At 36.7% G+C, this 72,089-nt stretch overlaps 2 protein-coding genes across 2 annotated transcripts; one reads left to right on the top strand and one right to left on the bottom strand.

Moving 5' to 3' along the window:
* Nucleotides 1-29,812: 29,812 nt before the first annotated feature.
* On the bottom strand, nucleotides 29,813-34,834 carry tmem144b (transmembrane protein 144b). Its single transcript, XM_028009825.1, has 12 exons — nucleotides 34,756-34,834; nucleotides 34,443-34,598; nucleotides 34,237-34,359; nucleotides 33,628-33,727; nucleotides 33,449-33,529; nucleotides 33,273-33,351; nucleotides 33,120-33,199; nucleotides 32,486-32,604; nucleotides 32,166-32,285; nucleotides 31,517-31,614; nucleotides 30,471-30,524; nucleotides 29,813-30,391 (listed from the first exon to the last, which is right to left on the bottom strand). The coding sequence occupies exons 1-12, from the start codon at nucleotides 34,832-34,834 to the stop codon at nucleotides 30,308-30,310; spliced, it is 1,173 nt and encodes a 390-aa protein (XP_027865626.1). The 3' UTR covers nucleotides 29,813-30,307.
* Nucleotides 34,835-34,846: 12 nt separating this feature from the next.
* gask1b (golgi associated kinase 1B) lies at nucleotides 34,847-43,542 on the top strand. The gene is made up of 4 exons (XM_028009824.1): nucleotides 34,847-36,738; nucleotides 38,034-38,251; nucleotides 39,679-39,905; nucleotides 40,191-43,542. The coding sequence occupies exons 1-4, from the start codon at nucleotides 35,886-35,888 to the stop codon at nucleotides 40,396-40,398; spliced, it is 1,506 nt and encodes a 501-aa protein (XP_027865625.1). The 5' UTR covers nucleotides 34,847-35,885; the 3' UTR covers nucleotides 40,399-43,542.
* The last annotated feature ends 28,547 nt before the right edge of the window (nucleotides 43,543-72,089 follow it).

Genomic DNA, 72,089 nt, shown 5'->3' with positions numbered 1-72,089 from the left:
CAAAAAGGAAGTCTAAGCCATTCATCCATCACAGGACAATGCAGAAACACCGTCTGATTACTTGAGGAGATTTTAAAAGAAATATTCAGACAGGAAGAGACTAGCACAGATCGCCTCAGGTTGGCCTTAAAATTGAGAACAGCAAACAAACACATTTGACCTCTCATTTCTCAAACTAAGGTAAAAAAAAAGAAGAAGAAAATAATTTCTAACTAAGGCTATACAATTAAAAAACACAAAAATGTAAAACACTGGTTGTTTGAGATTAGCCTTACCTTGAAAATCAAAACTGTAGTTTTAAAACACTGTTATAGGCACATATTGCTTTCATATCTTTTGAAAACAATATATGCAGCTTTGTTATTTCTAAAAATGGTGGAGTTCTCAATCCAAACCAAAACCAAGACCCCCTGTTTGTCTTTTTTAAACTGATAAATGTAAGAGTCCTTTAATGAGAAGATGCTTTAAATTTCTTTTACTGAATAAATCTAAAAGTAAATCATTCTAATTTGATCTAGAGAGATTTATCTTAATAAACTAAAGAAAACAAATTAAAAAGGTTCATGATCCATTTCTATTTTATTATATTTCATGCAACTAGATAAATTAAAATAACTGTTCTAGACAGTAATATTGAACAATGAATTCTAGGAGTGCATCAGGGTTCTTTTTGAACAATTTTTAGTCCAAGCTTCAAGGACACATATTCTGTATATTTCATATTCCTAATAAAAGTTTTTATGTGGTACAAGGTTCATAATATTCTCAAAATAGAAAGTCTGTTTACTATGATGCATTATCGATCATGTTGCTTCAACATCTTAAAACCTGCAAACCAATGTGCATTTTTAGCTTATTTAGTGGATGTGTCTTCTCTTTGCGTGAATAGGAGAAAGAAAATGGGATACACAATTTTACGTTTCAGAGGCTTCAAAGAACGGTATTCACCAACAGATGCTGAGCACACCCATTTTAACAGTTGATCAGCACCACAATCACAGAAACATATCAGAGAGAGCCTCTTTTCAGAAACACAATGCACATTAATCATTTTGTTATTCACATCATTTATTTGCTTAAAAGATTTTCTGCTTCCATCAACTTAATTTTCCTCTGAGATAAAAACCCTCATCATCCTGGTGATATTTAGTAAGTGGAGACTACAGGGAATATTAAAAGCTGCTTTGTCTTGTTAGACATGAAGATCTTAAATATAAAGACAAATAGAAAATTTAATTAGGAGAAACTTAAAGAGACAGTTTTAAACAACTGTTTTAAAGACTTTCATTGAGTATGCAATTAAATTAAAGTTCACTGTGTGGCTGCTGTGGACAAGTCCCTCAAAATGATTTTAGTAAAATTATAAAGCATATAGCTGTAAGATTTTGAATTATACTGAATGTTTGTTATTTAAGCTTTTGACTGATAAATTTCAGTTTTACCACAATTTAGTTGAGTTAGTGCAAAAATAAACTTGTTTTTATCTCCCAAGATAATATTACACAAAAGGCTCTGAATGGATTCCTATTGCATTGCTTTAAAATTAGGGCAATCACTGACATATGTCATCAACATGCAAAATTTTGACAGTTTGAATGTCAAAACACATTTCCATATTTTCCCCATTACGATTCTTGATGCTAGAATGTTGAAATATATAAAATAATTAGCTAAACATACTAAAAAGCTTAAGTCCATAAATCAGGGGTTAAAGTGTACTTTGTGCTTAAATTAAACAAATTAAAACTACAATATGCTCAAAACTGTTTTTTTCAAATACATAAAATGTAGAAAAATAAATCAGAAAGGTAATATATTCAAAGAATACACTTAAAACAAGTACTTAGACATGTATCTTATGTCACCATCAAATGTAAACATACAAATATAAACCACGAATTCCATTCTATTATTATGAGCTAGGGTTTAAAGAGTTTTTCATATTTTTGTATCAAACATCTAGATTTTGTCTAAACTAAAAGTCACTGGAGCACATTACATGAAGTATGGCAGTGAGAATGCATTTGTGCAAACATTGAGTGATTAAAAATATAAAGAAGCCCCAACAGTTTCATGAGCCATCATGACAAACTGAGTCTAAAAATGAAAAAAAAAAAAGCCTTTTTCAATTAAATTATTGAAATGACTTTTTTGGGGATTTGCCAAAACTAAAATGAAAACTCTAATATTCAAATACTCACATTTCTTCTCGGTGCCTAAAGGAAAGAAATCTACTTACTGCACAATTTGGCAAATTAGGCCTCAGTGGGTTTATGTTTCAACTTTTAAAGTTTGATATGAAGTCAAAGTAAAGCTCCGCATCTTGTTATCAACGTCAAAATATAAATTTAGCCAGTCTCTTATAAAATACCAAATGAAGGAAGCTCTTGGGAAGTTATTTGTCATGGTAAAGAAATTCCCACTAGATAGAATTTAGTGGGAGTATGTTTTATTAATTGCATCTTTAAGTGAATGACTGTAGAACTGAAAAAAGGATATATACAGTATACTCAAACTTTTGGCTTTGAGGTTTCAAGTAAATTTACTTCTTTCCAAGCTCACATACATTTGTGGAGAAAACACCCTTAATAAGAAACTCCTCAGTGCAGCATGATGATGCACTGGTATTTGGAACTGAATTAATTCATATTATATAGAGTCTTATTCAAACTAACATTTTACCATAAATTCAATCCAAAATTTTTCTGAATGATGGATTCTCCATCTTGTTTTAATCAAACATTTAAAGAAACCGTATCATTGCCAGGTTTAGGATATATTTACAATTAATCAAACTAGTTACATCAAATCGAGAATGTAATTATGCTCATTATAAATTGCATTAAGGATTATTTCCCTTAAAAATCCACCAAAAAAAAATTTTTTTTTTCAATTTACACTGGAAGTTTATTTGTTAATTGTTCAAAAATATTTGCTAATAATAAGTTGTTTTATTAAAAATCAGACATTAACTGTCTGGTAAGCCTAAAATTGAAGGATAAAGTACTTCCTTTTCTGAACCACCTAGCAGGTTAGTTTTCCAGTACCTGAAAATGACCTTACTTTACTGGGGTCCAGATCTTCTTATGTCACCTTTTGATGAACCAGCCTAAAAGTTGCTCTGCGGCAGAAGGGAGCAGATGGTTTGTCTGGCTCTGGGTCATTACAAGTTTGTGTTATTTCCCACTTTAGATCAGTCTGGAACCTGAGCAAGACAAAGGACAAATAAAAAACTTCGTGTAAAACTTTCATGAATGGAGCAAAGCAAGCTGCAAAGAAAAATTCAACAAAAGTAAGTCTGGCAAATTGAACAGGCTTGGTTTTGACTAAACTAAAGAGTTTTGCTGGTTTTGTGGTTCTGTTTCTCTATGTGTGTCTCCAAACACCTGAAGGTTTCAGGTAGATGGCAAACGATGTGAGGTTACGTTGTGCCAGTCATTCAGAAAGAAAAACTGACAACCATTTCTTTCTATAAATTTTTTACTTTTTAGTTAGTAGAAGAAAAAGTACAAAAATTTTATTTTATAAAACACAGCCTGGCCAAATATTTTTTTAAAAAAGCTTCCCACCTGGATTTAGAAAGGGGGAATATTGTGTATTTTCCAGGCACATAGTGCCATTTTATAGCACAATCAAGTAACTATGCTACCAGAAAAAGCAGGAGCTTTTTAAAGAGACAGAGACCCAATTTCAAAGTATTAAATGGAGAAGTCTAATTTCATTTAAGTAATGCTTTATATATACAGCATTTTTATATCAACGTGATTGCTCTATAAAATGGCACTATGTGCCTGCAAAATACATAATACTTCTCCTTTAATGTTGTGGCCTATATGTAGCATCAAAAGTATTTTTGCTACACCACAGCAAAGGACAGCCAAATCGACAAAACAAACATTCAATCATTTTCTTCTCCTATCTAATGCATTCTGGTCGGCTGAGACCACAGTTGTTTGAGGCTAAATTGAAGATTCAGTGTATAATAATTAGCCACAAGAGAAATAAATTATTTGAATAGCCAAATAAATTAAAGTTCCATAAATAAATTTTGCCTTTTTTAAATCTAATGAAGAGAAAATATTTTTTGGGAAATTACTCAAAATAAGTGTTGATTTATAAACTACTACTATAATTAGATTACCCTGTTGTAATATTCTCATTTAAAAATACATTTTGAAATGTCTTAGCAACCATTTTCATCTTTGCATTACAAAATGCACTTTTTTTTCTAACTTCTCATAAAAAACTAATCTCACAATTGTCAAGCAGCAAAAGATTAAATGTGTCAAACTGTATCAGTATCAACAAGAGAATAAAAGGTAGGGACAGTCGTGCCATCAGTTGTCAGGCAAGTCAACAGACCATCATAGAGGTGTTTATATCCTGCACCTGGATGATGGCATGTCATTGGCTAATTCAGTCACTTCCAGACTTTGTGAAGTGATAAGAAATGTAAATATGCAGCTCATTTTCAGATTAATAAAATATTACAGACCAAGTTTTGATTGTCTCCCTTGGTAATTGCATATTTAAGATAAAGAAAATGAGACTAACTATACAAACTTCCTTATTTCCTTTAAGGATTTAGTTTCTTAAACTTTCTGAAGCAGTGACTTTATTCCCAAAGAGTTTTAAGTTTATTAAACTGAGTGGGACAGATGTCTCGCCAGCGCGTATCAAACCCGATCCTTTCAAGATTTTCCAGCCGTCTCACTGATTAATATTGGACACACAGTCCATCTCTTGCTTTCTGTCTCTTTCTGTCTCTCGTGTGGCCACCACATTTTTATCAATTCTGCTTCTGAATGGGTTCTGTTAAGATGAGAAAACCTTTATGAGCGTCTCCCTGCTGGGATTTAACTTGAGTTCAGATTAGAGTAGAAATTGATTTTCTTTTGTTGGGTAAAAAGTTCAAAAAAAGAAAATGAAAGCATGAAAAAAAATAGAATAAAATAGTTCAAGACCACTAGGAAGTCTGTTGCTTTTACGAAATGATAGTGATAGTAATGATCCCACAGACATGACGTTTGAAGCTTTGGTTGGTCATCAAGGCTAAATCTAGTTTCGTTTTTTAATGCAAACACTTTTCCCAAAGTGTAAAAAGGTTGTTTTTTTAAAAAAAAGATGAATTGTGTGCCATCAGCTTTCATATTTTGTACAGGATATTTTTAGTGTAGACATAACCCTAGTAAAAAAACAGTATTTTATGTAATAAAGTAAGAAACTATTTCAACTCTTGTCTAGTGTAAAAAATATCAGTCATAAGCCACTTCGCCTGGGCATTGCATTTCTATGCAATTCCACTCAATTCTCATCTCCCTTCACTGCTCCATCTGAGATTTCTCCCATTAAACTCAATTTCACCGGTTAAATTTCAACCGTCAACCAGCCAACAGCAGAAGTAGAAAATGATAACACTGATTTTCTGCACCCTTTTAGAGTTGTAATGGCGGCAGAGGAAATCTGAGTTGGCCACTCTTCCAAATATTAATATTCACGGCAATCCTGTTCAGCTCAGCACTTATCTCTTAGCAATGTTTTCTTGTTTTTTTCTATAGAAGTGTTTAATGGGTTCTGAATATTTCCACAGTAAGTTTGAAAGATTGTGGTCTTTGGTCTCAAACTATCCAAGCCTCCGTTAAAAAAAAAAAAAAAAACAGAACTCTTTAGCCTTGTGGAAGAAAGCCTAGAGCCTGATTAACCAAATCTGAACTGTTGTGGCATAGTGGATCAAGGTAGGTTTGGCATCAATAAACATCACCACTTTTCTTCAGGTGAAATAAGGGTTTTTCTGGAGCAGGATGAAATTCTCAACAACTCACACAAGTCGCAGAGCTGAATATGGGGGATTTTAACATCGCCACGAGTCTGAGCACACACTAAACAAAATCAAGGGTTTTATTCAGAGAAAATTAAAGATTAGTGATGGCCCAACAAGAGCCCAAAAATACACATTTCTTATAGGAAATGTGTATTTTTGGGCCCTACACATTTCTTACAGGAAATGTGTAAGGAGAGAGAATATTACCATGTGCCAGGATGTGGCTTCTTACTGAATAATAATACATAATACTTGTAGTACATGTTGTGATTTCTTTTTTCCTGTGGAAAATAAAAGGCACAAACTTAGGTCTGAACCTAACTCAGTGTGACATTGCCTGCTATTCTAATGGATTTGGGGCTTTCCTGGAGCAAGACCATTAGTCTCCTACAAGAGGAACCGTCATATGGAAATAAATTTGGACAAGCCAGGACCACATCACTTCCATTTCTAATATTTACCTTTATGGGATGGAAAGATAGGCTTACTGTGTGACGACAACAGATGATACAACTAGTGTAGTTGTCCAAAATAAAATTAACGATGGCTAAATAGGAAGTAGTAGTACTCTGATTTATTTTGAAATGCAATAATGCTTTAAATGACAAATGAGGCATAAGGTTCCAAAATCCCCCTGAATGCATTCAGGGGGATTTTCCATTTGGCAAATACATTTTACAATTTAAGACAAAAAATAATAATAATCCATCCACATTTTAAATAATGGATATAAACAACACCACATCTCTAAATCTGATGGGTTTCCGCACAGCCTTGTTTTCTGTTTCATTTGTACTTTTCTTTGAGGTATTGTACATTCCTCTACAAATACCTGTTGGGGAAAAAGCATAAATCAAGATCCCTCCGTTAGTATGTTAGACTATTTTGTTCTCTACAGAACAAATAACAGATAAAGTCATTTATCTAAAACTGTTTGATGAAACAATATTCCTATGCTACTAAGGTCAGCGACTTTCAGAAAAGAAATACATCAAGGGAAGCTCTTTTGTAAATACTGCATTAATGTAATTTATAAAAGATAATTATCAGATATTAACAGATATATACGAGTAGAAGAACACGATTACATAACATGAGCAGCTTGCAGTGACATGTTCACATTATGCATCAAACTCATGGATATTCCTTTAAATCTGGTTGTTTCAGCCTTTGATGGAAATTCTTTGATGGTCTCTACTGGACAGATTTCATGTTTATTTTACAGATGTGTCAGTCTCATTCCAGCAACATCTGCTTAAACTTATAACACAGGAAAAATTCAGTTTGATACCACCTTATATAAATTCCTCATGTGTTATACATACATTTTTTTAACCATTGAAGTTGCCATTTAAACATGTCTTATACACTCACTGGCCCTGTCAGTAGGTACATCTTGCTAGACTTATTGTATTTCGGCAATGTTGAGGAGCCAAATGTAAAGATGAGCATTGGAGGTGATGTTCCTAGTTTAAAGGTAAGTGAACTAAGCAAACCAACAAAACAGGCTTGTAAGAGCCATATGATTGAAATAAGCAATTACTGATGTGGCAGGAGCACATAGCTTTGACACTTGGGTGGTGGGTGTGTCAAGGTGGGCGTGACTGTCACTAAGGTATGAATGGGAGCCATACTGGCGCGCTGGTTTTGTATGTATGAGGAAGCGGGTGCGCCGGTGGTGGTCGTAATTTCTGTTGACCGTGTTGTAATGTCGCTTATTGTTGGCACCATTGTATGGTTTAGCCTGGTCAGTATGTGTCAGTCCTTGTAAAGTCTGAAGTATGGCTGTCAAGTGGAATAAATTGATGATTGCAACAACCTGAAGCGACTTGGAGTGTATTGAAGCACGCGTCGGACAGTTTGAAATTCACCGTGTTAAACCAGTTCGGCCCTCTGCAACACTGTTAGTTTGCCGCACATTTAAGGCTGATGGCAACAGTAGAGAATCTGACACTGAGAAAAATCAAGAAGTCTTTATGGTTGGAAGTTTGATTGCTGGAATGCTAAACAGGGGAGTTAATGAGCAAATGAGAGACAAGTAGGGAAGACCAGGGAGAGAAACTGAGGGACGCTATTGGACCTCGAACACACACACACCCTTACACAAATCACTAACAGAAAGTCAATACGACTGGTTGTAACACACCTTGGGCATAACTATTATTTTTCATGGCCTAGATTTTAGATATTAGATATTCCTCAGATTTTGGATATCAGCATCACTAACCCAATTTCCTAGATATTAACAGCAAACAAGGTTGTACTGACATCTGTCTGAATCCCAATACACAAAAAGTTCAGAATAAACATTTTCTGTTCACAGCCTCTCTTAATAATAATAAATACAATCATCAAACAAAATTTTGGTACCAATAACCAATTTCAATTCATGATTTTAATGTTTTGTTTCAGTTCCACCATAGCTTACCACGGAAATATGAAAGAGAAGACAGAGGGAAAAATGACCAAACCTCAGTTGGAAACTTCAAACACATTTTCTAACCTAAAGCAGTTACCTGGTGGTTATTACCAAGTTTCTTCACTACCATTTTTGTCTGTGTAGCTGAAGAAATTAACTGGCTTCAGCACCAACAAACAATTTGGTTTTCCTTTGAATTATCTTTGTGTGGTTGAGCTTTAGAACTACATTATTGCTCCTGATACTAAGCAATTACTATGCGATGGACCTAGTATTCCTTCCCTATATATGTTATGATATAACATATATAGTCTGATGTTATATCATATGTTATATGTTGTATCATATATGATTTACTCTTATATTTTGTAAGAGTATAGGTAAACATTTCTTGCTTAAGCCTTGATATACATTTGACAGGAGCTGCTACTTATTTCAGGAATAACTTGAACAGCTAAGGGTAACAGGCATCCATCAGCTATAAGCATCATTAGTCATGGTGCTTGTTGTTGTAACCTATTATCAGCCAATTTAGTCAAAAGTTAGATTTTCCCACTATCTGCAACTTCTAAAGCCAATCTGCTTTTTCTACACATATTAAGCCCATACTCTACTCTGACCTTCTGCATGCACATATTCTTGGCTGTTCTTAAAACAAGGTCGTGCCCACTGCTGTTGACTTTTAGAGGTGCTAAATGTAACTTTTTAAAGATTGATCCTCCATTCTGAAGGTGAGCCTATTCCTGAGATGCTTTGGGTGGGAGTGGGGATATGCATAAGACCGCAGCTGAGTCTTTTGGTGTTGCAGCTTCTTCTGGTTAGTGTGAGGTTCTTTTCTAACTGTATCATCGGACACCCAGCATTATTTCTTGAAAAATTAGGTGAAGAGGTGGGTCAGCAGACAGCAAAGAAGGGTGCCAGACAAACATAAAATGTTCAATCTATTGATGAAGAGGAACTGAGAATGTCTGGTTCTCAGTTCCTGGTTACAGACATCTTCAACTCACACCTCTCTGATGTTCAAGGAAGTTTGGGGGCATGGAATCAAACTGGACCACGTTTAGGACCTCCATTTAAATCATGGGTTCCAGGAGCAGCAGCTTGAGACACATTAGTGCCTATTACAATGATAATCACAACACCTTTTGATGGACAATAGCATTTAGTAAAGCTGTGTGACTGACTAATTATTTCTGTGGAAAATGGCTCCATGTAGGCACTGTTGCAGTGAGCAAACAGGTTAGAGTTGACCAAATGTACTATGGGTTCTGTGGTCTCAGAAGAAGTTGAAGAGGCAATGGATATGGACATTTGATTAGACTTGAGACAGATCAGGCAAACATTCAATGACACAGGAAAGGAAAACTAGGTTCATCGCAGGACATGTTTGATTTCAAACTACATAACTGGACCAAAGATATTGTTAGTTTATTGAAGGAGAACTTTGAGGGGTTTTTGAGAAAGGTCACCAGGAAGACAAAATGCAGAGTCCAAGTACTCAGGAGAGGGTCAGTTTGTCACTTTGGCGAAGTTCACTGAGGGAGTTAAAAGGCTGTCTGGCAGCAGGGCGCCAGCAGTAGACATAACTCATACTGTGATGCTGAAGACTCAGAACATCATGACACTGCTGGGTTGACACTGCTGGGTTGACATGCCCTCTGAAATGTCACACAGAGGACAAGGACAACATCTGTGATAGAAAGGCCTTTTCACACCAATATCTGTTATTGCATGCTGTCATCTGTCATGGTGTTGATAAAAACAAGAAATATGAACTAATCTAGATTCATGGGTGTTTTTCAATAGTAATCTCAATGTAGGGCGTCTTAGGAAGTTGAAATACTTTGGAGCAATGCTTCTTGCTGTTGTCTAGTGTCTGCAAAGCTGCCAATAAAGGAGCCCTATTAATTTTCCTTGGCACTAATTGGCTGTACCAAACTGAGAACTGAGAAAGAATGACTGTAAATGTTAGCTCATGCTCAAAGTGAAGACGTTTTCTTGTGTGTGTTAATGCATGTTAAGGTGTGTTTGGTGTATGAATGATTTAATTAAGCAATTAAAAGTGCTTTTAGAGGGGGTTTCAATTATTCACATATTTTAGCTATTTGCAGACAGCTGTGGTCCCTAAGCCTGGCAAATATTGGAGGTTCACTGTTGTGGGGTCCCCCTGTTAGCTGTTTCACAGATAAAAAGCTAATAATCATGGAAGATGTTTCACTGCCTACTAATCTTTAAGAAATCTGAAATACAGAAAACGTCATTATCACAAACTTTAAAAATACACTTAGCTACAGAGGGAAGTAATAACATTTGACTAAAAACCAAAAACAAGTTTTAAACACAAAACAAATGTCAATCAGTGTCCTTGATTGTTTTGAATGGCACTTCAAATAAAAGTATTTAACATGTAGGGGAGACCGGGTATGGTTATAACATAGGGAGAGTTGTAACACCACCAGTTCCACCAATCAGGGATAAGATAGGAGTCACATGATCATTTCAGTGTTTACCCGCTTCCTCCCCAATCCCATATTGTGATTGTCAAGGCTGGAAACAGGCACATGCAGATACTAAGGAGAAAAAACTGATTTTGAGGTAAGAAAGTAAATTTTTTGACCATGACTATATTTTGTTTAGTACTTATACTGTTGCAGATAAAACCATATGACTTACATTAGATGAAAGTGTAATTTCTCAGGCAAAATGTGATGCACATTCCTGTGCTAATTTCAAACCGCTATGCTACTACAGCTAGCTAAACATGGCTGACAGGGTTGGGGTGGTTTGTAACACATCTTTAAAAAGTGTTACAACCATCCCCTTACATACAACTAAGAACATTTTGATTTTAATAATTTTACAGAAGGTCTAGGCAGTGGATACGAAAGACTGATAGAGGTGTGCCTGCAGATGTTTTAAAAAAGGCATCTGATGAGGTCACAAAGAAGAGCAAGTCAGTCAGATCAGTTGCGAAGGCGCATGGGATCTGCCATGTAACACTGAGCAGATACTGCAATTCACTGCAGAAGCTGAGAGAACAGGGGTCCAGTGATCTTCCCAGTGTAGGTTATTGGAGCAGCAACAAAGTCTTCTCTGAGGTGCAGGAGGAAGTGTTGGCTGACTATTTCCTGCCAAGACGATGACGATATATGATATTCCAAGTATTGTGAAGACTGCTCTGCCTGCAGCTGCAACACCGAAAAACATTCAAGCCGGTTTCCAATCTACAGGTATTTGGCCCTTCAATCCTGACATTTTTGAGGAGTGTGACTATGCACCCTCAGAAGTCACTGACCGTCCTGACCCAGGTACATCACTGACATCTGGAGCTTTCCAGCCGCAGTCTCCACCAACTCACCTGGGGACGGCCTCCTCTCCTCCAACTCACCTGGAGACTACTACTTCTGGCTCCTCTGCAGTTAATGATGTGACCATGTCCTGTGCTCCAGATGAGCCAAGCACCTCGGGGGTGTCTCCTGGTCAGGCATTCAATCCTTTGGCTATGCGGCCATTTCCAAAAGCAGGGCGAAGGAAAACAACTGGCAGGATCATGAAGAAAAGGAAATCTGAAATACTCACTGACACACCAGTGAAACAAGCACTGATGGAAGAAGAACAGAGAAGAGGAAGCAAAAATGTAAGGAAGAGTTTCTTTGCAAAGAATAAAGGCAAGCAAAAGAGGAAGGAGAGAAAGCCTGCCAAGAAAATGTTAAAAGCCAATGCTGAGGATTCTGAGACCTCAAGATGATGAATATTTTTGTGTTGTCTGTATGGAGCCATTTGGCAACTCAAAGCCACAGGAAGTGTGGGTAAAATGTGCCCTATGCAGTCTCTGGGCCCACCAAGCCTGCACTCCTGGGCTACCATCATTCATTTATCACCACTGTGACTCTGATTAAGGATACACACACATAGACACAAACACACACACACATTGACATTGGTTTTTGTTAGACCTACATGTTTGTTCAGTGTTCATTAAGCATACATTATACATGTTAAGGAAGTTTGTTCTAGTAGAATAATTTACACACATGCACACACACACAAACAGAGTATATTTGAGTTATGGTCAGTCACAGAGAGAGAGAGAGAGAGAGTGTTCTTTTAATTCAGTAAACCTCTTTTTGAAGCATATCACATGGTGTGGCCTCTGTTTTTGCTTCTTTTGTCTAATTGTTACAACTTACACCAGCAGGTGTTACAACCTACCTCGGTAGCGGGGTAGGTTGTAACAAAGGAACACCATGTATTTGGCATGAACTCATGCGGTCTGTGATATTCTTGCAGAGGTTTGAATTGGTGCCATTTGTAGTAAACAAATGTGGGTATTTTGTATAAAAGTTTGAAAACTCTAGCTCAAAAATTCTGCGAGTTAAAGGTGCTGGAGCAAAAAGTGTTACAACCATACCCGGTCTCCCCTACTTGATTGATTTCTTTTTGATTGATTCAGGTGTTTTTAGTTCCACAGCATGGCAGGAGACTGATCTAAAACACTGTGTGGCATAAAAGGGACACACGTCACCTGTTGACTTTATCTGCAGCCTGTGGAAGACAGTCATCCACATGCCAATCAGATTGACAAGATCAGCTGCTAACCAGCAGGTTGTTTTTCATTACATGTTTTGAATGTTTTATGATGTTGTTCCAGCTGGGGAGTGAACCATATATACTACATGCAATTGAAACCAGTTGCTTGGCAAATAAGCTGTATTTTATTTTACAATTAAATGCAACTGTACACCTAGAAAGAAACCATAATTGTTACTTTGGTTTTACTGAGATTTTGTGAATCTCCATAAAAATATCTTTGATAAAGCAAAGAAGGCATATCAGTTTTCTATATTTTCTTGATGTTATGCAGTAATAAAGGTTTTAGTTTTAAAAAAATCCCTCCATTATCTTACACGCTTATCCCTAGTGGAGTCGCCATCGGTGCTGGTGCCTATCTCCAGCAGTCAAAGGGTGAGAGGCTGGGTACACTGTACAGGTCCATCACAGAGAATTATGTAGTATGAGGGGCCGTTTAGGACAAAATTTACGTTTTGTCTCTCACACACTACCAAAAGGTCTCGCATACTCCAAAAAAATAGCCACGCACACTCCAAAAAATTACGTTTTGTCTCTCACACACTACCAAAAACTCTCGCATACTCCAAAAACGTAGCCACGCACACTCCAAAAAATTACGTTTTGTCTCTCACACACTACCAAAAACTCTCGCATACTCAAAAAAATTACGTTTTGTCTCTCACACACTACCAAAAACTCTCGCATACTCAAAAAAAATAGCCACGCACACTCAAAAATTACTCACGCACATTCAAAAAATACTCAAATTGCGTATACACACACTACTAAAATGTCACACACACATTCACAAACGTTAACTTTCTCGCTCACATACACTACTACCAGCTCGCTCACATACACTACTACCAGCTCGCGCACATACACACAAACGTTAACTTTCTCGCTCACATACACTGCTAACAGCTCGCACACACACAGACGTTTATCTCTCACATACACAAGACTAAAGTTGAACACACACACAGTACTAAGACTCGTTTTATGAATGTGTGAGAGCGAGACTCTTTTTGAATGTGTGAGAGTTGTCACCGAAGAGGCGGGGCATAATTTTTGGATCAAACTGCGCATGCGTATTCGAAACGAGAGAGAATTGGTCAGGCAGCTGCCATTTTAAACAATTAGAGTTAGCCATGTTCGGTATAGCAAACTCTTTCTTCTTCGGCACTAGTTGGCGCCGGTTAATAATTCCTGTAATACTGGCACCCAGTGGACAGATTGTACTACAGCAATTTTGCTATTTTTAATCAATCAATCAGATTCATTTATTTCTATAGCACATTTAATCTACAAGAAAGTTAAACGTTCTATATATATTTAAAAGCACAAATATACTAAGTAATAGAACATACAGTGAGTCAACAATCGAAACTTATAGTTTAGGATCTACGCATGCGCAGTTTGATCCAAAAATTATGCCCCGCCTCTTCCGTGACAACTCTCACACATTCAAAAAGAGTCTCGCTCTCACACATTCAAAAAGAGTCTCGTTCTCACACATACATAAAACGAGTCTTAGTACTGTGTGTGTGTTCAACTTTAGTCTTGTGTATGTGAGAGATAAACGTCTGTGTGTGTGCGAGCTGCTAGCAGTGTATGTGAGCGAGAAAGTTAACGTTTGTGTGTATGTGCGCGAGCTGGTAGTAGTGTATGTGAGCGAGCTGGTAGTAGTGTATGTGAGCGAGAAAGTTAACGTTTGTGAATGTGTGTGTGACATTTTAGTAGTGTGTGTATACGCAATTTGAGTATTTTTTGAATGTGCGTGAGTAATTTTTGAGTGTGCGTGGCTATTTTTTTTGAGTATGCGAGAGTTTTTGGTAGTGTGTGAGAGACAAAACGTAATTTTTTGGAGTGTGCGTGGCTACTTTTTTGGAGTATGCGAGACTTTTTGGTAGTGTGTGAGAGACAAAACGTAAATTTTGTCCTAAACGGCCCCTCATAATATGAAACGGCCCCTCATAATGTAGTGCAGCTAACACAAATGTCTATTCATGGGTCTGACTTGTGTACTCAATATGAGATCGGTAAGGAAATTTACAGACTTAATCAGTGCCTTTATTATCCTCAATGTTTAAACTGAAAATTATTTTCACCTTATTATCTATGCTCCACTTGTTATTCTGATAACCCACCAGAAGTTAGTGTGTTAATAAAGCATAGAAAAACAAACTTGTTTAATTTTCTCTCCATCTGCTCAGCTCACCTGCTGCCAATCATTATGTTTAGTTTCCACAACATAAGTACACACATTTTATACATATATATATATATATGTATTTTTTTGTACACTTTACCACAATTCTCCATTTATGATTTTCAAAACACAATTTCTACCTTCAAAATAAAAGATTTGTATTATGTTTTCCAAGCTTAATGGGATTTAGAGGAGTCCTGTAAACACTAAGGTTTCATTCTGTTATAACCCCATTGGTAAGCAGGTTTCCCCCCCGTGTAAGGATTTTGGCAAGTCTTCTTGTTTGATAGGCATTTCAGGGATTTTTTTTACTTGTTCACTGGTTTTCACTAAGAGATTTTGGTTAGAAATATTAATGAAAGATTAGTGGAAGCAAAACATGTGTAAAAGGGATAACTGCAGCTTTGAGAGGATTGTGAAGCAAAGCCAATTCAAGACTTTAGGGAAGATACACAAGGTGTGGATTGTAGCTGAATTCAGAGCCATATCAGACACCACACACAGACATATTGAGGCCATGGGCTGTAAACTGTCACATTCCATGTGTTACGACACTCCTAAACCAGAGACGATATTAGAAGTGTCTTACCTGAGCTACGAAGGAAAAAAGCCTGTTGCTTTATGCTCCCAAGTTCTCCGTTTCAGCAGAAGTAGACACACATAGAATCCAAGTTTTAGAATGTTGTTAAGTTTCCACAGTCAGTAATGATCTGCAGAGTGAGGCCATCTGCCTGTGCTATTCTGACTTTTATCAAATTCAATATCAGAGCATGCACTACCAGGACATTCTTACAGCATTTCATGATGATTTTATTTCCAACAGTAGTTTATAACTCCTCACACAAAAAAGTATAATACCTGCTTTAGTGATCATGACTTCACTGTACTTATTTGACCAGATAACCATCTCGATCGAGTCTAGTACAAGACTAGGCTCTTGTGCCATGCTTTGCTTTGTACAACAGGTCTAAGTTTCAGCTACTGAGAAATAATTGTTTCCTGAAGGTGTGTACTTAACACACCTCCAGCCTTAATAACAGCTGAGAACAGTTAAAGCCTTAATCAGTAACGTTTGCCCATGACATATGTAATGAACCAGTTCGATGGTATGAAGCTTACCAGAAATTGCCTGAGCTGTAAACTACTACCCCCAAGTTTAAGTTTTGTTTGACATATACCGATACACAGCATTTTTACAATAAATTAAGGTAACATTGTTACTTGTTTGTGCCACAAAATGTGCCAGGAAAATACATGGTAACAAATAATCCTTATGCATTTCACTATTTGAAATACTGTATTATAAAGAAAACATATTTTTAACCAAGTTAAAATAAATGCAGAACATCAGATTAGTTCCTGAGTGAGGTCAAGTAAAATAGCTTCCTGTTCAATTAATGTGCTGCATTCCATATAGTTTGCACTGCATAGTTAGGCAATGTATGAGAAAGTTGAACTACTTGTTGGAAAAAGAAGCACACCAAGCAACATCCCAGTTGATCAGACGTTTCTTTAAAGTTTTCAAAGAGATTTAGGCATGGCCTTGAAAGTAATCAACACATTTTATACTTCCTGACTTTTGAAGTCACCAGTGCATGAGATAATAAACATCAAAACATTATTTTATATTTGATGATAAAGAACAATGGCCAAAGCAACAAAAGTGAACAATCACGGTGCAAAAACCAAAGACCCTGCAGAACCACTTTGAAACACAAATGATAAAATCTGTTTGTTTTTGTACCTTGAACTTCCTCTTTGTCTCTTTGGGTCCAGATGTTGTGACTGGCATGATGAAATTTGTCTCACACAGGCAATATGGAGTTTCCAACTTGATTCAGACAGGGAAATCCTGAGACACAAGGATTAGAAGGCAGTCAGCAATAATGCAGTTTTTTTTTTCTTTGCCTTTTTTAAGAGAAAGACCTACAAAAAAACTAAAACATTGTCAATGCTGTGAAAATTGGCTGAAGTGAAATTATTTATTCAGTTCTCTTTTTAAATATTAAATTACAAGAAAATGTATGTCTGCTTTGTACAGTAATGGATCTTCTATCCATTTTTCTAGTTTTTAATATTTTACAGGTAGCAAAGAGGTTGCAGAAATAAGATTGACTAAACTACAGTGAGATCTTTTGTGTTTTCCATTGTTTTCATGAAAACAGAATAAAAAGTTCGCTTCAAGCATAGTCAGTTGTTAACATGGTCACCTTTCTATTAATGACGTGTTTTATTTCCCCAACCTAAAGCCACTAAATAACTGATAAACTGACAATTCATTCTGGAGAGACTCAGAAGGAGAAAGAAAGCGATTACAAAAGTTTATTGACATACATGAATTAAAGTTTTTTGGCGCTCGGGCCCCGGCTGAAGACATAGAGCTGTGAATTGCAATAAGCTCGGATGAGCATTCCCGATGCTGGTTAGGAATGTCATCCCCCGGGACCCGAAACTGGTGGTGGAGGTCGGTGAAGGATGCAAGCCTGAAGAGCCAGGAAAGTTCAGATGGAGAAGGGGTGGAGGTGGGTTGAGTGCAGCTGGAAAGCGGAAGATTCCATGGATGGAGGTCCTTATAAACTGGGGCTTGGTCGGTGATTGGCCGTGACGTGGCTTGGTCCAGCGTTGATAGGTCGTCCATGATGAGCGGGACGCGCCGATTGGATGATGCAGGTGGGGCTAGAGAGTCTTCCAGTTTTAATTTACGCCTAGGCTTCATCATCTTTTGGGTCAGTTGTATTGTTTAATGGTGCACCTTATGGCCAAATGCAAATCAAAATGCGCCACAGAAGCTGGAGGCAAGATTTTTTAATACTTAAAAAAAGTATAAAATTATTTTTTTTTATACTTTTTCCTCCTTGATAAATATGGAGGAAAAAGTTTAACAGCATTTGTCTCAATGACAAATTGAGCACGTACTCTGTCAATAAAAAGAAAGATGTATTCAAACCAGATGTCATGGAGCACTTGGAGGAGATGTGTATCTCGAGGATGTTGAGATGTAGTGAGAATTTAATGAGCAGAGCTAAATGGTGCAGAGACGGTAGGAGATCCAGGTGAGGTTCTCCACAGAACTGAGTGTTAGAATAATTATCTAAGTTCATTTACTTGTGAGTTTATTTGAAAGGTTATGTTTTCATATTATTATTTTGTGTGTAGTTTAGTTGACTTCTTTTCTTCTGTGAAATACTATTAACCATTTGTAGGATGTTTGCCTGGAGGCTAGAGACTTTGACATTCCTGTGGTATCAGCTTCCATCTGTAATTGATTAGTTGTGGTCAGTTGCATGCCCTTGTAAGGGCATGTCCACAGGCGGTGCCAGAATGTAAAGACGGTTGGTCAATTCTCTGTGTGAAGAAGCCCAACCTCCTTTTTCTATACAATAAAGAGAAATGCAGAGAAAGATCTAGCAGAGTTGATCCAAGACAGTGTTTTACAGCGATTTGTCGCGTCTCGGATCTTCCCTCATTTTCTGCAGAAAAGACAATTGCCTTGGTCTGAATCCTTGCTAGATAGGAATTAAAATAAACCTATCACTGAGCTTGTAAGATATTTTGGTGATTGATGATCCACCAGCCGAGTCCTCTCTAAGCTCCTTCTGATGAGTCCTAACAGGCTGCACCTGCCGGTCACACCCTGGAGAGAAGGAGGGAAACACTAACATAACCGGCACAGTGCTCCGTGGACATGACAATTGACTGTTTTGATATTCATAGTTATGGTGATAAGAATGAAATATGTGTATTTTCATATACATTCCTTTTTCTCCACATTCCACACATTTATCATTGTTTTTCTACTTTCCACATTTGGGTGGACTGCAATAATAATAATAATAATAATATTATTAATATTATTAATAATAATAATAATAATAATAATAATAATAATAATAATACTAATAATACATTTTATTTGTAACGCACCTTACATTTCAAAGAAATCTCAAAGTGCAACAATTTTTCAGTTTGGACCAGTCTGTCCTTTGACATTAACAAAGCATTATTTTCCACATGACTGCTGCTTACTGATCCAAATAGATGGTTCTTCATTGCTGCAATCAAAATCACAAGTCTCACATTTCCCTGGTGCAGAGTGCCATTTTATCAAGTTACTGTTACCTTCTGTTGTTATAAACTGCTGCATATATAAAATATCACTTAATATAAATTTGACTTCATAACTTTTGCAGCTAAAGTATTGAATATCGAAAACTCAAAAACAGAGATATTTGGTTTTATTCTGTTATTCAACCACCAGTGTTGTTGCGCAACACCCCCCCCCCTCCTTTCTGTCTCTACTCTCTCACTCTCGTACTTCCTCTTCTGAGAGGGGAGATGTGCTACCAGCTCTCCGTCTAACGGGTACGTTGAGTTTCCTAAATCTGCTGGGATTTACCCTGTCCAGAACTGAAGTAAACTCTGTTTAAGCTGGTTTCGAGAAACGATTCGCCTGGTTATCTGACGGCCTACATCCAGGTGTCCCACCCTTCTTCCCCCTGTGAATTAGCCAGACTGAGCAGCCTACAGCCAACTAGTTTCACAGAGCACACCTGTTAACGGTCGCTCGTTCTCTATTTTGCAACTTGCATTTGTTATTGAACCAGGTAGGTTTTAGTGACTCGGTCGAGTCCCAAGGTGATGTTTTAAATATGGGCTACCAGCAACCTAAAAACATTTTCCACTTTTTCCTCTCCAGAATCAAACATCACAGCTATTTTACAACCATCAAAGAACTTTAAGGTGACTCATTAACTGAATGTCCACAACATCTTTAGATTTTCTTTATGCTAAATATTTTATTAGTAAGGCATTTTTGCAAGGGTCAGTACAGCTTAATTCAGTAGCAGAAATAATCAAATAAGTAAAATCAATCATCTAGTCTATCTTTCCCTACTGCTGACACTGAGAACTAAAAAAGGAACCTTAGAGCGAGACGGACGGAGTTTGGCGCCTCGAACCCCAGACCTGGCACGACGACGAAGAAGGTGTGGCAGCAGGAGGAGGAAGTTGATCGACGAAGGCAGGGATCTCTGTAGGTCCGATGAACTTCTTCTCCGCACGGATGGTGAGGTCACACAGGACTTGGTGCTGGCAGGAAAAAAGGCACCAGTTCTTCTTCCTTGTCTTTGTCTTCATCTTTGTCTTTGGGGTCAGAACCCAGCCGATGAGAGAAGTGCGATTCGAAGCCACAGATTGTGGGCCAGACGGGTTGGTCTCCATGTGCAGGACAGTCTCCGGCTCCGTGGCCCCAGCTCTTCTTCAGCTGCAGAGTTCTTTGTCCATCTCGATCTTGGCTCGAAGCTGCCCGGAGGATCCAACGAAAGGTTCCTCTTTTGCACCCACCTTATATAGGGTTTATCTGTCTGCTTAGACAGATGATCTCATATCCGTCACTGTCTTAAGAGACATCATGTCATGATGTCTGTGCCAATGTCTCAGGGTTGCTCAACCTCCTATGTCCCTTGCCTGCACAACCTTTCACCTACTCTCTACCTCCAACATATCAGTGATGTTTAATTGCAGTTACACCTTTTTACACCATTTCAAGTTTAATGTCAAAATCACATTTATATCACATTTATTTTCTTTAGCTTCTCTGATTTAGCATTTATTTATAATTTTATAACCATAACTTATATCACATTTATTTTCTTCAGCTTCTCTGATCTATCATTCATTTATGATTTTATAACCATAACTTATTAGTTACTCTTATTATGATCTTAATGTGAGTTATTACAGATGTTTTTCTGAAAAGAAACCAAGAATAATACATGATTCTAATTATTTACTACTAAAGTTACAGTTACTTGTTTTTCTTGTAAGTGTTCCCACAAATATAAGTGTAAGTATTATTACAAGTAAACCAATATTAATATAAGTATTTTGCTTTGAATCTTATCCAATTACTAATAATGTTTAGATTTCATTCTTTAAAACTTTACCTTTAAACTAAGGAATAGTCTCAGCTATTTTTATAAATCTGCAGGCTGGAAACTTCCTCTTTTTCCAGGAAACCTGCTTTTCCTGTTTAATGACTCTCTCTGACTGACTATGATTTCTTATGATTAGATAGAAAAAAGTAGAATTAAAGCAAAGTTTGCATGAGACAAAAACAACACACACAACTAGATTTATTTTATTGACACTTAAGTCTAATGTTGGGCCTTGATGTCACTTGAGTGATTCATTATAAAGATAACTTTATTTATTATTACTGTTAAACTAACTTTATTGACACTTAAGTCTACTGTTGGGCCCTGATGTCACTTGAGTGATTCATTTTAAAGATAACTTTATTTATTATTACTGTTAAACTAAAATCTCCAGCATGGGGAAGTGGGATGAGCTCGGATTTTCTTGACACCAGACAGGTGCAAAATGCTATTCTACCCTTTCAGCTTTGGTGTTTCAGCCACTCCTGATCATTCATGAAACTTCTGTAAAAACATGGATTGTGGATGCTGACATTAGCGATGACTGTGCTGCAATATGTTTAGCAATGAGTTGCTATTTTAGCTTCACTGATAGGCTAACTGCTTCTAGCAAAGCATGAACACTACAATAGTCCTTTCCAGTATCTCATCAGTTTTTTTGAAGCAGAAATCAACTCCCAGTGAGCCAAGAGAAGCAGTTTTGTTGACTGCTGCTGTTTGTGGATGTTGCCTGTGCATCAGATTTACAGGCATACAAGAAACATGCCAATACAAAAGATTCATCTGGAACTTTAGTATGTATAAAATATGATTAATTAACTAAAAAATATAAGACCTTCAATCTGTGAAATTAACCAAAATCAGTGTTTTAAAGTCCCTGCCCAACCTTTAACACATTTCTTCTCTATTCTGATGCCCTGTTTGCACTTTCACAACTCTTCCTCACCACATCTCAGTGTCTTAATGCATTGAGATGCTGCCATGTCATTAGCTTATTTTCAATATGTTTTAATGAGATATTGGGTATGTGTACCTAACAAAGTGGCTTCTGAGTGTCTCTGTCAGCATCAATGATGACCTTGCAATAAAATGCAAAGTAGCTTGAATGACTCAGCTAAGTTAAATATAATTTCATAATGCTTCACTGGTAAAGATGATAACATGACCTTCTTTGCTAGCAAAATACAGCAGTGACAGTGATAATATTAAGCTCATATTGATTAACAAGGTTTCATTTCTTAGCCTCAGAGGTCAATACCAATCAGCAAGCATGTCTGCACTTCTTTGGCTTCTTTCCAAGTAGCACATCGACCCAATCTGACAAGTCATTCTTTGCTAGATTGATCTGCCTCTGGGATTATGCCTCTAAGAAATCTGAGTAGTTTGTCATTTTACCTGTCCTTTTGATTTTATTTGAAATGTGACTTAACTTGGAAAGTGGAGAAGAAAAATACTTTTTGTGTCAATCGTGATTAGCAACTTTAGTTTTTTCTTTTTTAAGAACCTACCAAGATTTAATCATTATCATCATTATTGATCAAAAAGGCCAAAAACGGTAATGACAGAAAAACTGTTTTTTCCCAATGGTCTTAAAAAATTTACTGATTTATCCATCCATCCATCCATCCATCCATCCATCCATCTTCTTCCGCTTATCCGAGGTCGGGTCGCGGGGGTAGCAGCTTCAGAAGGGAGGCCCAGACTTCCCTCTCCCCAGCCACTTCTTCTAGCTCTTCCGGGGGAATCCCGAGGCGTTCCCAGGCCAGCCGAGAGACATAGTCCCTCCAGCGTCTCCCCCCCCCGGGGAAGACCCTGGGGCCTCCTCCCGGTGGGACGTGCCCGGAACACCTCACCAGGGAGGCGTCCAGGAGGCATTCTGGCCAGATGCCCGAGCCACCTCAACTGGCTCCTCTCGATGTGAAGGAGCAGCGGCTCTACTCTGAGTCCCTCCCGGATGACTGAGCTTCTCACCCTATCTCTAAGGGAGAGCCCAGCCACCCTACGGAGAAAACCCATTTCGGCCGCTTGTATCCGCGATCTCGTTCTTTCGGTCATGACCCAAAGCTCATGACCATAGATGAGGGTGGGAACGTAGATCGACTGGTAAATCGAGAGCTTCGCTTTTTGGCTCAGCTCTCTCTTCACCACGACGGACCGGTACAGCGCCCGCTTGACAGCAGACGCTGCGCCAATCCGCCTGTCGATCTCCCGCTCCCTTCTTCCCCCATTCGTGAACAAGATCCCGAGATACTTGAACTCCTCCACCTGGGGCAGGACACCCCCCTTGACCCGGAGAAGGCACTCTACCCTTTTCCGGCTCAAGACCCTGGCCTCGGATTTGGAGGCACTGATCCCCATCCCGGCCGCTTCACACTCGGCTGCGAACTGCTCCAGCAAGAGCTGCAGATCACGATCTGATGAAGCCAAAAGGACCACATCGTCTGCAAAAAGCAGAGATGAGATCCTAAGGCCACCAAATTGGATCCCCTCAACACCTTGGCTGCGCCTAGAAATTCTGTCCATAAAAGTGATGAACAGAATCGGTGACAAAGGGCAGCCCTGGCGGAGTCCAACTCTCACCGGAAACGAGCCCGACTTACTGCCGGCAATGCGGACCAGACTCTGACACCGGTCATACAGGGACCTGACAGCCCGTATCAAAGGGCCCGGTACCCCATACTCCCGGAGAACCCCCCACAGGGCTCCCCGAGGGACACGGTCGAACGCCTTCTCCAAGTCCACAAAACACATGTAGACTGGTTGGGCGAACTCCCATGCACCCTCCAGGACCCTGCTGAGGGTGTAGAGCTGGTCCAGTGTTCCACGACCAGGACGAAAACCACACTGCTCTTCCTGGATCCGAGGTTCGACTATACGACGGATTTTACTGATTTAGGTTAATCTTATTAAAATGTGGCATTTAAAGAGAAGACTCAAAAACCACAAACTCAGTTCAGTAATCCCAGATTAGTTAAACTGATTGATGTCCAAAACGTCATAATTTCAGATATGTACCTTGTGATAAATACTAATCCATAAATCAGTATTAATATACAACATATATACTACAATAGTGTCTCCGTTAAGTCTGACAGCTGAATAAAACGTGTTAATTTTCTGCATTATCAGATAAATTCAGGAACTTTTCAAAGGTTGCTATTTTCCACTTATATGGGTGCAAAGTTTCAACCACTAGCATCTGTATCTTTTGTGTAGAATTGCACATATTTATTCATTTGTACAAATATCACACACAGAAAAGGGACAAATAAAACATCTGATTTCAGTATATAATTTCTAATATTTTCTCCAACAAGTTGATCTAGGAGTCAAGTAGTGTTTAGATTTTATGAGATTTCTTCTAGTTACATGACCTGGGTTTTCTTAAAAGGGTCTGGACAGATCTGCACTTCATACTTTCAGATTTCTAGTCATAAAAATTGGGAACACTACACATCCTTTCTCATTCTACTTCATAATTATTTGCTACTTTGTGTCACATTAAAGGGCCATAAAACATATTGAAGTTTGTTATTATTTGACAAAATGTAAGAAAGTACAATAGGAATGAAAACTTCTGCAACACTATGTAATATGAACGTGAAATAATTAACCTGCTGGAACAAAACCCTGAGGAAGTATCGTTTTTATTGAAGTATTTTATTTAAAATTTTTAAAAGATATAAAGTCTTCTGGTTCAGCACTATACTATTTTTCAGCAGGTTCCTGCTCTGTAGAACATGAAAGCACAAACATACATCACTGCCATCACATCAGCTAATACTAAACAATACAGTTTTGTAATAGAAATCACTCAGATAAATTCAACAAAGTGAAGCAGCTGCAGAAGGTCATATCTGAGTGACCACAGCAATAGTTGTCCTTCAGATAGCAAGCATGGACTTGAAAAGTGTTATTGTTGGAATAGTCCTTATGCGCTGTTGGATTATATTACAGCCTATAAGTTAGGATGTAAAAGAAAGATTATAAATATGACATTTATAACTGTGATAATTATGCATGATTCCATGGACACAAAGAGCTCCTCAGAACTGGACATTATAGCTTTTTTACTCTCACTCTTATAGAGTAAGGAGTGTGTGTTCCATATATGAAAGCAGACACAGCTTTCCTTTTGTAATCCTAATGTAGACAGAGCTTCAGGGCTTTCAGCCTCAGGCTCTTAAGTCATGTCTGGGGGACACTTTTTAAGAGTATTATCAAAAAAGCATCCCACAACATCTGATGCTGACTGACATTTGCTCCTACACTTTAAGTTATTGTGACCAAGCTACTCAAACTAACAGCACCAAAAGATATATTCAACTAGGGTTTAATGCAAAGCATGAGACATATTGTGCAATGAAACTTGAAAGTAAGAACATAGACAGTACGTCTTAGCTGAGCCACGGAGGAGGCAGATTTATTCAGAATGATGGAAGCCAATGTGGTAGAAAGACTTGAAAGCAGCTGAATTATAGTTGAGCCCTTAGATGCAAGGAAGCCCCATTAATAATGAAAGTGAATACTATAGATAATGGTGGAAAAGTGAGGAATATTGTAATAAACTAGACTGATACCTCTCATCTTTCAACAGCTTGTAATTTTACACTTTAAATTACCAAAGGCTATAATCATTGTTCATAAAAACACGTGCCGGGCTAAAAGAAGGATTCACCCTAGGCAGATTGCTGATCACAGAGCCAACACTGAAGCAAATTAAACAGACAACTAATGATGCTCACTCTCACTCCTGAGATTCTAATATGCATATTTTTTAAGCATCTGGGAATAAAGAGACAAAGAATGGTCTCTTAGGTTCATCACCCAAAGAAGACTTATACATTAACGGTAAATTGTACAATTAAATAATTTAAACCTAAATAGGTTACGCATGAAAAAGAAAAAGAGAACCAATTTGGAAAAATAAAAAAATTATATTTTCAAAGTTTTATGCTAATATACCTAAAATATATTATTTGAAAATACATCAAAACTATACTACTCTTACATTATTGTAGTAATACTTTTAATTAGAACCTGCAATATAAAACTTTGTAGCACAGTATAATGAAAAATATACTTTAGGTCAGTGGTGCCCAAAGTCGGTCCTGGACGGTCGGCATCCTGCATGTTTTGGTTCTGTCCCTGGTTTAACGCACCTGGATCCAATGATGGCTCTTTAGAAGGCCTATGAAGAACATTGATAAGCTGAAAAGGTTGTTACTAACACCAGGGAGAGAACTAAAACCTGCAGGATGCCGGCCCTCGAGGACCGACTTTGGGTACCACTGCTTTAGGTTACTTATGAAAAAAATCCACCCATCCATCGTCTATACTAGCTTATCCAGCAGGTATACCCCCTACAAAATCACAATAGAGTTACGAATTACACAAAATGGCGGCTACAACAACTCACCGAAACACTCAAAAAGATTCAGGCTTAAGTTCCATGGCAGTTCAGTAGCATTCAAAAGTCCTGGAAGATATATTTGGTTTATCAATAAACGGTAAACTGAATCGCTTATACTTATATTGCAACTTATATTAAGATTCACCTTCCGTTTCTGCACTTTCATAGCACCTGTTCGGCATAGGAACAACAAGAAGACATGAGTCAAGAAGACTCATGTCTTCTTGACTCAATACAGTGTATTGAGGCCTACCAAACCTCAATACACTGTATTGAGGTTTGGTAGGCTGCCACCCAGTGGCAGAAAATGGCAGAAATATGAATTACACGTTCATTAACTTCAAACACTATCACACATTACACTACAATGAAAGGCTAAATCAACATGATTCGAGGCCCATTTCCAGCGGTTTTAAAAATGCTTTAAACTAAATGTGTTTTATTGCTGCAAAACGTCAAATTTTAAGTGTACCTATCTTCAAGCATGAATTATTATTGCTTAGAAATATATTTGGCTCCTGGGCGTTCTATGGTGGCATAGCGCGACCAACGTTTGGAGGCCTTGAGTCCTCGATGCGGCCGTTGCGGGTTCGATTCCCGGACCCGGAAACATTTGCCGCATGTCTTTCCCTCTTTCCTGTCAGACTATTTTCATATAAGGGACACAAATTAGACTCTCCCCTGGAGGGGAGGAAAAAATATATACATTTTGTTCCTGTTAGAGGAAAAATATCTCTAACATAATTTTCATGTAAAAGAGAATGACATAAAACTCTGGTGTGTGCATCATTGATATATTACAGAAGAGGTGCAGTGGTATGGAAGATAGTGGGACCACAATGTTGCTTTGATCACAACAGAACCATTTCAAGGCATTTCTTGATAAGTAAGTATTTCCTCATCACTAAATTTGACAGAAAACTGTAATTGAAAAGGTCAACCATTGCAAAACATATAATTTTAGCCTTTTTGAACTGCAACAGATAGAATATGCTCTTATTTAAGTACAGTTGTATAGCTTTCAGTTTAAACAATATTTATGTGACCTGAGTGTTCAAATGCACTTAACAACTCAGTTCTTTGGCAGATTCTACAGACCAAGGTAGAGACCTAGTTTCAGCTGTGTCCTTGGTTAAAAATCTCTGCAGGACATCAGTTGGGGGTCTGGAGCTGGAATTATCTTGGAAATTAAAATGTAGAGCATAGGAGCTATGATCCTATTAATGAACTGGTGAATGGAGCAGCTTTTTTAACTACCCTTTAGGGCAGAAACAGCAATGCGTCCCATGAAAACGTCTGTTTGCAATGAATCAAGTGAACAAGAACAAATCTTTGTTGTGAGTGAGAAAAATACAATGCAATGTTTTAAATGTGCATTTAAATGTACATTTAAAACATTGTATTAGGAATTTTGAGGTTGGGAGGATACAATGTGAAAAAGTCTAATTTTCTATTCAAAATCTTAAATTCTACAAAAGAAAATCTACAAGCTGCTGTGATGTAAGAACAGATATGAGGAAAAACTGGCCATCAGGTTTTCTACATTTCACCCATTCCTCCGCTGGCTCTGATTAATGCAACAGACCAATATTGCTAAATGAAGCAGCTGAAGTCTCAACCGAAATGCTGACAGTGAAGATGGAAAGCTTTGGCCATACATGTGACCCAAAGCCACTGCACTCTGCTTCAACTAATGACATTTTTATATGTAAGTGCGTTGGAGGAAGCAAATGCATTAAATATGTAAAACTAGTTAGCATTTGCAAACTACAGTTCTAACTATGAACTAATTAACACCTGATACAAACAGACAAATGAGCAGAGCATTAATCAGTTTATTTACCGATTGATTTGGACTTTTAAGATTTTATATTCTTTTTCAACTTACATTTGATCAGGAAAGTACAAAACTTCACGTTTTCTACACACAAATACCCCATTGTGACCATGTGGAAAAAAGTTGAGTTTTTTGCTAATTTATTAAAAATAGAAAAGAAATAACATTTACTTAAGTATCCGCAGCTTTTGTTCAAAAATGTGTTGATCCAAGTCTTATTGAATACTGTCATCTTCCTAAAATAATATAAAAACATTTATAGTCAAAAGATGAATAGGCAAAAAAAAAACTTTTGGCAAAAAAATGACATTTTAGGAAGGTGACGATATGCCAGCGGCTTAGCTCTCCATTCTGTAGGCTGCTTGGCCCATTTTTCTCTCTCTGCTCCATCTGGTTGGATGGAGACTTCTGTCAGCCATATCCAGATTTTTCCAGAGATGTTCAGTGAGATTTAAGTCAGAACTCTGGCTTAGCCACCCCAGGACATTCAGAGTGTGGTTCTGAAGCTTTTGGGTTGTTGTCCTGCTGAAAAATGATCCATCACCCCAGTCTGAGGTTAAGATGCTGTGGAGCAAGTTGTCATGCAGGATGTCTCTGGACATTGCTGTATTCATCTTTCCTTCTACCCCGACCTGCCAGTTCCCACTGCAGCAAAACATCCCGATAGCATAATGTTGCCACCACCATGTTTCACTGTAGGGATGGTGCTGGCCTGATGAGCCATGTTTGGTTTCCTCATCACATGATGTGGCATTCAAAGACTTTGCTTGTCTCATCAGACCAGATAATCTTTGTTCTCACGGCCTAAGAAACTGAAGTCATCTATTCAGGTCCCTTTTGGTAACTTCAGATGGGCTATCATGTGCTTTTCTTTAGGGAGTGGCTTTCCTCTAACTACAATACCATACAGGCCTGATTGGTAAATAGCTGCAGAGATGCTCATGCTTGTGGACGTTTCTCTTTCTTTAGAGTTCAAATGACTGAATTACCTCAGTACTGAGGTAATTCATGATGCACTCAAGTTCTAAAAAGTCCTGCTGATAATTATTGAAGCAGAGACAAAGGTAAAGGTTCCAAGACACTTGACTGGAATTTAAAACCACTTATGCATTTTGACTTTAACTCAGACTGTGTGTCTTGGTCAGATGACAGCAAAGTTGAGTATTATTCCAAAACATACAAGTTTGGATGAATGTACTGTGAACCCTTCCAGAAGACTCACAATTCAAATTTAAAAGAATTGATTGGAGTTTTGAATGTGATTTTATGCTAATCACCAGTTGTATAATGTAATTTGTTTATTTCTTTTTAGAATCTAAAAATTAACAGAATGGATTTAAATCTCTCAAAAGGGCTCATGGTTTCTATTCAGCTTTTGAAAAGTTACCAGCTAGAGGATTTAACCGAATCAATCAATCCAAATGTCAGCTATCTCAATACCTGACTTATCCAGGACACTTTCATTTCCATCATGTCAGTTTTTACTGTGGCCATCAACTGAAGCATAAATGCCAAACACTACTTTACCAAAAAGCAATCCTTTCTGGGTTATGATGGTGAAATTCACTCTTTATCTCAAATCAGATTTTATCTAACCTTTTCCAAATAAACTTAACATCTCATACATTTTCTTCCCTTTGCAATAAAATATTTAAGTAATTTATCTAATATCAGTTATTGCTTAAGAAATTAAAATAACCTGAAGATGCCCAATTAGGTACTGGAGCATGCGATTTATACCAAATTTCATAAGTGTTTCACCACTTATGAAATTTGATTCCAGTAGAAAAAAAAACATACATAATATTCAAGTTATTTTAATAGACATCACAAAAATACAACGGATTGATGCAAAACCCCACCACCAGGTCATAATGTAAATATGTGCAATATTTTAGAACAACCTTTAAGGGTTGTATCAAATGTGGGTTTAAGATTAAGTGACAAATATTTTCAGTTACAAATATATCTTGTTTTCAATCTTACAAAGTAAGATTGATTTAGCTTCTTGTAGATTTAAAATGAATTCCAAGATCTTTTATTTTAAAAGTCTAAGTCAGTGAAGGAAAGTCAGCTACAAATGGGTCATTTTAGCTTTCAGAGCTTTGAAATGGCAGTTAGCACAGAGCCAGTCAACACTACACAGGTAGCAAAGAAGAAGATGAGGCCGTTCATCAAACCCTGCAGAAAAGGAAACAGATTTGTCATAACTATCCTCTGGAGAAATCTAAGCAAAGCCATTTGACATTTCATACCTTACCTTAATCTCTCTGAACACCAAGGATCCCCACAGCGCTGCGACCAGACCGTAGCCCTACAGAACACAAAAAACCATTTACAGACTTTCACCATTTCCCACCCATCTTCATAAAGATGAGATATATCTGTTGCTATTGCAGTGTTTCTCAATTCCAGTCTTCAGGCCCCCCTGCTCTACATGTTTTAGATGTTTCTATACCAGAACAACTGATTCAAATGATTGCATGAAGGCTTCTGCAGCCACCAAGTACTGCAGAAGCCTGTTAATTACCCAAAGATTCAATCCAGGTGTGTGGCAGAAGGGAAACACCTAAAACATGCAGGGCAGCGTGAGGACCCGAGTTGAGAAACACTGTGCTATTGCAACATCTATAAATAGATGTTTTTTGTCTCGGGGCAAAAGTTCAATATTCAGTCTAACAAATGTAAACAATTTATGTCTTATTTAAAGCTGTCAAAGATCCACTGAGGATTAAGTATTAAGATGTATAGATCAAAAGGTCAATATGTTTTTGGTCCAGTTTCAACAAATTAACATATTTGACTATAGTAGTGTTGGCTGTGAGAGCAGGCACTGAGACCTAAAACTCAGTCATTTATTATACAATAAAAAGTCACACCTGTGAAGACAGAATTAATGGAAACAACTCCAAACACTGAGGGGACAATGTGGCAACTGAACCCCAAACAGAAAGTGTTTGCATTCATAGTAGAGCCAAAGTTAAAGCAAAACCATGTCAAACTGGATTCCTTTAAGTTTATTGCTCCTTCTGTTAAACTATTGCAAGTTTCTTTGAAGCAATTAACATTTAGCGCACCAAATACTAAAATATTTAGAACATACAAAAATTCCTTCAAATTAGAGATTTTAGAGAGGCGTAGAAACTGAAGAAATACCATTTTCTGTTTAACTCTGCAACTGCTTTGATGAAGTGCAATTACAGAAAGACTGGAGAAATGTTCAACGGTGAAGTGTGCTCCAACTGTACGTAGTAAGAAATCTAAAGAATTTTAAAAAGTACATTTGTCAGGACATGATTTACTTACTGCAGTGACAATGGGGTAGGTAACAACAGCACCCAGGTAGTTGGTGGCCAGGAACCAGCAGTATGTGCCCATTGTCCACATAAATCCTGACAGAAATCCTGAAGTACAGCCAGAGCAGAGAGAATATTTTTAAAACCACAAAAAAATGTCAAATAGTTTAGACACACATGGTTTAAAATAATAAAAAAAAGCTTCTATCCCAAATAATTGTCCAGAACTTAAACACTGAACCCTGGCATGACTATATGCCACTAAGCAACAGGAAGCGATTACATGACATTTTCAAAACAGCAGCAGATTCTGTCTATTGTCAAACTGGGGCTATTATTAGATCTTTTAGTGGCCTCTTGGGCAAAATGTTTTCTTGATTCTTAGAAAAAGAGCATGTGGAAAATGATAAGGGCACAAGTCTTGACATTGGTTACACAGAAATGCAATAAGCTCAACTACATTTGGTTTCCATCTTCAGTAAACCATACACTTGTTACTTCATGTTGCAAGGTTAATTACAAGTGTGAGCAAACAGAATTTTCCATATAAATGAGCAGTTTGATTATCTTGGCATTGTAAGTTAGTCATTTGTGTTTAAACATGATATCTTCACCTGTTAAAATAGGCCTGGTGAAGGACTATTAAAATGAGCTGCTACCTGGTAAAATGGCTTTGGGGTAAACCCTGGGTTTGTTTTTCATCACGGCACAGTAGATGGTGAAGTACACTGAGCTTGCAAGGAAAACACCAGAGGTCTGTGCATGAACATAGTCAAGATCTGCAAAAAATAAAACTTCAGTTAAAGCTACTTCTCAGCATGGGGAGGGATCACTGCTCTTCATGTATAGATCAAGAGTGGAAGCAATCCTGATAGCCAGCATGACATTTTAATTTTTCCCTTTTATGTCATGCTCATTTGGGAATAGCAGCAAGTTGAAGGTTCAAAATTAGGAGTCTTATCAAAGACTAAAAACCTACCGTAGACACTGGCTCCATAAAAAATGCTGTCATGACATGCTGAATGGTTCTTTATGTAGAGAACAGGTATGAATGAAGAGCCGTACAGCAAGCCTGCCATAACGGCAAGCAGGCAACCACTGATGAAGAGAATACAAAGAGTGAAAAACTGGATGAAAGATGCACTTTTAATCTCCTTTGAGACCTTGCTCAATTTGTATGTTAATTTTAACATTTTTTTCCTACAGAACTGATAAATGCCATTCCTAGTCACACAATTTAGCAAAGTGAATACTAGACATTCACTTCCAAAGCCATTTTAGTACCAAAAACATAAATCCTTTTGCATCCGATGCTTCATGGTATAATTCCTGCCTGTCATTTCTCAAAGAAAGAAATCCAATCTCTTTATGATAACTAAATATGCATTCTTGGGGTAGAATCAGCTTTCCAAACAAAGGCTACAGCCCTTGACATCTGCCAAGAAAATCTAAACTTTTGAGTTAATAGTGCAGGTGAACATCAACAGCATGTATAATTATTGTGGTGTCTCAGAATGAATTATGTCCAGTGGTGATGATTCATTAAATTACCAATTTGTTTTTTCACCCAAATACAAGCTGTGAGATCGCACCAAGGCAATGTTTAACCTTACATGATTCGCCTCGTCTTTGGTCCAATGGCATCAATCCAGTATGCAGAGGAGTGGTATACGAAACTGCCAGAAAGTGAACTCTGCAAAAAAGTTTTTTTTGCAATTCACAGTTAAACAAAAACAAAAAAAAAACCCCGAAAACAAATCACCCACCTTGTCAATAAGTATAGGGATTGTTTCTGACTCTGGATGGAGCTTCACATCACTTCTCACAAAGAAAAACACCAGGCCACTAAAGGGAATAAAACAGAGACCAGATTTTCCAAACATCATGACTGCTACATTACATCAAAAATCCAGTGACAAAGGCTAAGTGTTGCATAGCTCACCTGAGCAGACACAAACCAGCTCCACAGTAATTCAGTATTGGCCTGGAAACATCCTGAGCATCAATCCCGAACCACCCAAATCTGTTTCAAACAGTGACATCCATTTTTATGTCAACCTAAAGATTCCCATCAAAAGGCAGAAAAATCAATTCAGAGATTCATGCAGTCACATTTCTTACCTAGAACTGGCCCAGCCCATCAACAAACTGGACGATCCCCAAATTAAAATTCCAAGACCAAGCCCAATTGCTTTAACAATGGTAACAGCTGCCACACTTCCTGTGAATGAAAAAGGTTATTCTGTGTAAAATATTTGACTAATAATCATCCACAAAATTTTAAAACTCATTTGAAAGACTTGAGGTTTTAAAGACCGTTATTGAATTTGTGAATACTTAAAGCAGCTCCTTATTATACAGTGAACAAAACAGAAACTAACCGAGTCAGAAAGCAAACATTTCTTAGACTTTAAAATATTCCACTTTTTAATTTGCATAACCTTTCAGCAACACAAGAGCATGCCTAAAGAAACTCATAAAAATGACAATTCACATCTTCTCTAGATACAGTTCTAGCCAGTTTCATGGAGCCTGCAGTGACTTATGGTGAAATTGACTGTGTACTCAGAACTGGCCATTTCTCACAGTAGAGACCATGACGTTTTTGATTGACTGCAGTAAAAGGCCTCCTGTTTCATATCTTGAGCCCATCTTCTACACCATATGATGCCACACTGCAGAAAGAGTTTTTTTTTTTTTGCTTTAAGTTGTGATTTCCAGAGACGATACCTGTGGCCCAGATCATACCACCGAGCATTGCAAGAGGGTGGAATTTGGGTGTCCGCAGCAACAGATCGCCAAAAAGAGATACAACCCATATTGATGCACAGCTCACAAAATGATAGAACATACCTACAAAAAAAAAAAAAAGAAAATAAAAAAGTTTTGCATTAAATGTAGAAAAATAAATCTTACACCAGATTTCTTCCACTTACCATCTCCTGTTTCTATTCTTTTGATTGGAACATAGGTGCTTCCATACAGAACCACAGCAGCCATGTTTGCAATTAATCCATAAGCAAAATTAGTGACGTTTGTGGAGTTACTGGAGACAACAGTTTCCTGGGAGCAAATCCTAGTTTCATTACACCCTAAAGCATATGGATAAATTTCAGGGCAAACAATTTAATATGACAGTTTGCAAAAATAAATAAAACACCCCACAAGGCATTGTGGGGTGTTTTATTTATGTGAAGCTCAGTGAGCTCCACATTAATCACAGAGCAATTCAAAGACTCGTTAACCCACCGTCAGCGCAGAGGCATCTCACCATCAATAACGACGCGATAAATAAAAACATAGGCGAGCATTTTACCAGAGGCATCATGAAAATGCAATTCTTGTTTTTTCCCTCTCAACACAAACTTTCCACAACCTTAAAACACCACAAGAGGCCACGCGTGGGAGTCTGCAGAAGCCCAGAGAGCAAGCAGGTGCCGCCAGTTATCCAATCACCCGAACCTGGCACATTAAATAAAGCCGCGGAGCTTCCGGGGAGGCCCAGCACGCATGACGACAAGATGACATCAGAGTCTAATTTCATTTTGCAATTAGTTTCGGATGTAAATTCACTGACATAATTAACAATTTATTAAATTTGTAAACATTTTTTTTTTAAGATCTGCAAAATTGCATTCCTTAACAACAACTCTTGTTTGATGACTCATTCTCCTGGCACAACTAGAGACAATAGAGCCAGGAGACAATAGTTCCATATTTAAACTCGCTGCGAGATGGACCAGGAACTGCTCTGTCTATTGTTAATGCTGCCTACACTAGAACCTGTTTTCTTCCTTCTTTTAAGTGTTTTCCTTTCTAACCTGTTCCATCGATGGGGTGTTTGTTATTCTTTCCCAGTGTGAGCATCCTGCATTGACATGTTAAAACCCAAAGATTAACACCACTAGATGTCGCCTAAACCGCGGGCAAATAGGCATGCCTGAATGATTCCGCTTTCATAATTAGAAATATATTTTAGAACTTAATAAATTGGTTGGTGTCAGTAAAACGGATAGTTGTTTTTTAAAAGACAATGTATTTTCAGAAAGGTCACAGTACTTCAGACAAATTTTCTTGAGTGTCACAATAAATTGGATATGCAAAATATTAGTCATATGTATGGGATCTATTTTGTTATGATACCTTATAAACTGTTTGAATGAAATATTCAGAATGTGAAGACGTGAATTATCATATGAATCATTGCACGGTAACCCATGTGAATTATGCTTTTTAAATTATTGTTTGAGGTTGCGAGTCTGTCTATTATTGCTGTCTCTAAACTTTAAGAAAGCCTTTCCTCCTAGCTGAGTTTCAAACTCGCGCTCCACCCCAGTTTGAGCTAAGTGAAAAAACACTTTCAGCTTTAATAAATTACAATGGGGAAGTACCGCGTCCACTGGTGTTATTTTCCCTTTCGAAAACTCACCCGTAGCTTTAGGAGGTGCTCTCCCTCCAAAAGAACTTTGATTATAGCGATTCTGTGTTTGGTCAACTTGTTGTTTTTGGTTTTAAAAGTTGGGCATTTAGAGCAACCCCGGAGTAAGGAGGAGCAGAAGCGGCACACCCGCGGCGAGCATTACTTAGACGGTGAACCACCGGCCACTTCTGACCTGCAAACCCAAGCTAGTTTGGAGGTCCCGACCCTGTTCAATGTGGTCTACGTAACGCTAAAATTCAAGCGTCTTAAACCAGTAAATATTCTAGGTACAATTCGACCAAAGCTGAGAAAGAAAGTGAGAACAAAAACAATCCATCCAACAATTACGCAGCGCAAACGATTCAGCGTGGAACGGGAAACGGGCAAAGGAAACCGCAGCACTGGACTTAAGACATCGAGGAAAGGGGGAAGTCTTGTGGACTTCTCCTTAAAGTCTTACAACGATGGAACAGACCCTCGTTTTAGTAGTATCCGAATTTACAGCGAAATGGCACCTCCGTGGTTCAGCGCACAGGACGTGAAAATCATGCGCTTTCTTGCGGATGCCAAAGTTTTGCGCATAAAAGAAATCCCTCGTCTGGACGCACATTCGCTCGTGATATTTGAGGGTGCAGACATGAACCGTCTGGTCAGCCAAAAACACTTGAATAGAAATAATGTATGTGGAGGCCAGTGCGGAATTATCCACTGCTCCGTGGGAAACGCGGAGGTATTTGCTTTCCACTTGGATAGGGTGCTCGGCCTCAATAGGACAATACCTGCGGTAAGCAGAATGTTTGGCTTTTTGAACGGTAGGTTTTCATTTTTATTTAGATTAGATATAATCCATAGGTTGTTTATTTGCGGTGGTTTAAAAGCATTTTTTTTCAAAAACATTTCTTTAAAACCACCAACATGCATTCTGTTGTTTTTCATTTTGCAGGGTTTACTTTGTTTCACTAGAGAATGAACATCTTATATTAGTTGGACTTTTTACATTTTGTCACACTGAAATTACAAACCTGTTATGTGACAGACCTACACAAATGAACTCTTCGTTGTAAAGTAGAGGGAGCATGATGTATGGTTTTCAAATATCAAAGGTGTGCAATGACTGTTAAGTTTCCTTTGGTTTGAAAACCCCAAATAAAATCTGGTGTTTTTAGGAGTAACCCGATTGAATCAACCAATGCTGTCATAAACCCAGAGGTTCTGTGACGGTTTCTTAGAGAATGTTGGTGAACAAATAGTTCATAAAGACAGAGGAACACAGAAGAGAAAAAAAGAGAAAAATGAAGGGCTGCAACCCCATCAAGACATGGTCATCTACCAAATGTGGGAGAGTCTTAAAAATTCCAGCTTTTTTAATTGTAAAAATACACAATAACAAAAATAATTAAAAATCATGAACAATTTCCCCTTGCTTAGCAATTATTCAATGCCATTTTTTACTATATGACATAAAATCCCAATAAAATACATATATGTGACTGAATACACAAAAGTTCAGGTATAAATACTTTCCCCAGGGTCTGCACTTATTTTCCTAATACCACAGAGCTGAAGCACAGTTTTCATCTTTCTATATGCAGAGATGTTGGAAGCATATTGCAACTGGAAGCAAGTGTCTTTTCTTTGTTTTTCTACCTTGCATTACAATAATCCAGCCTGTGACTAATGTCTTCATCTGCTTTCATATTCGTGATGGATATGAAACATTTCTAAATATGTTAAGCTGAACCAGGAGAGACACATTATTTTTGCCCTGAGCTTTAGGTTCAGATACCCATGGTTGCTTCAGTTCACCTTTTATCCTTGTTTGGGAAGAAATAGCAGTAAATCTTTTTTGATACATCACATATGGAAAATTACAACATCAGTGTTAACAGACCTTAGAGGGCTGTGGAAACATATGAGTCTTATCTTGGAGAGCAGATTGTTTCTCTCTCCTCTGCCTTTATCTGCTCAATTATAGGGTTCAAAATGAGTTTTTTAGTGATCCTAGCGACCTGAATTGAAACAGAACAGATATCTGTGGTTCATGAAGGTTTAAATGTCACATGTGCTCTAATCCAACAATTTAATCCCTGGTCTTTTGTCACTTTAGATGGCCAGGCCTGCCAGGTGGTTCTTTGGGATGCATCGCTGCACCCCAAAGACCTTGCTGCAGGCCCAACTACTGTGAGGATGACATGGAGGGAGTACCAGAACTCACTGACACAGAGGTGTTGGCAAAGAAATGTCAACCCAAAGTCCAACTCTGGATGCTCTTCAATTTACCACAGTGAATGGAGCAAATTAGCTCTTTTTGACTTTTTGCTACAGGTAAAAACTCTGATGGATTAAAGCTTTAAATTTAACATTGCAGAAAAATAAATGGTTTTTGTATTACTCTGAATCCATAAAAATGCAGCTGGAGCGTCTCATTAGATTTGGTGCTATGAAAGTTTCTGAAGACAAATTGCTTCTTTAATCCTTTCTTCCACTATCTTCTGCAGCACTATGTCCCTATAGGTATAATTACTATTTAGATGTGCTCTTAGATCTTTTTAGATGTCTTAAATCTAATGAGAAAAGCCTTTATAGAAGAATACATTTTGGATTCACCTCTTCACCACAGTAACATCAAAAACGGAGCTAACGTTTGGGGAAAAGTGCTACTTAAAGTTATTTTATTGTTAACATTCAATAAATCTCTTATCACATTCATGCTTTGTTTTTAATTTGCTTTGAAGCTTCCAACGTGATTCATAAAAAAAGATTTCTTTCTTTTGTCAGTCAACAACACAAAGCTCTAAAAGATGTGTTTAGTAATCAAAAAAAGAAAAGAATAAACAGACAATTCATCATCCATGTCCTGTCCTGTTTCCCATTTCCTGTGTGGGAGGTCTCTGTGGATCATATTTTGGCACTGACAGCAAATACTCTATTTATAAAGAAAGCAGAAAAAGTGGAAACTGGATTTCTTTGAAAACTCTCCAGATCAGTTTGGAAAAAACATTTTATTACATAAATGTGTGCTTCAGTTTTATGAATAACCAAACATCAATTGATATCATTTATTCTTTATACATTTATGGTGTAATGGGTACACTTCTGTAATATTTGCGAACTCATATATTAACTAGTCATATTTAACTGATGCAGGCTTACAGATGGAGGAGCACTTAGAGAGGAATGTTGGGTTAAACAAGAATAGCATTGTGAGTATTTAAGTGTTGTTTTCTAGGATTAAGCAGCTGTTGAATTTTAGCAGGTTGTCGGATTTTTTCAGTCTGAAATTTTTCTTGCATCATGTTGTTTTGTTTAGAGCAAAAATTGAATGAGTGCTTTAATCTAATTCATGGTCACCATTCCCTGTGGAGGCAGCAGGTGTTTTACAGCGGGATGTTCTGCCTTTTTAGGCTTAAGGAGAGAATCCCCTCTGCGATGATGTCATGCAGCTACATGGTGGTCTAATTGTTGTTCCTTTAAATTATATAAAATGGTAACTGGAGTCAAAGAGACACTACAGAGGAATCAGCATGAGGTGTTTTTTTCCTGCCTAAACCTTTTATACCTGATTTCCTCATATTAAAGTGGATGTTATGGATGCAAAATGGAGTGAGGGAAAATATTGAATAAAGGGTTTACCTACGTTATCAACCTCATGCAATGGGGATAAAAAAAGATCTGAATCCTAATTTAAAATCTGTAAATCCCAGCTTGAGCTGTTCTTCTGTTTTCTGAAGAAATGTGAACTTTCTCATTAGATTCACAACCGTCTGGATCCGAGCTGCTGCGGATTCAGGCCACGGCAGGAGGACGTGTGTGTTCAACCGGGCCGCCATGATGTGTGTAAGGACCAGGAAAACATACAACTGGCAAACATCGTGCACAGGGAACATGACCTCAGGCACCTGGTCTTCATCAACAACAAAGGATTCTTTGACCACAATGAGGACAATCTAGACTTCAGGCTTCTGGAAGGAATCAAGGAGTGAGTTTGCTACATCTGAACCTATGTTCAGATTTTAGGATATGATTTTACAGTTTCTTACAAAAGTTTTATGTGATAGATTAACATATTTCAATATTCCATATTACAACCGCAAGCTTTAGAGCGTTTGAGTTGAATTTTACGCAACACAACAACAAAACGTATCATATGACTGAAAGGTGGATGTGTAGATAGAATCCCTCTGTGTGTAATTTAATCTCAGTATAAATACAGTTGTTTGATACATGTACGAACTGAATCAAAACTCTTCATGTTTCTCCCTAGGCTGCCAGAGCAGGCCGTGTCTGTGTTAAGGAACAGGAAGCTGAGGGAAAAACTTCTCCAGTCGCTCTTTCTGGACCAGATGTACTGGGAAAGTCAGGGCGGCCGACAGGGCATCGACAAACTGATCGATGTGATTGAGAAGCGAGCCAACATCCTCCTCACCTACATCAATGCTCATGGGATCAAAGTTATCCCAATGAATGATTGATTTATATTTTACTAATGAAGGTGATTTTTAAATTACATAAATCTTATTTAAAATAGTAAAAATCTGCACCTAAATTTAAGTAAACGTGAAAAAATAGAGGAATAATAATTTGTTACAGAAGCTTTAAACTTGATTTGTGTTGTCTTCATCCTATTCCAAAAGTACAGGAGTCAGCTTTGTCAGGCAAAAACTCTTAAGAATGGTAAAAAAAACAACCATTTGTTATGTATTTTTATGTAGAGTATCAAAATATACAACCGAGTAGCTACAGTGATCCACAAAGCAATGAAGAGGTAAAACCCTGTGTACTTATTTTCCTCACAAAGGCATTGAAGCAAAGAGCATGGCAAAGTCATGGCTCAATTCTGCCAGCAAGGGCAGAAAAATGAGTACTTGGAGGAAGAATGGAAAACAGAAAACATCAGGGAGCTAATTTCCATCTAAGCAATGGAGAAATCCCCGGCTTGGGAATCCTCTTGCACAATGTTTCACACAGATCGTTTCACTTTTCTGTTTGCCTTTTTATCTTGTGTGATTTTTACTTCAGTTCATAACTTTTGCTCATTGTGATGTAGTTTCAATGAAATTGGAAAAATAGACATCATTTGGGTTCATTTTTACAAAGTTTGATGTTCCTGTATAATTTAACATAATATTTCCCTCTAGAATACAACAATGTACATACATGGAGAATATTTCTATTTTCTCCATAAAAATGTAGACGTTTTTTGTGTGTAAGATTATGACTAGCATGTAACATTGTCAAATGAAATGTGTAAATATGCTTTTGGACAAAAAAGCCATTGTTTTTAATGAATTAGAATTATGCCTCATTCAGAGGCCAAAAAGCGAAGCCCACTTCCTCATCAGTTGTTACATTTGGAAGGAATCAACATGCTTGTTTTTATTGCTTTCAGTGTGGATCATGTTTTTAATTATATAGCCTACATCTTAGGTTATTGCTAAAGAAGCTGGGTGAATTCAAGCATATTGAAAATAGTTGAAGCTTTGAGAAGAATTAAATTCCAGTCAGTAGATGGATGAGATTCACAAAGTGTGAACTGCAGCTGGAGTCAGTGCTTAAAGAACCAACAAGGTGTATGGAGAACATGGTCTACAACTGTCACATTTGTCTTAATCCACTCCTGAGCCTAAGAGAACTACAAGAAACAAGACAAGTTTCTTATTTAAACTAAGGAGACAAAAAGTTTTAATCCTTGTTTAATTGGTTTTATGTAATCAAATCGCCTACAAAACTTTGAATAAGCCACAGCTGAAAAAAAAAAGTTGCTCTGTGTGTAATGAAAGGGTTTAATCCGAGTTTGAATTTTTAAACCAATTTACTGAGATTAAATTGATTTTCACTGATACAGTAATTTATTAAATTGCCCCTTTACAGTGTCTATGAGTATTGTAGATTATTTTGTTTATTGAAGATTGTATATTATATCCTTAGGGCATCATACAAAGTACTGTTGTTATCGTAAATCTGGTCACATGACATAAATGTACTAATTTATATGTAAAAATTTTCTAATTTGAGCCAAAAATCAATTTTAGCCCTGGACTGTTTTATGTTTTTAAATATTTATTTCATTTTGTATCTTTTTTGTAATTTGTAAAAGTCCAAAAAGAAAATGTCCATTAATAATCAATTGCATTTACCCTAAGTAGAAGTTGTGGTTTAGTATTGCTATCATTGGTTTTTAAAGTTTATATTTTTGGATATTAAAGTCACTTCAAAATACTTTAAAACAGCAAATGAGCAAATTGTTATTTTAGTTTTAGCAATAAAGCTAAAAAACAAAGTCAGAAATCATTTATATTCTGCTGTTTGGGCCCTCAAAGATTAGACTGGAAGTTGTTTGTTTGGTTTTATGCATTAAGCCGCCTATTGTTCTGACCTCTTCACCTGAATTACATAGAGTGGATTCCATGCCTTGTTGTGTTTGTGTTAAAATAACCCCTGCAGTTTGAAGACAAACTCTTCACACATATGCTCTTGTATTATCTCACCAGAACACACACAGACAAAAGATGACCTACATGGGTGAAACAATTGAAGCTTACAGAAACAAAAATAGACAGGGTGAGGGGCTGGACCTTTACTGACGGTTTATTTCTCCACTTGAACTCACTCCCCTTCAGTAAAACTACATTGTTGTAAATGCTATGCAGAGTTCTGCTGACCTCAACTGCAAGATGAACGTCAAAAGCAGCTGAACATCTGTCTGATGTTCAAATGAAAGAAAAATGTGACGAATGGAATATAAAATAACTGTACAATGCACATAGCTTAGCTATTCCTCTTTCTTGAAACAAAGCTCTGAAATAATAATAGTAAAACCTTTTCCTCTGAAGAGATCAGAATTACATTCACAAAACAAATCTTCACATGTATGTAAGCCTGATAAGTGTGAGTTAGCTTGTGCCCTTTTTATCCCTACTGGCTCATTTTCAACTTTATTAATTCTGCTTACTGGTTTTGTTTTGTGTTAGCTTTCTAATAATACAGAAAATATAACAGCAAACAGAATATCAAAGCAGCCCGTGTTTATTTCAGGGACATGCCACCCGCTGTTTACTTTCATACTTCAATACAGACTATAGTTGAGTTCTTTCCAAGAAAAAATGATCAGCAAAAACTATATGTGTCACTTCCAAGTGAGCTGTGTTGATGGAAACATTCAACAACTATGTGCCTGCCAAGGTTAGTTCTCTAATCAGACTAATTAAATGAGGTTCATATTATGGAAAAGGTTGCTAAAAATATATATTTCTTGAAAGATTTGGCAAGACACATAATGAATACCTCTAAATGTTGAATTGCCTAACTAAGCTATATTAGTTAGAATTAAAATTCAGGGTTATTTTTTATTAGAGCTGCCAGAAAACCAACAAATTAATAAAAGCCAAGAATAAGTTACAATCTGATCTTTCCATTGGTTTTAAAAGCAATTAAAATAACTTTTTTGAGATTAAAAACTACTTTGAGTCACATGTATGATGGATAGGTTGATGATAGTAGTATCTGTAATCACACTTTCTTGAAGTCTGTCACTCTATGACTTCAGTACAAATGGGTTCCTCTCCTGTTTTTTTTTGTTTGTTTGTTGTTTTTAGGAATAAACATTTCTAAAAGTATTATATTGAAAGGATGTGAGACTTCTTACTGAGGAGACTAAAAAGGACAAGATTACACACTTTTCCTTCAAAGATCATGTTATCCAGAGAGTTTTGTAGCAGTAAATTGACCTGGAGCACAGATTTCTACACATCTTCAAAAAACAGTCCCTTCACTACAAATAACTTTGTCCCATGACTTGGATTTAAAAGCAAAATCAAAGGATGAGGGAAGAGGACTTAGTTTGACTGCTGAGGTGTTTTGTTTGTCAGTTTATATTTGATTAGAAGCTAACTTTTATAGCAGTTTTACTATAAAAGTCATTGGCCGATGTCTGTGAATGATTTTATTAGCATCTGTTGTCTCAAAGTGGTATCCATACAAGCTTAGCCAGGATATTTAGATGAGTTATTTTTATGTGTCTGAGCCAACTGAGTGGAGTGTTTGACAGAACAAAGCATTGTTCTATCATAGCAAAGTGAAATCTGGATGAGCATTTCTAGCTGGCAGAAGAGCACAGACAACAGTTTCCCCACAGGGACATTTTTTTTTCCAAAGCAAGAAAACCTAAAAATGTTTTTTCATATGTTGATTTTAACTTTGGTAAAAAGATGGTGGACTCGAACTGATAAGGTCTTACAAAGTGAACTAGAAAAATGTCAACATGAGTTAGATAAAGTCAGGCCACAGCTTGTTTTACTTCCAGCTAAACCTGCACAAGGTCTAGAGATGTGCTGATTCAGACCAAACAGGAGCAAAAATTATGTTAAAATTCGCTTTTGGGAGACATGATCATCTGTAAAATAAAAAAATTGATCTTTCTTCAGGTTGATGAAACTTAAGACCACTGTCAATCATCTTATTGCCAAATTCTGTCTTTTTTTACTGCTTTTCTTTCTTTGTGGAGACCTATCCAGGACCAGGACTGAGGTTTATTGTATAGGTTTAGGTTTACTCTTCTGATTGAATTTTAAGTTCTACTTTTAAAGCTTTAATTGCTTTGAGAATAAATGTTACCCTGGGGCAGACAATTATTTTTGCATATTCAGGAATCTTGAAATGTGATTGACTAATTAATGAACCAGTGATAAACACCAACATAAGTTCACCTTGGATTGTTTTTTATAGTTTGAATTTAAACCTAATAAAGAAGACAACAGAGATGATATGTTTAATCCTCAAAAGAAAGTTCAGTGGATATAGTATATCAAATACCTTGACCCAAGTGACATAGTAAGTTTCTTGAGATTTAGTTGGAATATTATTTGTTTTTTATTCTTAAAGAACTTCAAAACCCAAGTCAGTCCCACTAAATCAAATTTCTGTTAAGAGGTGAAGGTGAAAAGCTTAAAGCTTGTCAGGAGTAAGACGTGAGTAGCTTTCTTTAGAGCAGTGAGCTGCATCATTAAAAATATCCAAGATAAGATTACACAGAACGCATGAACAATATGGAGGTGTCAGCTGCAGGGAAACAATCTATTGTGGCAAGCAGATCTAAGCTCTGCTGCGTTTCCTACTTGCTTTTTATGTGTGATTCTGCAGGAGGTCCACAGACAGGAAGCAACGTCTGCTGCCCAAACGGCTTCACTGAATAATGGTTTAAATTCCATGTGTTGCACGAGGATATATGATGTCCAGTCTGACATTCATTTGCACAATATAATTCATTAAGCTCACATTTATGTTTTTAAAAGTTGTTTTCTTAAAGGTCTGATATTCTACTTTTAAATGTCATCTTTCCAAAACATATAAGTGGACAATCAATGTCATCTATCCCTGACATTTCAGTTTGTGATAAACAAAACAAAAAAACATTTCTGTTAAATAATGATACCACTGTCAAGTTCTAGTGATATCACTACTGTATCTGATGGTTTTGATTGTGACAACATTTTTACAACATTGGCAATATTGTAAAATGTAACATTTTAATGAAATACGCTGACGCTTGTGTTTGCAAAAGGATCCTCTCCTTGGCCCCCCAGGAAAGTCAAATGGTTCATATGTTTATTTTTAGTCATCAAATTAAATTGGTGGCTCAGAGATAATAACATGATAAAGTCTGACAGAAAACCTTTTCAGTTTTAACCCCTACACATAACCCTGCAAAAACTAGACACTGGATGGATGAAATATTCAAAAGAAAGTAGTGGAATGTCTTTTTATGAGAAAATCCCTTTACTTAACATCACTAACTTATTTATTTTTGGAAATATGCTTAAAAATGTTTTAACTTTGGTTTCTATATTGGCAAAGTGTTCCCAAGACTCTTAAGCATTTTCTAAAGCAAATGTATTTTGTGTCTTATCTTTCTTGATAGGATTTTGATCAACCACTTCTACTGAAGTTTGTTGTCAGTAGAAAACTATTGAAGTGACAGGTAAAGAGAAAATATGTCAAAACATACCAAACATACCAAATAAAAATACAATAGGTATCACTGCAGGAACTCAAGGATGTGGACAAAGAGGAAACTTTTTTCCATCTGATAGAGCATGAACCTATGAGTTGACATCTGAAGCCACGAAGCTAGATTAAAGGGTGAGCGCACAGACAAAAAAAGAATATGGTGAGGCATCTCGAACATCTGTTAACAGAGATATATGGGGCAATCAAACAGTTGTGGGCTGAATATGTCAAATTCTATTTTCAGAGATGCTATGATGAGCGGCATGTAGAGCATGAAGAAGAGTCTGGATGAGACGACTGCAGCGGCTTACTGTATGATTCATACATTCCCTGCCAGTGCATCACATGACAGGGAAATTCTATCAGTATAACATGTTTTTTTTATTTATTTATTTCTGATTGCCAACCTAATCTTGGTAAACAGTCAAATTATTGACTCTACTCATTATGTCAGATTTTTCCTTTGACAGTGTATTCTAAAAAAGTTCTGAAACTGTCAGGACTGCATACTTTTCCTCTTCCAGAAGATGCTCTGCTCCACTAGGTAGTGCTTCAGAAACCAGTGAGGCATGAAATTTGAACAATTTTTAAAATATCTTGATTGAGAGCCGAATTCTTCATTTCCTTGTGGAATCCTGTTCCTGTGTCCAGCTACTGCTTTGTACTGTACTTTGGAAATATTTTACAAATTCAACAAAACTTCTCTCTGCATGTAGAGATGTTTAGGAAAAACTAAATATGATAAATATGTGACCAACTCAAGGGTAATAAAACTGACTTGTAAAGTCTAAAATAGACTGACGACAACTGAGGATGTTACGTTTCAGTTGAGCTGACACAACTATATGCACTCACAGACTGTATGTGTGTAAAGCCTAAAGTGAGAGACGCCAGACATTCCTCACGTACTCAGTTCCTGACTCATCTACTTACAGTCAAAAACTATCCTGGCAGCAGCTCTTTGAACTTAGCTGGCCATCACTTATAAGATATAAAAATGCTGTAAGCAATAAAAGAAACACCTTCAAATAAATGAATAGTGGGCACCGCTAACCAAAACGCTAGCGCTTTTTAGAAACATTAATTCCAGGAGCTGTAAAATCCTACATTAGCAGTATTCAGTGGGAGCTAATGCTAACTTCAATTCAAATTACATCTACCCTTGATAGACTACAACCCTCAAACACCAATAGCATTATAAGTTTCATGTTTATAATAATGCCTTTACATATTGTTTTTATGTTTATATCTTATTTTCTACTGTCTGTGTTTTATTTTTCCATACGCTTCTTGTTGGAAATAAAGTTGCTGGGAAAACAGAGAGAGAACATGAGGAGAGGAAACAGAGCTGCTGTGTGGACAGTCTTCACTTCAAAATATAAACATGAATATAAGAATTGAATAACTCATAACAGTCAATAATCAACATTTCAACACAGATGTTGAACTTCATTCAGCTGAAAGTTTACAAAACAAGCAAGTAAACTTTAGAATTTTATCTGGAAATTTAGTGGAAGCTACTTAAACTAAATGTTTTCAAAGTTAGTAAGTGCTAACTGAACCATTGGCTCTGCTGTTAGCACATTAACAGATTAGAGGAAGTCTGCCCACGACTGGCTGAATGTTTACTGAAGTTGGAATAAGAAACTGTTCACTCTGGATATTAGTGGTATTCATTTATTTTCCCATTTTTAAATCTGCACATTTACCTTACCAAAACATTCACACACCCTAAACTGTAATCAGAAAAAACAGCCAAGAGGCCCATTGGCAAAAACAAAATTAAAACATCTGTTAGAGGCCGCAAGACTTCAGAATCTATGCCTTTATGCAGATCTGACTCAACCTGAGCTATATTGTCAAATAGAATGATTGATACGGTGATCAAGTTAAATGTTGCCATGGATAATGATGAGGGGTGGATGAACTGAATTACAAAAATGTGAAAATCTTCACTGACTCCTAACTTGACCTTCAAACATATTCCACCAACGTCCTGCAGGAAAGGAAGGCCACATGCTAGAAAAAATAGCAAAAGGAAACCTTGGGTCAGTGCTTGAATCCTTCAGTGGAAAACTGAATTATAAATGTATGTTTTAAAGACACCTAAGCTTCAGATTCTTTCAAAGTTCACGACAAAAAATGCATCAGGATTAGACTGAGAGAAGGAAATAAAGCCTCGCTGTTGGCTGGTCACTGCCTTCCAGACCTCCACAAGAAATAGGATTAAACTGTTGCTCTTCCCTAAAATGTACTGTAACTTTTCAACATTTTATTTTATGTTTATTACTGATGCTGAAAATGAACAAGATGAAAATCCCTCTCAATGTTTTGTAGAAATTCAAAGGCAGTGAGAATGGAGCTGGATTTTATTTCATAAACACATTTATTATTAGTTTTGTTTCCCTAATAGAACCAAACGGATTAAACATGTTTTTCAAACAAAATAAATGTCTTAAGTTTACATAAACCTGCCACTTTGAGTATATTTGTATTCATCTGACTTATTTTTAGTTCATACTCCATACATAAGTCCGGGACCTTCACCACGTTAACTTCTATGAAGCAGGAAGAGGAAATAATGTTTCTGGGTCAAGATACCAAAGTAAAATATTCCATGATCAGTGTCACCCATCCTGAAGAAACCCAAACAGGAACTCAGCCTGGGCTCAGGCGGCACACAGAGTGGGCCTAAAGGAAATGAGTGCAACCAGCCTGAGGGTGTTGCAGATTCAAAATAATGGCCACATACCCTGTGACCTCATTGATGGACTAAAATACAGATTCCTGGGCAGAATAAAACCCCTGAAACAACACTGATAATAGGACTCATGTTTTATTGCATCACTTTCTATGAAATTTAAGTCAAGTTATTTCATTTGTTTTTGCTGTCATTGTTCTTTTAAATAAAAAATGACAAACATTTTTAAGTAGGGTTGCTGGTCACTTCTATCAAAAAGTCTTTTTACTAAGGTATATGATTCATTTGATCCTATTTGATTTTAAAATAAGTATATTCTGAGCTGTATTATGCACCTACTTATAAAAGGTAAAGTTGTATTGTGCTACTGGAGAAGGGACATTTTTTAACATAGTAAAACAGCGCTACCTAGAGGAATAAAAATGCAGACAAACATATTGGCACAAGCACAGTGCTGCAGCTGAAGACTCACCTGGAAGAAAGGCCCATCAAAGCAATGTGACACAATGGCTTTTAAAAAATATTATAATTGTTATTTTATTTATTTCTTTGTCATTTATGACAGTAATGTTAGAGCCAGTTCAGCATTTAAGATGAGAGTTCGCCTGCAGGAAGGCTTGGACATTTCAAATGAGCTACAATGCTACCCTCTACTGGCTAGATTCGGGTGGCACAACCTCATATTTGGAATCAAATAAAATAAAAAAAAATGTGCCAAAAAACCTTGCTTTATTCAGAGTCATTAAGGTGTTGCCATGAGAAAGGTTGTATCTACAAATTACTAATGGAGAGGTTTGTAATTATCATCAGAGGGACTCTTCAACTGAGAGACCATCAAATATACATATATATAAAGTAAAAATCTGGAAAATTATTAAAATCATTCGAGTTTTATCACATGAAACAAGTATTTGATGTAATACAAAAATATTTGGTGGAGAAACTTTTATTTATAATTACAGAGGTCGGATGTTTTCTGTAGTTCTTCACCAGGCTTGCACACCATGCAGCAGGAGCTTTGGTCCATTCATACCGATCTCTACCAGATCTCTAAGGTTTTGGGCCTGTTGCTAGGCAACACATTTCATCCAAATGTTTTCTATTGGGTTTAGGTCTGGAGACTGACTGGGCCACTCTAGGACTTGGATATGCAGCCACTCCCTAGCTTTCCTGGCTGTGAGTATCAGGTCCTTGTCATGCTGGAAGATCCAGCCATGATCCACTTTTATTGTCTTACTGAGGGAAGGAGATTGTTGTCCAAAATCTCACAGCACATTGTACAATTCATCATTTGAGATTGTGGTCCCGGCTCTTCACCTGATCCTCCTCTCAGCTGATCTCTTTCTTTCTCATGATCACTGATTCTTGACTAGGCCAGACCCGACATGGAGCCACAGAGAGAAACTCACAGTCATCTTGAATTTCTTCCATTTTCAAATAATTGCTCCAGCAGTTGTTTCTTTCTCACCAAGCTGTTTGTTTGTTGTCCAGCAGCCCATCCCAGCCTTGTGCAGGTCTAAATGTTTTGTCCTTTGGAATCATATTTTATGATTTTCTGGAATTCAATTTTAATTCTGTCTCTTGAAAATTACAGACCTCTCCATTCTTTGTAAGTGGAGTCAAATACTTATTTTCCTCACTGTATAGCTCTTATACAAATGTTAAATAGTATATTAAAGTATAACAAATAAGAATCCAGACTAGTGACAGCAGCATTTTGGAAAAACTTTGATCATTTTTACTGCTAAAGATGATGTATTTAGTATTTCCCAGACACATAGTGCTTTCAGTTCTTATAAAAAGGTTGTATACATTAAAAATAATGTAAAAAATAAAATACTTTGTGATTTGATGCCTTGAAATTGATTTCTGGCTCTTTTCGCCAGTCTGCCATCATAACAATGCTCCTCCTGTAAATTTACAGTTCATAACTGTAAATTTTTTTAAGTCGTTCTCTCATCAAACATATACCTGGAGTGTTGTCGGTTCTTCCATATATGTCTGAGAAATGTTTGAATATTCCATGAAGAAACCATTCAGGGTTTCTTCTCAGTTCAATGGTCCTACACCTCCAAACCCCTTAAAACTAAACTGCACATGTTGGTGTTAATACTTTTTACACTGAAAGCTAGAATAATTTGTATCTTTTTTATTTCTTGTGCCATAATAAAAAACTTTACTGAAGTTCTTCAGAGCAGCCATGTTCAATCTGTCCTGCTAGCTGCACCATTCTCTGACAACAGAAGTGAAAAAGACCCACGTGAACTTCTTGTGATAAAAAATGCATCATTTACACCCACAGAGTGTCTTCTCTCTTGTTTCTCGGATCATGCAGTTCTCTGACATGATGCCTCCTCCTCTGGGAGACTGGAGACTCAAAATATCTCGACCTCCTTGCGTCAGACTCCCCTCGCCTCACAGGGCGAGGCTCTCTGGTGGCCCAGCTGACAGGGACAAACTGACAATGGCTGAATGCTCCACTTCTCATCCATAACATATATTGAAAAAGTACTTGTTTGCCTTTTCAAGTTTGAGGGAAAAGACGAATACAGACAATGAAAAATAGCTTCCTTATTGCTGATCTCGCCACTGATGCTGGAATACGCGTTAAAATGAGGAATGTGTCCTCAGGGGATTTCAAGGACAAATGACTGGACAGATTGGTATTGATTGGATTTACGAGGACAAAAGGCATATTCTAACAAATTAAACATGTATCATTGAATCAGATGTACTGAGTTTTGTCCAAGGTTATGTTACTCAGGTCACCTTTTCATCTCAGGAAACTGCTTCTGTCATAAACAGCCAGTCAGTTTTCAATGAAGGTTTTACCTTACGCTGTCAAAAACAAAGCTCCTTGGTGACTTTAAAAGCATCATTTATTTTGCTTTTGCAGCTAAGGTTCAAGATAATGAGATGGGACAGCTGGCTGTCACTACTTTACATGCATGATTTGACATAAATGCCTCATTACAGGAGCTGGTGAGAAATGCAAAATATCCAAACCTGAAAAGCAGTTCTGACCTTCAGGGAAAAAAAAAAAACTGTTTCACTTCAGTCTTCAGTTGTGAAAATGAGACCCTGTCCCTGATTTAAACAGTCAAGTCTATAACTCTGGACAGACATGGTAGAAAATCATTAAATGAACTACACGATAGATTCATGAGGATAAATCTGTTCATCCTTTATATTCACCAAACAGACAAATAACTTTTCAATATTAATTTAGAAGTAAAATGATAAATAAATCTTATAATTAGGCATTACTCTACAAATGGTCTGTTTGATCAAATAATGTAACCTAAATTGGTTGCATTATTTTGCCTTGGGAGAAAATAATGCTTCAAACTATAAGTAAACTCACAATCTAATGAAAAAAACACAAAAAAACAGCAAAAAGTAGATCTTACTAAATTTAATTAAAAACATTGACACTGAAGCTTCATAAATAAAGAATCTGAAATAAGTACAAAAATCAAAACTGCTTGTAATTCAAAGATGTATCATCTGACTAGTTGGCATTTCAATGCCCTGCTGCCCCACAGAGCCATCACTGCAGGATGCAGGTTTGTTCAATGATTGGTAACTAATAAATTATTTAAATTTAATTTGTTTAATCTAATTTTGGTACTGTTAAGAAAACATAAACTAGCAGATGCTGGAATTATAATATGAGTTATTTCTTGTTATCCAGGAGCCTCTCAGGTTAACCTCAGCGCTGCTGCTAATTAAGCTTGTCAGTCAAAGTGTTTCCATCACCTCTCTCTCACCACGGTCTTTCCTCTCCACTGAGACTAAAAGCTGCAGCTGATGGATGACACAAAATAACATTTGGATGGTGCAAAGTCAATCAAGGGCCTTCCTGCCTCCCTCATATTCTCCGGGGAAGTCGGAAAAAATAACACTTCAGATCTTGAAAAAAAACCCTGACAGAAATAGTTTGTAAAAGAAAAGAAAAATGTGAATCCATCTTTAATAACATAACTTGTTCCTACCTTCCTATGTGTCAATGTGACTAGAGCTGGAATTGCTGTATTTTAATTAAAAAAAGAAACACTAAAAGAGGTAAAGTATTGTTAGAAAAAAGATATCATGCTCAAAATAGATTTTTCAAGATGAAAGTTTAAAATAATGAGTTACTTTTGTTTTATTTCAAGTGTACTATGATATTTCCACTTGAAACTTGACAAGATACTTGGTAAGATTTTGTGCTTTTGAAATGCTGCTGCTGTAAAGCAACTGGGTCGCTCTGCAGTCTTCCAAATAAGTAGAAACTTAAAATCAACCAGAATAATAAAAATGACAAAAACTCTGTGTTGTCCCATCAATTTCTTAAGAAAACTAGTTTACTTGTTTTGATTAAAGAAGTACCACTTATTTTAAAAACCTTGAAGAGAAAAGTTGAATTGAGTGGCATCAGAAATTGGAGTTGTAAGAAAATGCCAGTCCAACCAGCACTGGCTCAATGTGACCTCCACACTGACCTACATTTTGCATGTTGACATGCTTCTGATAAACACAAGCAGTTTATTTTGAGCGATTCTTCATTTTCGGCCCTGCAGCAGAGTGAAATTTCATTGGGAAACTAACGTGTTGACCCAATAAGCCATCACTTTAAATACCCATCTGGAGAAGTAGCACTTATTTCAGGTTTCCAAATATCTTATGAATGCTGAAATGAAAAAGAAGAAGCACTTAACTGTGTATTAGAAACAACTGAGATGTTGAGCGTTACAGAGACTCCCATTCAATCCCATTACACCTCATTGTTCCTGTGGTTGTAGCATTAATGATGAACCATTAGTGAATGCATCACATCATCAGTTCACTGCAGGATGGAAAAGAGATACTGATATAATGACTCATCTGCTAAATATGTACCACTCAGAACAGTTTGTCCTGCCTCATGCTAGGCCCCAGCTGCTAATGCATTAAATATCATGCACAGAAAAAATTTGTTAAAGACAGGATGTAAAATGAGGAACTAATGATGACAAAGATTCAGATGATGTAAGTTAAGGACAATTGCTTCTGGTAATGAGGAAAAGATTAAGCAATTGTTCAGCTGGTAATGATTGGATGTCGATGAAAACTATTTGACAAAACATAAGAATACATAAATAAAAATATTTTACATGTACTGGTAAGTAGACAAAACTGTAACAGAGCATTAAGGAAAGTTTTTCTATTGTCTTAAGTGTAACAGGGAAACTTGCGACCACCAGGCTGCAGTGTTGCTCTTCATCTTTGCAGAGTGAAAATGAACGATCTTATGAGCGGGGAGGAAGAGAAGAGAGGAAGACTATTTAAGGCAGTGATTTCCTGAGATCTGAATGGTGAATAAGCCGAATGATACATGTTAGCGGCGAGGCTTCAGCACATGTTTGCCTTTGAAAACAGACAGCACACACCAGAGGACAATAACAGAGCCAAATCAACAGCACATGGAAATATTACATCAGCATGGTGACTGCTGACAGAGCAAAGAATGTATGTAGAAAAATCAGTCATCCATGATCATAGTGTATGTACCTGAGTTTAAACTGGAAGCATGCGGCTTGCTGGTTTTGATACATTTACAGAGATTAGATTATAGAAACTGTAACCAGTTCCAAAAAACAGCAATGAAAAATGTCAACACTTAAACAGTAAAGCTCTGTTTCATAAATAATTTGCATCTGAGTGTCGCTTTAGGTCATGACTTGTTTGTGGCTTCATCCCCAGTGCATTCTGGGATTGATTTGATCCCCATCTGACCATGAAAATGACAAACAACTGAACATTAACAAAGTCTATGAAAACATATATATCAACTACAACTGTTGCTTTTTTGTCTGCAGTGAAACATTTCTATTTTCTAAATAAAATTATCATAAGAAATGACTCTTCCCAAATGTAAGTAGTTTGCACTTTAATAGCACTTTATGAAGTCAATGGTCTCCAAAGCATTCTACACCACATTCAGTCATTCACACATTGATGGTGGTGAGCGACATTATAGACTAACAAAAGCGAAGCTGCCATGAAGTTGGGTGAAGTGTCTTGCCCAAAGACACAATGACTAAGATAGACAGCACAGTTTCAGGCTGGCAACTCACCTGTTACAAGACAAATCCTACTTCTGGGCCAAATGCAACTCTTAAAGTAAAAGAAAATATGTTTATATCTTCCAAAAGCTCCTCTCCAGCTCTGGAGTTCAACTTCCAGTATTTGGGGTCAGGAGGGAGGGAGGGAGGAAGCCCCTGCTTGTAAATGATTCAGGTCTGATGTGGATCTAATAAGCCAAGGCAATGCCATCATTCACCACTGTGAGCTGGGTGACAATTGACAATGCAACCTTTTCTATAAATTGCATTTTTTTTCTGGTTGAGTTTGTAGTTAGTATGCAGTAGTAGTATAGTACATATAGTGTTTTGCAAGCTTTCCACAGTCCTTAAACCTTTCCACGTCTTGTGATATTACAGTCACAGACTTGATTGTATTTTCAACACAGAATATTACAGAATTGTGAAGTGGAAGAAGCATAATGTTGATTTGTTTACTTAAAAATATGAAAAGTATGGTGATGTTTTTTTGCTAAGTATATTTATTTCCAAATCATTTTCAGTGCAGTGACAACTGAAGGTGTGTTTCTACCAACTTTGTACATCTGCAGATTTTACTGATTAAAAATGTGAAAACCATGGATCAATTTTGTACATAACTTTATGTTGGTTTATCACCTAAAATCTTGAGAGAATAATATTAGGTTTGTGGCTATAACTTTACAAAATGTGGAAAAGGTCAAGCAGGACGAACAAGTATCTATGTGGTTGCAGATCTGGCTTCTTTTATACAAGACAGAAAAGTAAGGCAAACTAAACCAATATACACTTGAGTCAGATTTATATTTCTTGTCTTAAATGAAATTTTAAAGACTGTAAGAGTAGGCACATTCATCCTGACTGAGAAGCCATGGTAAGACTGGCCTCTTAACAAGAAAATAGGCAAGCAGAGAATTATCAGTGGCCTTGCTCACTTTGCTGTCCTCTCAAGCTGAAACTCTGGCTCTTATCCCTGCTTGCTCTCCACCTACACATGAATTTAAGAGGAGCTGCATACAAGCCTTGCTCTTTCTCTGGGGGTGGTTGATAAGCACTGTGGGAGATTGGAAATGGCTAAAGGAGACATGTTTATAGAGTGTTACTATTGATGTATTTTCTAGGAAGCAGGCATTCCTTAATCACTGAAATAGCACCAGTCTCACCAACATAGATGGTGAGACTGGTGCTACAAAGCAGAGACAAGGCATTAATTTGATGATATTTTATACAATATTAAGATCATGCAAAGAAATAATTCAATTACTATTTACAATAACAAAATAAACATTGTGTAGCCTAAATTATGAAAACACAGCATTCCTTAATGTACACTTGATCATTTGTTGCAAAGGACAAATCAGCGACTAAAAACCATATTTCTAACTTCAACATGTGGAAAGCTAATGCCTTTCTGCTTGATTTAACATCAGTACAGTTTAGGGCTGATCTATGTGTTGTTTTATTCCTTTATTAATAATTAGATAGCAATAGGTGCTTAATCAAGAGATTTTTTTTAAAGAATTGAAACCAGATGAAGCTAAAATTGCAACTGGAGGAGTACTAGGTAGGATACTATTTACAGACAGAAAAGATTTTTCTCATGTATTTATATTTATGTTTTGTTTCCTCCATGCTGGTCCACCGGGTCCAACCTCATGTTTTAGATTTCTCCCCTACACCAACACGCCTGATTGAATGTTTAAATTACTTCCTTAGCACATCATCAAGTACTGGAGAAACATGCTAATTAGCCCTCAATTTAAATCAAGTGTGCTGAAGCCACTCTTGCATTCTAAATCCAATATAGAAGACAATAAGTCCCAAAGACTATTATACATATAATCCATACAGTATGCAAGTCACTCAATTCTTGAGTGCATATTATCCCAAAATTTGGTTCATTTAGGCTGTGCTATTTAGAATATTGTGTTTTAAAGCTAATTTTATTTTTTACCTTAGTTAAACCAGAGTATCTTAAGCTTAAGCTAAAACACTGTAGATGTGTCCCTTCTCATCCAAACACATTTATTTCAAATTAAATGTACCTTCTTTAGAACAGGGTTCTGAGGATCAAGAATACGAAATGCTTGACAGAGATATTCATACTAATGTGAATAGCTTGACATTTTTTAAATTTCACTCATGGCTGCAGGTATCATGATGGCAGGAATCTGAAGGATTAGCCTGAAGAAAAAGCAGTAAGAGAGCGTGGCTTGACCCACAGAGACTCTGCCCACCGGCAACCATAAAGTTCACCAAGTAACACACTGGACCTGTTTTAGAAATGTACCATTGGAAAACATTATATTTAATTCATTTTTGCATGGTAAGGCGTGTATTTTAATTACCTCCTGACAATAAATCTACTTCCTGGTTTTGTATATTTTACAAACACAAAGCTACTATATTGTAACTGAATGATGAGTAAAGAAATAATTGAGAAGTGGGAAAAAAGGATATATGGTCTTTAATTTCTATTACTGCATGATGTGCAGTGTTCTTTACTTTTATACTCCTAAATAAAATCCAGGGCAACCAACTGGCTTTCCAACTCATAAATGTATAAAGTGATTGCGATTTGATCTCAGTGTAAAGCTCAACATACTTTTCTGATTTTTGTTTGTAAATCCTTTAAGACTGAGCAGTTATGCATTTTATTATTTTTTTTGCTGCATCACATAAAATTCTACTTAAATTACGTGTGGCAGTAATAATATAAAATGTGAAGTTAAAAGGAATAAAGATAGATTTGCAGAATACTGAATATAGCAGCAAGGTTTAGCAAGAAAACAATTAATGCTTCAGAGTCTCCAGCTTTTATTTGAAAAGGACACTTAGATGTCCAGAAGAGGCATTATTTGGGTTAATCATTTCTAAATAATTACTGAGTTGTGTTTCCAGTGGTCTGCTTCAGAGACCACATTATGCTGTAAAACAGTAATTATGTGGTTCACGTTTCAATAAAATGTTATTACAAGAACTTCTCCATATCAGTTAAAATGTCCAGAGGAATTATTGGGAGCCACTTCTATGCTGGGCACATCTAATTCATGAAATTTCCTGTTGAGCAAATGTTTAAGGCTGATTATGATTCTTCGTGCTGAGCCAACAGCTAATTTCCTCATTTGTAACTTTCTGTATTTTTTAATTTAGTGTGCAGCTTTTTAATTCAGCCTTATAAAGGCTGTTTTAAGGGTGGTAGAAATAAGCTAGCCATGTCTGCATGCTATTAAGTCCTTCTGCACTTAATGTCCTGGATATGAGATCTGAACAAAGGGAGAAACAATAGTAGATTTATAAAGAAGCACTCGCACAAAAATATACTGGAAATTTACTTTAAACAGAAGGAAAATTCAAATTAACCAACCATTCAACAGTGTTTACTCTATAAACATACTTAGGTATGAACTGTAACTTAATGCCACCACAAACAAACTCAAGATATTATGTGAAGTAAAGTTATTACAGCAGTGTTAATGGAATGCATTATGAATAACTATAAAAAAAGATGCAATAAATTTTGAATATATTTAGGTACAAGTGAAGAATGAATACATTTCTAGCCACTTTGTCACAGACATACAATAAAATAGACAATAAGTCATAAGTCACTTGACAGAGATCCAAAAGAATAGATACCAAAAGGTTTTGCCCACCAGTACAGTTCATCACATCTTAGATCAAATCTGTCCTGGGTAGCATTTAACTTTAAAAAGGGCTGAATTCATGATTCATTTTCTACTGAGAATATTATTCAAATTCAATGGAGTGGGTGCCAGCAAGTCCTAATTATATGCTGAAATTTCTGTCTTCCAGCCCACTCCTGTTCTTTCAGCTCCAGCAGTAAAAAAAATTCTGTTACTGAGAAATGAGACAAAAAATGGTGAGAAACACATTCATCAGCTTTTTATACAGGAACACATTAGACAAATCCGTCAGACAATAATCTGTTCCTTCTTTTTACTGTGTGTTAATGTCTTTAAATGGCCTGACAAGAAGCAGTGAAAATCTGTTTCTCTTGCACCGTTTTACACAGAAATGACAACAATAACCTTTTATTTTGCAGGTCAGTCAGAAAGTAAGTAAATTAATTTCTCTTTTTGATTAAATGTCTGCCTTTGAGTGGGTAGAGCTTACTGCTACAAGTTTGGTCAGTTCTTTGGATATCCATCCATCCAACCATTTTTTTTTTACACCTTTGTCCCTTGTGGGGTCGGGAGGCGTGCTGGTGCCTATCTCCAGAGAGACATTTCGGGCGAGAGGCGGGGTCACGCTGGACAGGTTGCCGGTCTGTCGCAGGGCAACACTGAGACAGACAGGACAAACAACCATGCACACACACACACATGTAAGGAGAATTTAGAGAGACCAGTTAACCCAACAGTCATGTTTTTGGACTTCGGGAGGAAGCCAGAGTACCCAGAGAGAACCCACTATGCACAGGGAGAACATGCAAACTGCAGAAAGACCCCGGGCCGGGAATCGAACCCAGGACCTTCTTACTGCAAGGCAACTGTGCTACTGTGCAGCCCTTATTTGTTTTTGTATATATTTTAGTGAATTAACAATGTCTAATTTTCTTTGTCTGAGATGAGCCTTGATTTATTTCAATAATCTAATATGTCCAGAATGAAAAGTTTATTATGTTTAGATGGTCTACATTTAAAGCTTTTTTAAGCATTAGCAGTCTCACAGACATATGTATTCACATAATCCTGGAAAAAGAAAGAAAATGAATATTGTTTTTGCCTTTTTCTTTAGTCTGAAAAAAAATGTTTTGATAATTTTTGAAGAAATATTATTAAATAATTTCCTCATGCCTATTTCATTTTCATCAGTTCCTATTGTACAACTTTATTGCTTACTGGAATAAAGCAGTAAGCAGTGATATAAGTTCTACAAACCTATATCATATTTTTTTACATTTTATGAAAAAAAAAGTCAAAGCCACCAAAAACATTTGAACATGAACCTTTTTATTCCATCTCCTTGCAGTGGAGTGATGCCATGTCAAAAGTTAGATTTCCAAAGCAGCCTTAGAGCTTCAAGATGACAATGAGATGAAATTAAATCTTCATTTCAGCCAGAGGAACTGTTCAGTGTTTCAGTTACTTAAAGTGCCTTTCATACACACACACACACACCCCTTCACACAGAGTCACTCCCAGAAGCCTCTTGACATTAAACATCACACATACCAACATCTAACCTTGTGGAGCTTTTGGAAAAGCTGAATTAAAGAGAAAAATGTCAAGTATTGTAATATACATACAGAGGCATCTGTTCACTGCGATGTTGCAGCTCCCCCTTGGGTACCACTTGAGCTGAAGCAGGCCATCGACAGCGCTGAGCACTCCTGACAGCTAACAGTGTTCCTTACAGCTGCTCAGTGTCACAGGGGTCCCATCCTATTCTCATGTTTGAACTAGGTAAGAGCCTACCAGGAGAGATTTTATTCTACTTGGATACAACAAGTGTAATAATGTCAGAACGGATCACCACCTATTTTCTGCTATTTCAGGGCACGTATCAGCAGCTTTGAGCCATCAGATCATTTTGTACTCTCTCTAACTGGGCAATATCGGAACCACTAACCCCCACATAAAATAGAGGCTAATCGAGCTTCCATAAATTACCTCTCATTTTTAGAAGCAGTCTGTGTTCATGTTAACACACTTGTGGTGACAGATTATCATTGAACACTTCCAAATGATTTAGATGTGTGTGTTTGTGTGTGTGTGTAAATATAAAAATACAAAGAGGCTTTCATTCACCTACAAACTCAATAAAATCTTTATACTTTTAAAATCTCATCTCACTCAATCTCTCTTGTGCCAGAAAAGAAGATTAGCAGAGGCCAAGTTTCTAGCATCTCCTTTAACCACAATGCTAAGCTACATGTGACTGAAGCACAAAACTGCTTGAAAAATTAGTTTCATAAGAATAATCTCAAACTTTACAGTCTGTCAAGAGACAGTACATTAAATTTATTGGTGCCAAGGAAGGTCGAGGATATGAAGATGGATGTTGAAATGACTCAAATTAAATGCTATTACTTGGCACCTCTGTGGAATTAGTTTATGCAGTTTTCTTAATCTTAACTCTTTTAGCTGTGCTTTACTAAATGGAAGATGAAATGAAAAAAAATATGCATGAGTGAAAAATGGGAACCATTTACTTCAGAAGCCACTTTGAAGAGAAGAGAGAAATATATATCTTTGTTATCTTATCTTTAAACTATGTCATCAAAGGTTCACTCAGATTGACCTTGAAGCATTATTTCTTTGCAATAAGCATTAGGGGTCATTTTTCATTTTCTTCAGAATTTCTGACAGAATACACATCAGCATTTTAACTGTTGATAATACATTTCGTCTGCCATTTCCCCTGACATTTTCTCAAATGCTAATTTAACAAAAATGGTTTCATTTAAGACACTTCAATGTCTTAAGAAACGCAAAACACTTGAAAAATATTTCACAATCAAAACATGTTTTTGTCAGTAAGTCTTCTTTAAACTTTGAAAAGATGTGTTAGTTGATCATTGATGACTAAAATTGGATTTATTTTCAAAAGACATCTTAGAAGCTTTTTGCTTCCTATTGTATGTTTGAGTGCAAATATGTGCCAGTATGCTTGCTGGCAGAAAGCAGGTATAGTAAAAATAAACATCTACAAATATATGTAAATGGAAAGAAGATGAGTAAGTTTGAAGTAATCACCAGCCAAATGATTGCTATCAATCTGAGAATTGACAAAAGAAAGGCTTTTCCAATGATACTTGCATCATCTTTATAACACACAGAAAATGAGAAGCTTAGACACACAAATATGTAAAGATATTGTATTTGTTTTCTGGACTAATAAAAAAAGAGTGACCACCTCAGCCAGGTTGTGCCATATTACAATCATAATAACACATTTTTCTTACTCTTCTGTTTCATTTCTTATCATGAAGCCTTTTGCACACTTTCTGATCTTTTGGTCATTTGTCTCTTATTTCCCCACATTTTCCTCCTATTTTTCCTTTTCTTTTTTCACTCTACTCAGAGTCAGGTGTTAAAGTCAACCTCAGTGAGACTTCCCACAGTGGGCTCAATATTACATTGGCATGCAAAGTGAAAACTCATGACCCTTTGAATATGTTAGCAAAAAATGACGGCCTTCAAAACAGTCTGTTGTGACGCACTGATATAGCAGTGATGATGAAATAACGACATATTGCACAGCCATAGTAATTTGTTTGCTCAGATTCACTTTTTCACAACATTTCTGGAGGTTTCATATTTTATTTAAATACAGCTGGGAAATTGTTTCAGTAACTAATGGGAAACTGACTACAAAATGCTTTTGTGAGTTTGTGCTGCATTGAGGTGCCATACTTGACTCATCTACATATAGTTGAAAAAGACTTTACATTTATGCACGTAAAAATTGGTATGTTGATTTATGAGCAGATACAAATGCATGTCACTATTTAAAGCCATGCTTTGATAAGTTAATTGTGTCTCTGTCAACAGAACTGTGATCAGCTAACTTCTGCAGAAAAGTTTGGTCTACTTTTCCGCCCACAGGACAGACCAAAATGCTGGATTCATTTGAAGTGGCAACTCCACACATCACTACTCCTAAATCTGCTGTGTGAGTGAATAACCTTATCTCACTGTGAGCATGAAAGCTTATTAAACATTTTCACCTGCGGCTCGACCCTTTCACCTCCAACAAAAATAAAAACCTCTCACCACAGAAAGAAAGGACAGTAATTGAAGTTTCATCCTAGTTTCTTACTTTAGGTAGGAGGACATTGTTCCTGAAACATTCATTCCAATTTTTGCACTTCCTATAGGAAATTTAAAATGATGCAATCAGTTCTTCAAACAAACTCTGTCTGGTTAAAATGCAAAAAAAAAAAAAAAAAAAAAAAAAGGAATAAAGAAAAATCATCTTTCAGTAAATAAGTCTGGAGTCTGTTTGTCTCCGGAGGCTTACAGAGATGATTGTTCCTGGTTGAGTCAAGAGGTTATAAAATACAACCATGATTAAGCAAAAGCTCCAGAAATACACAAAGTAATAGGAGGCCTGTTAAAATGTGGGGGAAATAAGAGTGACAAATGCTCAAAAGATTAGACAAGGTGCAAAAGGCTTCATGATGAGAAATGAAACAGAGGAGTAAGAAAAGTAAGAAAAATGTTATTATGATTGTAATATGTCACAAACTGGCTGAGGTGGTCATACCGATTTGTACTCCCTGTAATTGGAACAGACTGTTTTCTTTCTTTGATAGTATATCACAGCATTTTTCCTAAAAACTGCTAATGTTCATCACATTTTGTTTTAATCAGGTCAAATTTTAAGGTATCCAACAGTCATCATAAGAAGTTTTTTAGGTCAGTGGATCGTCCACAGAGGGACCAACAGTCTCCACGAGCCTTTTTCCCTAATTTCTATGAAATACTACTAAACTCTGGTAACGGCATCTCTGCTCCCGTTTCAGCCAATGTCACCCTTCTCCTCTCCTCTGGCACATCTGCTTCAGGACCAATAATGTCATGCTGTAATATTTACAGCTGATGTGCCTACTTAGAGCAGATGGTGTGCACACAAACCAACCCACATGTACACACATATGAACATGGAAAAACACTCTTTTCTCATTATGTGCACACTCACATGGGTTACTTTACTGGTTCAGGCCTGAAAATATTGACCTGGACAAACAAGGGTGCACAGTGAGTATCATTTGTATAAGACATTAGGAGGCAGGTTGCACAGGACTGTCAGCACATTTTGAAAGGCTTTTTAGGTTTGGTGAGTAAAGTGATGCTTTTTGTTGCCCTTCCTTCTCCAATGTAGAAAGCACAAGAAACACTTTTTACATGCAGTCATTTAGAAACAGCCCAGAATATTAAGTAAGACATTTTTCCTTGGTAACTTAAGACACAGTGGTGCATTACAAAGATCACATGACAGACCCACAGTGAGTGTAGAGAGTAGAAGAGTGTTTAAAATATTAAAGTCAATGAAAATTGAGTTTTGATTGTTCCATTTATGTGATGTTTGTCTTGACATCTTAGCAAGTACAGAAATTGACAGAACTGGTTATACTTTCTGAGCAGTTTAAGATATTTTCACGTTTTATTTTTATTTTTAACCTCTGTGAGTTCAGGATTGTTAGACTGAAAAGTGCTTTAAAATAGATATGATTTGACTTGATAGAACAATAGATGGGTGAATTCAATTTTTAATGTTGTTTCTGTTACTTTGATTATGCACAAGGTTTACTCAATAATGCTAAATATTAATATTAACTATGGTTACTTTCTGCTTCCTTAAATGATGTTGAATATATTCATTGTATGTTTTGGTGCCAGGCCTTTTTTAAAAAAAGAGATGTGCCAGTGTCATCTGGATTATTGTTAACAACAATACTATAACTACTAATAAAATGATCAAAAATCATCAAGAATATTCATCACAAAATATAAAATATATCAAATATATCCCAGTTAATATTAATCAAAGGCAACTCTAAGCAGCTGGTTTCAGCCTTGATTTGAAGGAACTCTGTGTTTCAGCATTTTGGAGTTTTCTGGAAGTTTGATCCAGATTAATGGAGCATAAAAGCTGCTTCTCCATGTTTGGTTCTGACTCTGGGGATGCAGAGCAAACTGAAACCAGAAGAAGTGAATGGTGTTGTAGGTTGATACAACAAGATCATCATCATCATAATGGACCAGTGCAAAAAAAAAAAATCCCAGACAAGAACAGAACCAATATGGCAAAAGTAAATTCATCTTCTGTGTTTTATCTAAAATGGCAGGATTCCTTAAACATTTAAAAGGTATGAATGAATGTCCGGTGGGCAATTTTCTGGAGATAAAAACAAAACAAAAGGAAAAAAAATTTGTTTGAGTAGATCACTGCTAGTTTTGTTACTTACTGTGGTTTTCTCCATGTGATGTGAAGACACTAAAAGCAAAGCATGCAGAGTGCAGCCAAGGGAGCGACATTAACGGCCATTGAGGAAAGTGTCTGAATGGAGCTGCTGGTGGCGGTGCGTGAAGAAGGAGGGAAGGCGGATGATTTATTGTGACGGGACAGAGTGGGAGAGGAGCTGGCTGTGGAAGAAAGCTCCAGCACACAATTTTTCTGCTGTTGGACCAGGTGTGCGGTTTTACTAAAGCAATGCATTGTTAAATGGAGACGGGTTGTAAAATATACATCACAGCAGGATTGCTTTTCATGCACTGTGTGTTTTTTGGGGCTGCTGATGTTTTGAGGACATAAATCTGTTCACAGTTTGTTGGGACATTGTGTCTCCAACAAAGACATTTCAGGGCTGTTGATAATGGACCATAAGCTCTGAATTGTTGAAAGATTTATGTAATTTCAGGCAACTAATAGTTTGATGGTGAGTGTTCAGAAAGCTGGGGTAAAATCATTTATTGCCTCAAGTGATCGAAAGGTACTTTTAATCTGCTTGTATGAGAGCATATTTATGCTGATTAATCTATGCGTTTATGCAAATTCCAATTAATGTTGCAACAACAAAAGAAGAATGATTTCCCAAGGACACTTTGCAGCTGCGACTTCTCATACAGTACATGGCTATTTGTAATTTCTACCAGATAAATGTTTTTCAACTGTGCTATATAAATGATTTATACACATTCAAATGTGTATCTAATTTTCATCAATATCTTACATGGCCCACATGCAAATTATCAAGTGAAGATTATGTTTAGCATGCCCAAGCTACCAGTATGGGAGGGGAGGGGCGCCTAATCAGTGCTGTTCCTCTGTTATTGATCATTTCATACACAAACTGCTGTTAAGTACATAAAATGCTGACTAGAAAAAAAATTCCCCACATCGTTTTTGCACCCCTCTCTAGTGCAGCGCCCCTATGCATCGCATACACTGCATACCCGCTTTTTACGCCACTGGTGTTAATAATCCTTTGCTAAATGTGTGATATTTTGTTTCTTAGGTTAAAAATCCCAACACCAGAGCAGCAGAGGTGTTTACAGGCCAGTGAAAGAGGCTGGTCAAGTTTGTGCAGACACGACTGATGTCTGTCATGCTGAGCGCTACGCCTGAAGCAGGATATTCTGTCACTTTTGGTGCATTTGTTCTTGTTCAGCCAGGAAGTTTTGGTGCTGATTAATTTGGAATATGTGCTTGGTCAGTACCTAATGCCTCACAAAAATAATGAGGAAAGTGCTTTTCTTTCTTTCACTTGCTTTGAAAGCCTTTGAGGAAACATGAGATATCTTCTACCACCTTCTGGATCTGACTCGTCAAAAAATAAATAAAAAAAATATTACTTTCTGATTTAAGGCTTAATTTTGAACAAAACTTTAAAGTTCTTCCAAGAATTTACCGAATGCGTTTCATGGCTTAGAAACTCAATGTTATTTGGGTTTTAAGCCAATCTTGGATAGTTTCCTACCACATAGGATGGAGGGTGTTTGTAAAATTTCCAAATAATAACAGAGCACAAATCTTCTAGGACTTCACACAGTTGCTAATTAATTGTATGATTTACAACAAAAAAGGAACAAATTGGTTCCTCTGTCACGGTCTCTTTCTCTGACTAGGTTTACCTTTTTTCTGTTCATTCACAGTTTTTATTCTGTCTGCTTGTTACTTTTTCCATCTATTCTTTGCCATTTTGAAGGACCCTCCTCCCTTTTTACAGGAGTTTAGGTGCCTGAATGAACCCAAAACCCCGGGCAGGCAAAGCAGCTCAATCGTGGAGCTGCTCAGCGGAGGAAAGAAACTACAAAGCTGCACTAATATCGTACCCCTGAATATTTTAGACACAATTTATTTTTAATCCTCAGGCTGGAAATCAGAGTGATTCAGTCCCATATTGTAGCCCCTGAGGGTGTTTCGTCCCTCATATTTTTTTAATGACCACACTTCTTTCCATCCATAGGGAGGGAGGGAGCTGGGACTCGGTAAACTGGCCTATAACTTGAGATGAGATCTTATCAGTTGCCAGCTGGGAGTTTTAGTCTTATATCTGATTGCCAAGTTTTCCTCTACATGAATATATAACCTAAATTTAAAGCCTGAGTAAGTTAAATTAGCTTCAGGAACATTAAAATGAAGTTACTAAACATCTAAAAGAAGATATGCTGTACAATTCTACTGTTTTGTCTTCCTTATGGATCTCATAAATCCAACATGAACAGAGCATTTAGATTACTGATGAAACAGCAACATAAAATGAGGATAATACATTTTGAATTCCAGTATCCATCTATTTTTGTCCAAAAATCAAATCTGTTGCTTGGTGAACAGAAAAGGTGGCCTGATATTATTGGAGTCGTGAATGAAAATTGTGTTCATATAGCCTCTGCTTTTAGAACAATTTAGTGAAGAGGCAAATTCACGGGATGATTAAAGACAATACAGTTGGTAAAAGCCACTAAATTTGCTTCCCAAACTTCCCCCTAGTAAAGTTTTTCTCTTGATGCTTCTGTAACCCACACATTGTTCTCACGGTTGCATCTTGCATGATGAGATCATTCCTGGCTGTAAAATGCCTCATGTGTTAGAATTAATACGGCAGTATGCTGGAAATGTCAGCTTGGGGTAAAATGGAAAATGGAATAACCCTACCTCATAAATAAAACTCCTAGCAAAAAGATGCTTTTTATTATCTGTCCATTGTTACAGCTGAGCTGACAGTTCTGCTGCTGGGACCTCGTTTCATGTCCATCAGCAAGCAGCTTGTTCAGATCTGTAACCGTTCTCTGCTAAGTGAAAACTCTGCAAACTTAGACTTTTAGATATCTGGGTTAAAAGTTAAAATTATGGGGAATTTGGTTTGTTATAATTTTCCATTTATTGTAACAATGTCATTAGCTTTGTTTAATAGGTGTTATACAAAGCATGACTAGTTAGCTGTTAAACAAAATGGGGTGGTTTAATCTCTGAGGAACTAAAGAGTTGTGCCTTTATTTCACAACAGAGAACAAACAGACACTATGTTTGTTTTAAATCCTAACTTTGAAAGTGGCTCAGTGGGAAGAGTAGTCACTTTGCAATCGGGTTCGATTCCAGCTTCCTCCCTCCACATGTTGATGTGCCCTGAACACACATTCAGAGGCAAGACAGGGGGGACACGTACCTTTCCTCTGAATGTGTGTTTGTGAGAGCGGACCATTTCCCATTGAGGTAAAACAGCATACAGAGATCATACAGTATATAATCACTTTAACCTGAACATCTTCAACATGAACATAAAATAAAGATATTAAAGAAAATACTTTTTTGAGAAGGAATGTACACTGCTCAAAAAATAAAGGGAACACTTAAACAACACAATATAACTTCAAGTAAATCAAACTTCTGTGAAATCAAACTGTCCACTTAGGAAGCAACACTGATTGACTATCAATGTCACCTGCTGTTGTGCAAAAGGAACTTTGTACAGAACAAAGTATTCAATGAGAATATTTCTTTCATTCAGATCTAGGATGTGTTATTTGAGTGTTCCCTTTATTTTTTTGAGCAGTATGAAAACATCTGGATCTAGATCTTGGGACTGTGGACTTTTAGTTTGACAGTCTGAGGTTTACAGTTAAGTGACTTTAACTTTTCCAGAAAACAGGAGTGAGCCTGACTATTCAGGTCACTAAAAGTAAAAGTTAGGACTTTACAATGATAACCCAAAGCAAAGACATTAAAACAGGAATGATGTGAGTTTTATAAAGTCTTGCTGCAGAGGGCCACCTGAAAATAGTTAGAGGTTTTTCTGTTGAAAACTGTGGAAAAAAGTCTAACGAGGAAATAAAAACCATTTACAGTTCCTGTTTTGATACCAATCTTATTCATTTGAAATGTTTCTCAAATGATAAATAGTTGTGACAAAGTATTTTTAAATTAACTTAAAAAGAATTTGGTCTCCAAACGTTTTAAATTTGTATCTATGGTCTAGTTTAAAAATTAAGTCTTAAATTTTTTAAGCAGATGTTTTCCTTTGACATGCAGCAGAATTTCACAAATACATCTGATGAATGATCAATGATTGATGAAATAGCTCAGATTCATACAACAGGAAAGTCTAGATACAAAGACTTTAACACTAATTTGTTAATGCAGAGATTAGTAAGGTAGCTCAAAATAATAGAAGCCTTACTGTAATATAACTCTTTCATATAAGTCAAAATAAATTTATTTGGAAGTACAGAAACAGAAACATTAAGGCTGTCTGGGTAGTTGCCCCTCAGGTATACGTTACACAAGATTCACTTTGAATGCAATTATTTAGATGAACCCAGTGGAAATAAAGAGACCTCATTGAAGGCATTAATGTCATCTTAAGTCAGTAAACAAAAACGTAAAAATACTACAAGAAAATATTTGTTATTGAGGGAGAGATGTGCAAATGTAAATAATATCGCTGAAGTCAGTATTTCCTTTTCAGTTCTGTCTGAAGACTGAGTTTTAGGATGAATCAATGAGGGAAAATCTTCACAAACCTTTAGGTGCATCATATATTTACCACATCATTGGTGGTTTAAAACAATCAATATACTTTAGAGTCAGAAATACTCTAATTTATATATTTATTTATAAGTTATTGTGAAATTTGATCATGTTGTATTGATTGTTATAAAATCAGGGTTTCATCTCAGTCAGGCACAGACCCTATAAACTGTTGGCCTTAAATGTGAAGTCCAGATTTCAGCCTGAATTAAAGTACTTCTATTGTTTGGTGATTATTGCAGTTGTTTGCAGAAGGTTGTTTAGGCGACAATTGTAATCAGTTTAATTACTTCAGTGCAAATGATAATAAAAGAACAAGGTTAAAATAAAACAATTACTTCTCAGCATCGTGAGGAATGAACATCAACAAGCAATCAAAAAATTAAAGAGTCTTTTTCCCCATCATTATTTAAAACAGAATATAAAATACATCTCAGCTCTTGATTGTGGGTTGTTTGATTGTTCTGAAGACTTATTTTGCTTTTCATGATTGCAGACATTTTATATTTGTTTATTTCCACCACTGTTGAGAGAAGTGGCTGATATGCTTCTATAAATGCTTCGCTTCATGATTAATATTGATTGTATTACAAGTCAGATAAAAAGGAAAGTGCATATAAGAGTCAGAAGACATCAGTGTCACATGTCCAGGTTTAAAATGTACTGAAAACCAACAGGTAATAAACACCACTTGAGTTCTTGACACAGTTTATATTAAATAGTGTGTTTTCCCTTTAAATTTACATCATTTATGTACTGATTGGACTCTGACAGGGTTCTGACAGTAAACCTGGAAGTGGCTGTATGAAAAAAGATTTCTCTTTTGATTTAATCCAAAATCCTGTCGCTCTGCTTTACTTGACCTTTCAGTTGATGTTTGTACTTTGATGCAGTTCAGTGACTTTTCAAGGCTTATGCAGAACAGCATGCTTTTCACCAAAAAATCAATAACTTTAAAAAAAAGTATATAAAAGTCAGGTTTGATGTATTTATGAGTTGTGTGACAAACACACAGTGAGGACCAGATGATTAAATGACCACAAAAATCTTTGTTTTTTGTTCATATTTATGCAATTTCATTTGACAACAGCTCCATCATCTGGATGCATACAGTTTAAATTTAGATTGCTAGTAAGGAGCTACATTTTCAATGACTGTGAAGCTAAAATTAGTATTATTAGTATTAAGTTCACAAAATTACAGCTAATAGTTCTTTTAATGCCAAGAAACATCGGATCCAATCCAACAAAAAATCTGGTCAGCAATTAGAAAACGTTAAAGTTAATGGGGCCTCGCACATCGCTAGTAGTTCCTGAAACACATTCATTTAAATGAGTAACTGCAGGAAATCACTTCATTAACTAATATGTTCATTTTTCAGTTCAAATGAAGTCAGCATGTCGGTTGGGTGGATCGTCAGTGTACTGACTTGATGATAAAGATTCACTCAGTGAGCGACAGCGCCACTTCAGCACAGCAGCTGTACTGTAACTCAGGACATGATCTGGTCTTGCTGTGACACACAGTTTCATATCACAGCACACGAATGAGTCAAAGCTGTCTAATCCCTGGGACAATTATGTAGGCCTGAATATAATGCTTCATTTTCAATTTCCTTTCCTCTCAATCTCATTAATTTTTGTACCTAAGTCTGTTAAAATAACGGTGTGTGTGTGCAGTTGTTTTTATGTGGCATCACACAACATTAGTTTGCTAGTGGGAAACTATTAATTGGACTCCTGCTTTAATTTTATCATACATAGTCATTAACGTGTAACCTTTTTTCTGAACTGCACAATGATTTTAGCTGTGAGCACACACTGGAGTGGCGCCGTGTGAGGATTCTACTGGAAGAGTCACAGTTTCACCTGTTGTTCCCATCACTACTCTACCAAGATGATCGGAACGTCACAGCAATTTTAAGGGAACGTCATGGTAGGAAAGTAAAACCAATCCACTTTGGGGGAGGGGGAGACTAACAGCCATATTTTTTGATCAGCCAATACTTCTTTAGGTTTACTTTTTCTTCTTCTTTTAGAGTTTTTGTTGATGTCAAAAAATATGTATATATTAGGTGTATATATTAGGTATATTAGATGTGCATTACTGCCACCAACTGGAATGCAGTGGAACTGAAATTACGTTCAATCAACATCAACAACAAAAACTCATATCGCTTCAAATAAACAAGCCAGTCTGAAATAATTTATCAAAGCTTGAGCTTGATCAGATATTGAACTTCTTTGTAACATTTCAATGGGATTTAATCTTGTTTTCATTTTAGAAAGACTATGCACTCTTTCATTTCCGTATTTCTGACAGTTCTATAGTTTCATCTTCTCTACTTTAAGCTAGACTGGCTTGTGTTTATGCTGCCAGGTTTTTTGTTACATCCTATCACATGAATACTCTAGTGGTTCAGATAGAGGGACCCTCAAGTCGGAGCCTGTATGTCAGAAAAAATTGGATTGCAGTGTAAAGAGTCAGACATAAGCGGTGTAGGTTGACCTTTAACTTGCCCAGCATGTGTAAATCAAAGGGGCAGTAAAGGAATGACGGGGCATGCAGTATCCTGTAAGAAATGGTTTTACTCACTGTAAAATAATCCAGTGCCAGTTAGTGGTATTTTTTTCTCTCTTTTCTTAATTTAGTACTTATGAAGAAAAACAGTTCATCTTATTCAGGACCTGGTAATTGATTATAAAAACAGTATTACAAAAATATTGATTGGTGGAAAGTAAAAATATTTGTTAGATGTTTTGCATAAAATGTTCTTGTATTTTTTGATTGAAAAATGCTTCTGGGAAATTTCTGCTTGAGATTTGTCCCATAAACCATAGTTATAAATGTGTATTCTTGTGTCTGCACTAAT

The sequence above is a fragment of the Xiphophorus couchianus genome, chromosome 23 (assembly GCF_001444195.1).
Source record: "Xiphophorus couchianus chromosome 23, X_couchianus-1.0, whole genome shotgun sequence".
NCBI classification, from domain to species: Eukaryota; Metazoa; Chordata; class Actinopteri; order Cyprinodontiformes; family Poeciliidae; genus Xiphophorus; species Xiphophorus couchianus.
Note: the sequence above shows the minus strand (reverse complement) of the source record. Positions and strands in the feature narration are given on the sequence as shown.

What these genes read in the sequence shown, in the direction of transcription:
- tmem144b (XM_028009825.1), bottom strand. Translation starts at nt 34,834, where the DNA reads ATGATGCCTCTGGTAAAATGCTCGCCTATGTTTTTATTTATCGCGTCG. An exon ending in ATGGGCTGGGCCAGTTCTAG is followed by an intron (nt 33,530 to 33,627) that starts GTAAGAAATGTG and finishes TGTTTGAAACAG; the next exon opens with ATTTGGGTGGTTCGGGATTG. An exon ending in TCCCTATACTTATTGACAAG is followed by an intron (nt 33,200 to 33,272) that starts GTGGGTGATTTG and finishes ACTTTTTTGCAG; the next exon opens with AGTTCACTTTCTGGCAGTTT.
- gask1b (XM_028009824.1), top strand. Translation starts at nt 35,886, where the DNA reads ATGGGGAAGTACCGCGTCCACTGGTGTTATTTTCCCTTTCGAAAACTC. An exon ending in TTTTTGACTTTTTGCTACAG is followed by an intron (nt 38,252 to 39,678) that starts GTAAAAACTCTG and finishes CTTTCTCATTAG; the next exon opens with ATTCACAACCGTCTGGATCC. An exon ending in CTTCTGGAAGGAATCAAGGA is followed by an intron (nt 39,906 to 40,190) that starts GTGAGTTTGCTA and finishes GTTTCTCCCTAG; the next exon opens with GCTGCCAGAGCAGGCCGTGT.